General features: G+C 33.1%; 10 protein-coding genes and 1 pseudogene across 11 annotated transcripts; 7 read left to right on the top strand and 4 right to left on the bottom strand.

The window, feature by feature from the left end:
• Positions 1–14: 14 nt before the first annotated feature.
• On the top strand, positions 15–3,161 carry LOC120262964 (annotated as a pseudogene).
• A 4,126-nt stretch (positions 3,162–7,287) lies between these two features.
• On the top strand, positions 7,288–9,312 carry LOC120262813 (E3 ubiquitin-protein ligase ATL6-like). Its single transcript, XM_039270708.1, has one exon. The coding sequence runs from the start codon at positions 7,787–7,789 to the stop codon at positions 8,891–8,893; it is 1,107 nt and encodes a 368-aa protein (XP_039126642.1). The 5' UTR covers positions 7,288–7,786; the 3' UTR covers positions 8,894–9,312.
• A 2,340-nt stretch (positions 9,313–11,652) lies between these two features.
• LOC120262907 (vesicle transport v-SNARE 13-like) lies at positions 11,653–14,732 on the top strand. The gene is made up of 6 exons (XM_039270816.1): positions 11,653–11,758; positions 12,035–12,156; positions 13,838–13,896; positions 13,999–14,187; positions 14,296–14,466; positions 14,542–14,732. The coding sequence occupies exons 2-6, from the start codon at positions 12,063–12,065 to the stop codon at positions 14,692–14,694; spliced, it is 666 nt and encodes a 221-aa protein (XP_039126750.1). The 5' UTR covers positions 11,653–11,758; positions 12,035–12,062; the 3' UTR covers positions 14,695–14,732.
• Positions 14,733–15,571: 839 nt separating this feature from the next.
• LOC120263987 (pectate lyase 1-like) lies at positions 15,572–17,175 on the top strand. Its single transcript, XM_039271974.1, has 3 exons — positions 15,572–15,696; positions 16,125–16,697; positions 16,806–17,175. The coding sequence occupies exons 1-3, from the start codon at positions 15,572–15,574 to the stop codon at positions 17,173–17,175; spliced, it is 1,068 nt and encodes a 355-aa protein (XP_039127908.1).
• Positions 17,176–18,051: 876 nt separating this feature from the next.
• On the bottom strand, positions 18,052–24,238 carry LOC120263986 (phosphoribosylaminoimidazole-succinocarboxamide synthase, chloroplastic). 2 transcript variants are annotated; one of them, XM_039271972.1, is made up of 12 exons: positions 23,887–24,238; positions 23,723–23,824; positions 22,874–23,021; positions 22,177–22,269; positions 22,010–22,098; positions 21,401–21,481; positions 20,576–20,665; positions 19,713–19,802; positions 19,432–19,482; positions 19,303–19,349; positions 18,498–18,555; positions 18,052–18,408 (listed from the first exon to the last, which is right to left on the bottom strand). In XM_039271972.1, exons 1-12 carry the CDS (start codon positions 24,145–24,147, stop codon positions 18,352–18,354), a joined length of 1,167 nt encoding a protein of 388 aa, XP_039127906.1. In that variant the 5' UTR covers positions 24,148–24,238; the 3' UTR covers positions 18,052–18,351. The 2 variants fall into 2 exon arrangements, with proteins under 2 accessions (XP_039127906.1, XP_039127907.1); XM_039271973.1 differs by having other exon boundaries at positions 18,054–18,408; positions 22,874–23,003.
• Positions 24,239–33,188: 8,950 nt separating this feature from the next.
• LOC120263732 (serine/threonine-protein kinase PEPKR2) lies at positions 33,189–37,205 on the top strand. The gene is made up of 3 exons (XM_039271709.1): positions 33,189–34,168; positions 36,242–36,538; positions 36,616–37,205. The coding sequence occupies exons 1-3, from the start codon at positions 33,433–33,435 to the stop codon at positions 36,930–36,932; spliced, it is 1,350 nt and encodes a 449-aa protein (XP_039127643.1). The 5' UTR covers positions 33,189–33,432; the 3' UTR covers positions 36,933–37,205.
• Positions 37,206–38,463: 1,258 nt separating this feature from the next.
• On the bottom strand, positions 38,464–40,047 carry LOC120262815 (pectate lyase 1-like). Its single transcript, XM_039270710.1, has 3 exons — positions 39,923–40,047; positions 38,925–39,497; positions 38,464–38,833 (listed from the first exon to the last, which is right to left on the bottom strand). The coding sequence occupies exons 1-3, from the start codon at positions 40,045–40,047 to the stop codon at positions 38,464–38,466; spliced, it is 1,068 nt and encodes a 355-aa protein (XP_039126644.1).
• A 1,168-nt stretch (positions 40,048–41,215) lies between these two features.
• LOC120262794 (GEM-like protein 1) lies at positions 41,216–44,826 on the bottom strand. Its single transcript, XM_039270681.1, has 4 exons — positions 44,532–44,826; positions 44,340–44,441; positions 42,617–42,888; positions 41,216–41,688 (listed from the first exon to the last, which is right to left on the bottom strand). Exons 1-4 carry the CDS (start codon positions 44,722–44,724, stop codon positions 41,512–41,514), a joined length of 744 nt encoding a protein of 247 aa, XP_039126615.1. The 5' UTR covers positions 44,725–44,826; the 3' UTR covers positions 41,216–41,511.
• A 2,136-nt stretch (positions 44,827–46,962) lies between these two features.
• Positions 46,963–51,493, top strand: LOC120263862 (phytochrome-associated serine/threonine-protein phosphatase-like). The gene is made up of 10 exons (XM_039271836.1): positions 46,963–47,168; positions 47,806–47,952; positions 48,063–48,130; positions 48,827–48,884; positions 49,750–49,860; positions 49,991–50,041; positions 50,559–50,702; positions 50,790–50,885; positions 51,003–51,074; positions 51,231–51,493. The coding sequence occupies exons 1-10, from the start codon at positions 47,088–47,090 to the stop codon at positions 51,312–51,314; spliced, it is 912 nt and encodes a 303-aa protein (XP_039127770.1). The 5' UTR covers positions 46,963–47,087; the 3' UTR covers positions 51,315–51,493.
• Positions 51,494–52,799: 1,306 nt separating this feature from the next.
• Positions 52,800–56,098, bottom strand: LOC120263024 (dihydrofolate reductase). Its single transcript, XM_039270948.1, has 6 exons — positions 55,836–56,098; positions 55,655–55,753; positions 55,527–55,568; positions 55,294–55,423; positions 54,000–54,101; positions 52,800–53,076 (listed from the first exon to the last, which is right to left on the bottom strand). Exons 1-6 carry the CDS (start codon positions 56,079–56,081, stop codon positions 52,958–52,960), a joined length of 738 nt encoding a protein of 245 aa, XP_039126882.1. The 5' UTR covers positions 56,082–56,098; the 3' UTR covers positions 52,800–52,957.
• A 4,282-nt stretch (positions 56,099–60,380) lies between these two features.
• On the top strand, positions 60,381–61,299 carry LOC120263670 (serine/threonine-protein kinase-like protein At3g51990). The gene is made up of 2 exons (XM_039271632.1): positions 60,381–60,880; positions 60,990–61,299. The coding sequence occupies exons 1-2, from the start codon at positions 60,381–60,383 to the stop codon at positions 61,297–61,299; spliced, it is 810 nt and encodes a 269-aa protein (XP_039127566.1).
• The last annotated feature ends 5,272 nt before the right edge of the window (positions 61,300–66,571 follow it).

The raw sequence follows: 66,571 nt of genomic DNA on the forward strand, positions 1-66,571 counted from the left end.
AATAAATAAATGTAAATAAAACAAGAAAAAGAGTATTTTTCTCTGATGTGTCTCTGTTTGCAATCTTGATTTCAATGTGGAAATTTTGATGGATTAATTATGAATGCTTACTGAAGTAAACCTGGGATAAACTTGCTGGTAAGGAAGGTATAAAAGATTGATTCTCACTTGAAAATTTTTGCTTTTTAAAGCCTTTTTTTATTTCCAGTTTTGATCTCATCTGTGAATGGCTTCTTCCAGCCAAATCAAGTTGCAATTTTTGGTTCTCTTTTGGGTTCTCTTTTCACTGCCACATTCTTCAGGTAATCTCTTTTTTTCATGTTATTTGTGAAGAATTTTGAGTGGTTTGATTGTTTGATCATTGTTTTTGGTCAGTGGATGGGTTTTCCAAGGTGAAAGGTGTGAACTTGGGAGGTTGGTTGGTGGTGGAGGGATGGATTAAGCCTTCTCTGTTTGATGGGATTTCTAATGGGGATATGCTTGTGAGATTCTCAATATACCATTGTTGTTGGTTTGAGTTTTTTTTCTTTTTTTTACATGCTTTGTTTGATTGATTGAATTGACATGTTTGATTGAGTGTAGGATGGAACCAAGGTGCAGCTGAGGTCAGTGACATTGGGGAAGTATGTGAGTGCTGAGAATGGGGGAGGGATGAATGTCACTGTGGACAGAGATATTGCTTCTTTGTGGGAAACCTTCAAGGTTATGGCTTGTTTTCTATAATTCTACTTGCATCATTGGTGTTTGATGAAATGCTTCTTAGACTGCTTTGTTTTGGTTTGTTCTGCTTTTACTCTATGGCTTTTCAGACAATGTAGCCTGATCTTATATTAAGATTGTTATGCCTTTTGTTTCACTTAATTTTTTAGTTATATCATGTTGAATTTTCATTAGAGATTATTAGGTGTTTGATGAAATGCTTCTGAGGCTGCTTTGTTTTGGTTTGTTCTGCATTTACTCTATGGTTTTTCAGACAATGTAGCATGATCTTATGTTAAGATTGTCATGCTGTTTGTTTCACATAATTTTTGAGTCATATCATGCTGGATTTTCATTAGAGATTATACTGATTCTGGCTATGGTCTGGTAATAGTAGCTATGGAGAGTTTCAGATACTAAGTTTCAATTCCGAACATTTGGAGGGCAATTTTTAACGTTGAGCGGTACAGGGAATTTACTCACGGCTACTGCAGATTCAGCATCGAGCAGTGAAACATTGTATATTGAAAGGAATGATGGCATGGTTCACATTAAAACTTTGGGTGGATCTTATGTGCAGGTGATGCTAAATTACTAATGGACATTGAATTCTAGTCGAGTGGATTCATTGATAATAAACTAAGATTCCAATTGAGATTGCTATGTTGATATTCATCTAGGGCCAATGCAGAAAATCAACTCTCAGCTGATTATCTTGGTGTCCCTGGCTGGGATGCTAATGCAGCAACATTCCAAATGTCTATAGTTGAAAACAACTTGCATGGAGATTACCAGCTTGCAAGTGGATATGGCATAGTAAAGCCAAAGAGGTTCTTACAGTAAGTCCTTATCTGTAACTTCAGTAAACCCAATTATTTTTCTGTGGTTTGTTTCACTTCATGTTTCACATAACATTGTCCATTATTTTTCTTCTAATGTACAGAGACACCAGAACAGCTTTGTTACAGCTGATGATTTTACTTTCTTGTCTCGTCATGGTATAAATACGGTGAGAATTCCTGTTGGATGGTGGATTGCACAAGATCCTAATCCACCTCCGCCTTTTGTCGGGGGATCCTTGGCTGCTCTAGACAAAGCATTCACTTGGGCAAAGTAGGTCTTGTTTCTGAACTAGTCTCTGATTCGAGAATCGACAATCACCAGCAAGATTCATTGGAATTCATTAGTCAGGAATAATATTACTGCTTCTACTTTGAATTGCAGGGCAAATAACATTAAATGCATCATTGATCTCCATGCAGCTCCGGGTTCTCAGAATGGAATGGAACATAGTGCGAGCAAAGACGGATCTGTGGATTGGGCATTGTCACCGGAATACATCTCAGAGAGTTTGGATGTCATAGACTTCCTGTGTGTAAGGTATTCCGAAATTATCATATCAATATATGACCTTGAGACATTGTCTAAGATCTCACCGGCAAACATTTTATTTCCTAATTGTAGGTACGCAAAGCATCCTGCTCTCTTGGGGATTGAGCTTTTGAATGAGCCTTCTGCAGCTGGCGTTCCATTAGATGTTTTAGTTTCGTACTACAAGAGAGGTTATGATGTTGTTCGGACTTACTCTTCAACAGCATATGTTATAGTATGCCAAAGAATCGGCAATGCCGATCCAATTGAGCTATATAAAGCGGACATCGGTGACCACAATGTTGTTGTTGACTTGCACTACTATAATCTTTTCGATCCATATTTTACCAGTTTGAGGGCCATAGATAATGTTAACTTCATATACAACAGCAGACAACCGCAGTTGCAAGCACTAAACAGTGCAAATGGACCGCTTACCTTCATAGGTGAGAATTTCCGGTTCATTTGAATGCCATCGATTTCATTTCCAGAATATGAACAATTCAAGGACTGCTTAGCTGACAAGTTGCAGATCATATTCATGCAGGAGAATGGGTGAACGAGTGGAACGTGTCGAATGCTTCACAATTTGATTATCAAATATTTGGGAATGCTCAGTTAGAGGTTTACAATGGTGCATCTTTCGGTTGGTCCTATTGGACACTCAAGAATGATAGAATGCACTGGGATTTTGAATGGAACATCAAAAACAAATACCTTCTATTAGGTCTGTACATGTTCATCTTCTGGTTTCTTTTCCGAAACCATTCAGAATTTTCATGCTCCAACTTGCACATATTACACTTTTTTCTTCCTGCATTCGACATTGCAGAAATAAAATTCTTTGCATGTGAGGCTTTAATCTCTTGTTGTGTTTGATTCATGTTTGAAAATTCCATCTCAGGTAGTTCATCGACAAAAAAGCCGAGCATCCTTCTGCTGCTCGCACTGGCAATTGCAGTGCTTATCTTGCAGTATCGGTACGAAAAATCAACTCAACAAGCATCTCAAGATTCATAACTAGTCTTTTGTGTATTTTTCCTGGTGTTTCGATTACGTTCTACTAATTTGATACTTGTTTGATTAATCATTTTGACAGTTTAGATAAAGCAGAATATAGAAATTGAAGTGGGGAAACAAGAAGATGATGCTCTTTATGAACAATTGAAGTTCATTGGAAGATCATTTACATGATATACATTCAGTAAAATTTTCCTTTTTCTTTTAACCAAATATAACTGCAATCTGGATGATGTTTTTTTGAGAACATTGCACTGCAAATTACTAAACAATTACAATCAATAGAAATTTTTGCATACTGTCATTGTGTGCATGTTTGGTTGGTATGGTTGGTGAACTTTGTAGGGATGGTAAGACTTCTATATGAAATGGGCTAATTTTAATTAAATTAATATTAACCAAAGTAAATATTTTAAAATCTTATTATTATTATTTTATTATTATTATTTTGAGGAAAATAAATTCTTTATACACTTTTGAACATTTTCCACTGGTCTCATCCTTTATGCATTTCAAAGAGTTACAAAGTCCATCTTGAGTTTGGTATAAAGGATAGCAAACTTGGACTTGGTCTAATGTCAATTAAAAAAAAAAAAAAAGATTTTATGTTTTGGGGTTTGAAGTTAGAATTTGTTTGGAGTATTTGAAGTTGACTCATTTTTTTCCTAATGAATACTATAAAATCAAATACTTTAAAATTAAAATTATTTATTTATTTATTTAATGATGAACTTTTATAAATATTAATATTTTTTTATAAAAAAATTGTTTACTATAAATAGGTAATTATTCTATCAATTAAATATTATAAAAAAAAATTGTGGGATAATCTCAAAACATTTAACTGATAATTAAAAGAAAATTCTCTACTACAAGAACATACATAAGACATTTTTAATACTTAATAAATAAATAAATTCTATATGAATTGATATATTGCACAAAGATATCCTATGAACTCCCATTCAAGCTCTGATATTTTCCCATCTAAAGTCTTGGTCATGAAAGATGGTCTATGATGAAACCTAAGCCTCTAGAAACCATTGATTTTAATATTTGGAATGTTTGAACATCTAATCTAAGTTTAATGCCATTTAATAAATCTTTAATTATTATGGAGCACTTTCAATGAACAAACTTTCAACATTAAAGGATTCATCCTTTTCTAATAAATTGTTTTCTCATAAAATTGTATATATTTTTTTAAATAAAATAAAAATAAATAAAAATAATGAAAAGGATTTGATACAATGCTACAGATGGTGAAAGACAAAAACAAGTGAGAAGTATAAGGCATGCTATGCCTTGATTTAATGCTTGATATAATTGCAAGTATAGTAGAGAGTAATAAATATTTTTTTTGAGGAAACTTTCATTTCTAGTTCTTATATATATATATATATGTTCATGAAAAATTTTATTAGATATGGTATAACTTATCAAAATATAAGGGGAAGATAAATGACTCATATTAATATATTCATAAAAATAATTTAAAAAAACCAATTCATATAAAATTATTAATTTATATTTGTGGATTTAGAAAAAAAAAAAAACACTGACACCCAATAAATTTTTGATTTAGTAGCAGAGACAGGTTTAATCATACAAAGTGAAAACACAAATGTATTGAAAGATTAATTTCAGTCTATACATTTTCCTAACGTTATTTATAAAATCATTAATATATTAGACTTCATTATTTATCCACTTTATAAAAGATGAGGGATTAGCAAACATTAGCCACCCTTTTAACCAAAAAAACACATTAGTGTTGGGATTCGGCTAAGGGAATCTTTTAAGCATAGCCAACCCTTTTCAAAAAGGAATAATAATAATAAGTTAATGCTAGCTCATCTCCATTACAAGAAAGGGATTAAATCCCCCCACTAGCTTGGATTCCCATATTTCAATGCCAATGTTTGTCTGTTTTCTCTACTTAATCCCTAATTGTCTTTTTTTATTTTTTTAATACATCACTTGGCCTGTATTTTTTTATTCATATTTAAATAAAAAACAAACAAACTATCACTATTAATTAACAAAATTTCACATTGAAGAGTCTATTCATAAAAATCTAACTTACATCACATCATGCAAATAAATGGTGTAAATTGAAATGTCATACTTTCAAATGCATCAAGCTTTCTATTGCTTCTAATTAAACACCTTTATAAACTTTTTATATTGATCCAAAAACTCATGGCATAATTTATGTATTTTTTAAATTATAAAAAATTTAGAATTTGTGGTGATAGTAAAATGATTAGGTCAGGTCATACCCATGCAATTCAAGTCGGCTTGATATATAATCAAAATAGAAACTATTTAAAATGATTTAAAGTTTTATTATAATGGAAAGGTCAAATACCAAAATAATCTTTTTATTTTACGTTTTTTGTCCTTTTAGTCCTTCTAATATAAAATTCACTTTTTTGACCCTCATATTTGCACATTTTCATTATTTAGTTGACGGATCGAAAATCTGCAAATGCAAGGATAAAAATAACGGATTTTATATTAGAATGACTAAAAAGACGAAAAACACAAAATATAGAGACTATTTTGGTATTTTAACCTAATGAAAATAATTTTGATAAATCAAGTCACTACTATTGTACCTAATTTTTAACATAGTAAAATCAATTTTTTTTATTTGCTTGCAAATTGATTTCAATTTTTTTTACCTAAATAATCTGTGTATTCTTATTTGATTTTTTTTTAATGTTTTTCATTTTTTTGTGAGGATAAATGTAAAAATAAAAAGGCAAAGCACAGGGGAAGATGATTATATATAAATATGAAAGCAAGGTGGTGGGGGAATCAAATGACTTTATTCAACCATCATGCATTGTCAAGATTGATGCTTTCTTCATTCTTGACTTTGAATGACCAAACCCCTGCCCTACTCACCATGTGTCTAAACTCCAAAGAGGCAAAGACCATACATACCCATTGGCGGCCACAACTATGTTTTACCTTATTGAACTATTCGCCCTAATTTGGTTTCAAGTATTTCCACACCTTTGCATTTACGCCAATAAAATTAAAGTATACTTAATAAATACATATATCTAAAAAAACAATATATATACATCTAGAATTCTTCATCTATGGACTCTAGACGTACAAAAAAAAACAGAAAATAAGAAAAAATAAAAATAAAAAAAGAGTGGGTGGGGAGAGAAAGACCGGTTGTGTAATTTTTGAGTGAGGCGACAAGTCGCCAACCTCGCGGACGTACGTGAGGCGAGTGGGTATCGCCGCCACGTCCTCACACTCTGGAAAGCGGGGAGCGTGATTCATGAAAATCAAACTCGCATCTCCCGAACACGAGGGTACCCGGGGTACCGCTGGACTCTTCACCCATTAGTGTGAATTGAACTCAACCCTATATATATATATGGTGTGAAATGTACTAGACTGTCAATGTTTACATATTAAAAATCTATAAATTAAAAAAATACAAAGAAAGGCAAACACATAATATTCTGAAAAGAGAAAGTAATCTAAAGTGAATCACACTGTTTTTAGGGGCCGTTTGGTTCGTGATAATGTAGAAAGATTACCACGTGTTACGTGGTAATCTAAAAATATTACCACGTTTGGCATTGCACAAGTGGTAATCTGGATGGTAATATCACATTACCAACTTATAAATATTACTAAGAAAGTGACAATCCCATTACCACCAAATTTGGTGTCTATCTTGAATTACCGTGGTAATCTTATAACTTTGTATATTTTAACAAATAGATTACCATGGCAACCAAACACGGTAATGAATTATTCCCTGTAATAAGAGTTCCCAACTAAATATGGTTATATTAAATTACCACAATATTCCCAACTATATAACATTCTCACTCATATTGCCATGGTAATCTCGTTACGTGGTAATATGTCATTACCACGAACCAAACAGGCCTTGCTATTTTTTAAATATTACTGTTCACCATGAGTTGTTCATCACACTCTGCTATTTACTATAAAATTTACTATGCATTTTCATGTGATAGCCGTTCAATTTGAAATGATTTGTAAATAGCGAATGTATCAATCTTTATTACCAGTCCATATATATATATATATATATGATATAATAAAAAGATTGACTTTATTTATAATAACAACCCATACAGTACTGAACTTGCACAACAGTGTAATTTATAACGAAATTACTTTTTTTATTTTTTATTTTCATTATTCAACGGCAAACCTAAAGTCAATATTGGGAACAAATACAAAAGTTCAATTCAACTCTATTACTTATCTGTATAAGCATGTTAGGTAAAGCTACCATCAATTACAACATCAATGAAATCTCATACGTCTACGAATCTAGTATATTGATGTTATAATAATAAATTTGTTTCTATCCAATATCCATGCAAGTTGCCGGAAATTTCATTCAAATTTAATCTAATTTTATGGAAAAGTAAGCAGTCAATAGTATCAAATAATTCACTGCTTTGAGATTAGTGAGAATGGCGTACCTACGTTATCAGCCGTTGATGACACTCACGTGTCACTCACGCGCCAACAAGAAGTCAAACTACGCTACCGTTCGGTTCACCATACTCCACACTGTGCACAGCCTTCTAATCTTGACGGCCAAGCCACCACTTCGCGCTCCTTTATAATCACCTCCACCCCCTTACACTCCTCCGCCTTCATCTTCACAACTTCTGCAAAGATGCATCTCCACCGTCCGATTCCTTTCCGACCATCATCTGATTTATCTCCACCAATCTTAATGCTCCTCCTCCTGTTTCTACTCACCACCCGGTGCACCTCCCAATCTTCACCTCCCATCGATTCAACTCCCTTCAATGGCCTCTCCACGAGCTTCAACCCTTCCATGGCGATCATCATCGTCGTCCTCATCTCCGCCTTCTTTTTCCTTGGCTTCTTCTCCATTTACATTCGCCAGTGCGGCGGCGCTAACGCTGCCAACGCCGGCGGTACCTTCGGCGGCCGCTCTCGCCGTGGGATCGCGCAGCGGGGGTTGGATCCTGAGGTTCTGGAGACTTTTCCAACCCTCGCCTACTCCGAGGTGAAGAATCTCAAGATCGGGAAGGGGTCTCTCGAGTGCGCCGTTTGCTTGAGCGAATTCGAGGAGGATGAAACCCTTCGTCTTCTCCCCAAGTGCAGCCATGTCTTCCATCCCGATTGCATTGATGCTTGGCTTGTTTCTCACGTTACTTGCCCTGTTTGCCGATCTAACCTCGCCGCCGATCCAATCCCAGCTTCGGGAGCCGATGGCGAGGATTGCCAGGCGGCGGCGGCGGCGGCGGTGGTGGTTGATCCGGAGCCGTTGGATCAAGTGGCGATCGCGATGGATGAAGATGATCGGAGGGATGAGCTGGCGGAGCTAGCGAGAATCGGGAGCCAGCGGCGAGCGGCGGCGATGATGGCGAGATCGAAGTCGATGCCTCGAGTTCAGCGATTCCCGCGCTCTCACTCCACCGGGCACTCGATTCTCGCCCGGCCGGGAGAGAATCTCGATCGGTTCACGCTTCGGCTCCCGGAGTATCTCAAGCGAGAAATCGTCGACTCGGCGGTGGAAGCCGCCGGGCGACTCCAGCGCACGAAGAGCCTCGTCGTCTTCCCCGCCTCCGGCGGCGAGGCGAGCTCTCGCCGGGGGTATCGCTCCGGCGAGGGGAGTAGCCGGCTTGGCCGATCGGTCCGGCTCGGCCGCTCCGATCGATGGCCTTCGTTTCTCGCGCGCACTCTATCGACTCGTTTCACTGGTTGGGGAAACGGGAAGAAGGAAACGGAAGGGCTCTTTCAAAAAGAGTGACGGCGGTGACGGCTCCGTTAAGAGTCGGATGCCGTCCGTTCGAGCTCCGTTTGAGTGTTTGGGAAGCGGGGTTAAGGACGACGAGTCGACCGATTCACCGAGCGTGGCGCTGAATCGTGTTTGACTCGGAGCTTAATTTTTTAATATTTCTTTATATATATATTATTAAAAAAAAAGAATTTTTTTTTAAGGGTGACGTGGAGAGGAAATGTAAATATGTACGATTAAATTTGTATTTATAGTTTTGTGTAGGTAGGTCTGGTTTTTAACTATCAGCCGTTGGATTGGTTAAGGTGGCGTACAACGGATGGTGGATGATTGGGTGATAGCTTTGTTGTGTTTACGAAGTTTTATTTTTATTTATTTATTTATTTATTTAGGTTATATATACTCTTTAAAAATCTAGAATTTCATATATATATTTTTTATATATGTACTCTTAAATTTTGGACATTTATGTATGTGTAATTTTTGGTAATTAATCATGGGTGGTTATTTGATTGGAGGGATTTTGAATTATAAAATTCTGATTTAAATTCAAATATTTTCAGAGATTTTACATGCACCGTCATTGATCTATGCATGGAATGATCATTATCATGGACGTTATTATATATTTATAGTTAAATAGAGTTATTATTTAGATTTAAACAGTAAACTCTTAAATCTTGAATTATTTTTCTTTTTGCTCTTTAAAATTAAATTTAGAAATATTTATTTTAACTATTAAATTATATGAATTTACTTATTAGACCTCGTCGGCTAAATGGACAATTTTTTTTTAAAAGATGGATGAACTATTTTTATTAGAATAAAAAACAATACAGAAAACCTCCGCGAAACAATAGTGGAGAAGAAAAAGAGATAACAACAAACCATTAGATGTGGTATAACATCAAAAAAGAAAGCAAAAAAGACAAAACACAGAAATAAAGCGAGGAAGTAGGGCTTTTCTCCGAGTCTCCCAGATGGATAAATTTTTGTAGGGCAAATATCTAAATTAAATATATAAATTAATTTCAAAAGTCGCTTTAAAGAGAAACCTCACTGCATGGTATCCATGTGCTCTTAAAATGTAGCAAGCTAAAAAAAATCAAGGATAATACATTTTTTTTTATATAAAGAATGATCAATAATATCAAATACATTTGTGGATGAATTTTTTTTTATTAAATCTCAAGATATATAATTATCTAGAATTGTATATAAATCTTATGTGATGTCTAGCTGTTCTCTTTCAAATCCAATGAGCTTCCATTAGTTGAAATTTTTGAAGTAAATAAAAGGTTTTTACATTAATAAATCCAATTAAAAGCATTTTGGTCTTATATGTTTTTAATTAGCATAACGTCCAAGACTGAAAAGACATACAAATAGAGAGACAAGGACAATAATTATAAAGAAAACCAACTAATTAAAAAAGGATTCTTTAGTTGCCGTCCCACGAGGAAGCAACAATGCAATTAATGGCCATCACTTTCTTAAATTGAAAAATAAATTGATTGATAATTAATTTTAATGATAAATCATTGAGTTTTTAATTAAAAAAATACTATTAAAGTAGATGTATTATCTACTCCGAGAGCATTTCAAAAAATAATTTTAAATTTTTTTAATAATATTTAAGTTTTTATTTATATTATTTATAATATTAATAATTGAAAAACATTAATTATAAATAATTATTAATGTAATAAATGTCCATAAGATCTTTCAAATCCAAAGTATAAAATAATTTATATGATAAAAGTTATTTAATTATATTATTTTATATATGATATTATCTCAAAACTCCTCACAAAATTTTAAAATCTTCGATATGGGAAAAATACCTAATGTATTATAAAATAGATGTTTTCTTCATCTCTTCAAATTATAGTGAAAAATCTTCAATTATTAGAAGCAGTATTTTATTTTAAATATAGTCACTTAATCAACACTAACAGTTTTTGTATGTATTTAACTCTAACGCACTGAATTATATTTTTAGTATTTAAACATGCATTCCAATTCCTATGCATCTACTCATCGGATATAATATATTTATATTATTTTTTCATTTAATGCATTTTGCATAGTTGATCCTTTTTTTTCCAAAACAAAAAAAAAACAGAAATAAAAATAGATGAAAACCTAGCAATTTGTCCCTTTTCCAAAAAAAAATTAAACAAAAATAATAATAGGGTGAAAACCTAGCAATTTGTCCTCTAAAGTATATCCAAGTACTCTATCCATTCTTTTTTTATGTGGCACAAATTCATATTCATTTTTATTTGTTAATTTTTAAAATTAAAAAGTATTTATTATTTTTTTAAAATTATTTATAACATTTTATTCATCTCTTGTTGGAATTAAATATGAGAGAAAAATATGAAAATATAAATTATGGATAATTTTTAAAAAATAACTGATTTTTTATAAAATTTTGTAAAATAACTAAATTTTTTTATACGTAAAATTAGGTTAATTATGATAAATAAAAAATGAACTGAGGACCATGACGGATAAAAAAGAACCGAGAGAATATTAATTTCATCCCAAATGATTAGCATTTCAATGAAACAATTAAATATGATGTTTATTAAAAATGAACAGTAAACTCAAATTTTTTTATTTTTTAGGGATACAAATGCAAATTCCTTAGACAACAGGATGAATCGCACGTGCCGGTGACCGAGTCCGACTCGGCGTTCTCGCAGACACACATGTCGCCATCTTTTTACAAAGACCCCCCTGAAAAAAACACAAAATAAAAAAGAACCAGAGCTTTCTCAGAGAACAAAAGAGGACCATTCCCAACTCCCTGATCTTCTCCTCTGCTCCTGATCCGATCTGCATCTCTCTCCGGTTTCCCACTTCTCCATCGTAATCCCCTTTTTCCCATCTTTCATGGATTCAATTCATGTTTTGATTCTATGTTCTTAGATTCGTCTCATTCCAAGCACCAATTTTTTTTTCTTTGTTTTGAAAATTTTAGCTTAAGTTATTGGATGATTTATTGTGATTTAGTTGTTTTTTTCTTGGTTTTTGATCCCTTGTTGTTGATCTGAAACAAAGTTTTCATTTTTATTGGATTTTAGATTGATCTTTAGAATTTAATATTGCTTTGGTCAATGCGAATTGTTTGTGTATGTATACCAGAAGTAGGGTTTGGAAAGAAAAAGGAAGGATGAGTGAGGTTTTCGATGGTTATGAACGCCAGTACTGCGAGATCTCTGCATCTCTTTCTAAGAAATGCACATCAGCTGGGCTTCTGGATGGAGGTGATGTTTTGTTGCATTTTGATTTATTCTCATTATTAAATGCATATGAGGATGTGATTTTCTTGATTAATTTGCATTTTCAACTTGTTTATGCATTGCTTGCTGTGATTTCTTTGTGTTGGAGCTTCTCACTGTGCTAAGTATATCGTAAAGAGTTGTGAGGTTTGGATATGGTATGTGATTGTGCTTTGGTAGATCATAAAGCTATGTTATTTCTAAGTTGGAGTTTCTGTTCATCCAGTGGCGGTATATTTGCTTGTGATTTATGAATTTTTTAAACTAGATTGTCTGTATCAGGGTTGCAGGTGCTAAGTTTGATTAAATATAGCAAAATGTGTGCTACAAAATGGAAAATTTCTTATTTTCAATATTGATAATACTTTGGAACTTTCTTATTTTCAATGCTGGTCCTAAAAATTAGAGTTTCCTTTTGTAAAATATTTTGGGGTGTTCCGTTCATAGATGCTTGTGTATTTGGAACTTTCTTATTTTCAATATTGATAATACTTTGGAAATCATTCCCTGTGTCATACAATGATAATATTAGCAAAGTTTTTCAAATTTATCAATTCTTGTGCTTCAGTCGATTGTCTATGGCTTTCCTAAGTTGGGATTTCCTGTTTCGTCAACAACAGTTTATTTTCTTGTGATTTATAAAATACTGTATTCAACTTGATTTTCCTGTATTAGTTTTTCAGGTGCCAAGTTAGATTGACTAGAACTGAACAAAAACTTCTTTAGGACTTAGATTAGAGTTTTCCTTTAACATGAATATTTTCTTTCACACTTTGGAGGTTCCCATGTTAGATTTTGTTGTATATTTTTGGACACTTCACACATGAGCTGTGTGAACTCGCCTTCTTGTGCAATTTTGATATGCTTTACACTGGAACATTGTTCTTTATATTTGCTGTCATGTCCTTGGAGGTTACCATGTCAGATTTTTTTCTTATACGTATATTTTGGCTGCTTCACACATAGGTTGCATGAAATTTGCCTACTTGTGGAATTTTACAATGTTGTTTGCTATGAATATTTTCTGTCATATCTTTATAAGTTCCCATGACGTGGTGGACCAAATCCTCTTTTCCTGTATTGAACACTGTGTGAATGTCTAGCACATCATTAAGTAAAAAAGTAGGCAAATTCTTTATTAATTGATTATCTTAAATCCCAATTTCTATGATTAGTGTGGAAAGTATATTTTTTTTCTCTCTTAGTTTTAGTGAATTAGTTTTTTATTGTACTGAAGCAGCACAACAACAAATCCTTTTCTACTGGTAGTCTGAATTCTGGAATAATTTCTTAGCAAACCTGATCAGAACTATACAAGTGCTTTTAAGGGCTAGGCAGTGTTAGAATGTGGATGATTGATGAAATTGTTTCATGATGTTATGTCATTGTAATGTTATATTATATGCATGCAAATTTGTCTTCTGTATTTAGAGTGTAGATATGGAATGCGATGGTCATGAAAGCATAAATTCATGAAGAAATTCATGAAGTTTTAAACTTCCAGGCATTATGTTATTATGCATGTTGTGTTTGCATTGCTACTAACCTAACCTTTACTTGTTCCTCTTGTATGTCTTATAAATCACATTCTACTTGCAATAATGACTGATTCTCAACAGTGATTTCATTCTAAAATAAAATTTTTTTGTTGCTCTATGATATGCAGAACAGAAGAAACAGAAGGTTTCTGAAATAAAATCTGGACTAGATGACGCGGAGGCCTTGGTACTGAATTTACTTAAATTTCTCGCTTTTCTATTTATTTATTATTGCATTTCTATATGTAGAACTGTAAACACTGACACTACTGCTTTTTATTTCCACCAGATTCGGAAAATGGACCTCGAGGCTAGAAGTCTGCAGCCAACCGTAAAGGCGATGCTTTTAGCTAAGCTAAGAGAGTACAAATCAGATTTGAATAATCTGAAAAGTGAACTCAAAAGGATCACATCTGCAAATTCGAACAATAAAACAAGGGAAGACTTATTGGAGTTGGGGATGGCGGATACACTGGCGGTATTTTATTTTTTATGCCTTTCCTTTTTTTTTTTTGCTTGTTGATGTCTTATAAATTGTCAAGCTTGATGTTATTATGTTATTGAATGCTTTATTGAAACCATTCAGGCCTCCACTGATCAAAGAGGCAGACTGTTAATGTCGACGGAAAGGATAAACCAGTCCAGTGAAAGAATTAAAGAGAGTCGAAGAACAATGTTGGAGACCGAGGAGCTCGGTGTCTCAATTCTGCAAGACTTACATCAACAACGGCAATCGCTTCTGCATGCTCATAACACGGTATTTATTTATTTATTTGCCGATTTTGTTAACTTCATGATGGTTTTAATGATGAAATGTATTGATTTGCTGCAGTTACATGGGGTGGATGATAACATTGGAAAAAGCAGGAAAATTCTTGGAGCCATGTCAAGAAGGATGGACAGGAACAAGTGGATAATTGGCACTGTAATTGTGGTTCTAGTGTTGGCAATTCTCTTGATTCTGTATTTCAAGCTCTCACATTAACTCAAATGTAAACTTTGTGGAGATACTTTTTCTTTTTCTTTTCTTTCTTTTTTACTGGAATTGGATTTCTGGTGTTTGGCTTGAAATGATATGAAATATTTGTTTGAAATGTAAATTAGTTCAGAACTCAAATTATGAATCATGAATCAAGAATCAGAACATATATTGATCCATGTTATTGTCTTCCTTTGAATATATATATATATATAATCTTTAAACAATTAAATTTATTAGTGAGAAACATAATGATATTTTATATAGAGTTAAACAATTAAATTTATTAGTGAGAAACATAATGATATTTTACCTTTACATGGATTGCAATGAGGTACAAATGAATAAAGAAAGCATCTAGTTATCCAAATTCTAACAAATAAAATGTAAAATTTCAGAAGTCAATTAGTAAAAATTAGGAGTTAAAAATTAAAATAGAAATCAATATAATGTAGCTTAAAAAAACTTGCAAATTAATTAAATGGTGGAATTATAAACAAAAGAAGCAAAAGCCCAAAATAAACAAACCATCAAAACAATAACAACAGACCTCAATTTCTAAATTAAAACCACAAAACTAAACTATCCACAAACATTAGAACAAACAAATCTCAAAATAAACCAATCTAGTTAATCCCAAAAATAAGCACTCTGTAAATAAACAACAACAACACTAGTAACAAGTCTAGCTATAAATATCTCCATAAACCATCAACTCATCTCTCATCACTTATCATTCTCACCATCAAACAAACAAACAATGGCTTCTCCACTCCATATCCATCTCCTTCTTCTTCTCCTTCTCCTCACCTTCCTCACCATCACCACCACCACAACAGCATCACCCAACCACCCAAGATCATCAAGAAGTACAAGAAGAACAATGAACGTGATAGACCGTTGCTGGCGCCGGACCACCAACTGGTCTAGTAACCGCCAACGCCTCGCCATGTGTTCCATTGGCTTCGCCGGAAAAATGAGCAACAACATCGGACGTGGCCTCACACGGTCTGTGCTTCCTCATCAAATAAACTCCATGTGAGAGACGGCCTCCTCAGAGCGAGAGATCAGACAGATGGGTCTACGGGCCCTCTCAACACAATCCAAGTATGGTACAATAGCCGTGAAATTTATCCTCTTTGAGAATCGAATCCGCAACCTACTCTTTATCTCGCTCTTAAAGACAAGGTGAGAGGCGCTTGCCTTAAGAGCGAGATAAAAAGTCGGTATCCAGTTCAATTCTCAGATCAGAGTGGATGAATTTTATGGTTATTGTACAATGTTTAAATTGTGTGAAGGGGCATGAAACCCATTTATTTGTCTGATCTGATCTATCGCTGTGAGGAGGACGGTCTCTCACACGTACTCCATGCATGAATGAATATTAAACACTGAATTACTATAAAATATTAAAATGATATCTGATAAACAAACAGGTATGTGGTCACTGACCCAACAGACGACCCATTGAGACCTCGCTACGGCACACTCCGGCACGGCGCCACCCTTACAAAAGGCAAAGTCTGGATAACATTCCAGAGAGACATGGTCATCACTCTGAAGAAGCCATTGTTAGTGAAGAGCATGACCACCATTGATGGCCGTGGAGCCAACGTCCACATCGCCAATGGAGCCAGTTTAGTGCTCTACCAAGTCTCCAATGTCATCATCCATGGCCTTCACTTCCATGACTGCAAGTCTCAGAGCCCTGGTGCTGTTGTGATTCCTGGTGGGCATGTCATGCAGCTCAGTGAGAATGATGGTGATGCTATACGTCTTGTTCAAGCTTCCAAGGTTTGGATTGATCATAATACTTTCAGTAACAGTGAGGATGGTTTGCTTGATGTCACTAGAGGTTCCACTGGAATCACTGTTTCTAATAACTGGTTTAAAGATCATGACAAGGTCATGCTTCTTGGCCATGATGATGCCTTTCTTCTTGATAAGAAAATGAAGGTCTCTCTTCTCTTCAATCGTTTTGGTCCTAATTGCAACCAGCGCATGCCAAGGTACATATATATTTGAATTAATTAATATTTGAATTAATTAGATAACATAACATTAATGCTAGCTTTTATATTAATATATGATTATTATTATTAATTACATGCATGCAGAGCTAGGCATGGATATGTGCATGTTGTGAATAATTTGTATGATGGTTGGGGATTATATGCAATTGGTGGGAGCATGAGTCCAAGCATAAGAAGTGAAGGGAATTTGTACATAGCAAGAGTGGGAGATGGGAAGGAGAAGAAGAAGGTGACAGCAAGGATTGGAGGGAGATCAAGCAAGTTATGGAACTGGGTTTCACTTAAAGATAGGTTTGAAAACAAGGCTTATTTCAAGCAGTCTGGAAGAAGAACAAGGACAAACCCTGGTTACAATCGCATGCAAAGGTTTCGTGTGGCTAATGCTAACCAAGTCAGAGCTCTCACTAGGAATGCTGGTGCACTGCGTTGCTCTGCTAAACGAGTTAGGTGTTGAGACTTTTAATTTGGGTTTGTTTGATGACTACGTCTACGTGCAATGCATGCATGCATGCATGCTTTGTTAATTGGTTTTAAGTTAAGGGTTTGTTAATTTAGAATTAGTATTTGTTTTTAGTGATGATATTAAGAGGTTGCTTGAAGCCTTTGGAGATTGAAAGGAAGGCTCAGCAGCTTCTTTGTATTTATTATATGTTTTTAATTAATTCTCATGGACTAAAAAAAGTGTTGTCATTTATAGTTAATTTGTAGAGCAAGATGGGATGGCCTTTCTTTGTTTGACAAGTGTTTTTTATTTTTTTTTACAAATTAGTCATAAGTATTTAATTTTCATTGTGTTTTGAGGGGACAAATAAAATGAAAAATCATTAGATTGTCTTAATTCCGGTTGCCAAGTGTTTTTCCAAAAAAATCAAATTATTGGTTTATATATAAAAAAAAAAGTAAAAACACTGTTTGTTTTGTAGAATAAATATTTCTCAATAAAAGACCCAAAATAACAGGAAAGGACACCTAGAAAAACTTATTCACAAAATAAATATTTTTTGCACAGTTATTTTTTTATTAAAAAAGTGCCACGTGGAAATTTAGCCCACTACGAGAATTAATGAGCAAATATCATGAAACATAACTTGGTGCAAAATTGCCTTGGGTGATGTGTTTTCTCTTTTTTGAGAAAAAAAAACACTAATACAGACCAACAATTATTGGATAGCCCAATAAACACAAAAGTATAAAAAGGGTAAAAATTCGAATCCTTCCCTTCCCTCAATAATATTGTTCATACAATGTATATTTAGGTCTTTTTAACATTTCCTTAAATGAAGGTGCTAGCCATCTATTAGTAAAAACCTTTCCATAATACAAAATCTTTATTTTCTTTGCTCAATCAAACACAATTTGGAAATAAATTGCTCTGATCAGCTATTGCAGCTTACAGTTCTTATGATACATCATATATAAATATATATATATATATATATATAGTAAAAGATTATTGAACAAGTTGACAACCATTATCTCTTGGCCAACCTGAACAAGTAAATAAGTTAGTCAACATTATTATGGGCTATCAGCCAGAATTGTACATACTCTGAAGTCTGAAAGAAAAATCACTTCTCAAAGCATCTTTCATTATGGAAACTGGAACTCTTCATCAAACCAAGCTCTGCAATCACAAGCATGATAAAGCATGCGAAACATTTTTCGATATCCTGTCATGTATTTGTTCCTGCACAAAAGCATAAAAAATTAAGTTGATTTGTGTTGTTCAATGCACAGAGAGTTAGAAAGAAACAAGGGGTTTCCAGCGGTCTTAACCTCTGTCTCTGGAAGCTTAAATTTCTTTCTTGTGATCTTCTCAAATAAGAAAATATACCTGGCATGAATGAATTGCAAAGAATCAATTTTTGCAGATTTAATTGGTTCTTGATACACATCAACAAATGCATTATGATATACAGATGACATGAAAGACAACTAAAGAGTTGAGGATGCTAACAAAGTCCTGTTTTGGAGATGGTTCAAGTAACAGCGTAATGAAACTTGGTAAGAGCTTCATATCTACATAGAATAACCAATTCCTTTGAAAATCCAATAGATGATGCAATGCAATCCCAGAATGTCATAAGCTTTCATTAATTGGCTTGACAACAAGAACAATGTGTAATTTATCTGCAATGATGTACATGTTTTCCTTCTAAAATGGTCTTATCTATGGGGATGTTCTTCAACTAAAACAGTTTAGACAAAGTTTATCTCAAATTCTTTCATAACTTGAGTGGGTAAAGTGAGCTTGTAAATATAATTGTCCTGGAAAGTGGACTGTGGAGTAGCATACTCCTAAAGAATCAGGAAAACTAGTCGTATGAATAAGAAGACAAGAGCTTTTACTGTTTGAGTGATATAGTTTTCGTAAAAATTGTTACCTAGGAAGGAAATATCCATCATGATAGCAAGAGTTTTTCAGCATTGCTTTACCAAAGTAAAAAAAAACTGGGGAATGATGCAACCATCCAGATTGAAGTTGTACAAGAACTAAAGAACTAGGTACTGCAAAATTTCATTATCTTTCTATCACTTGAATTTCTGAAGGTGGGCCGTCTGGTTAAGGTAGAAAACTTACCTCCATGCCAATTCGCAAACAAGTTCTTCCGGAGCATCTGGAAGGACCTGAAATTACGAAGTCATTGTCTGAGTCTAATATAGTCACAACCAAATAAACAAAGAGAAAATTAAAAGTTCAAACGCAAACCTTATCTTCGTAGGGATTACAATGGTTCTTGAACCACAACCTCAAGAACTCCTAAAAAAATTCAAGCATCCAGATGCGTCCAAAAAAGAAAAAAATTGTAAATATGCACATCAGATAAGATGAGAACATAAGAATCCACAAGAGAAGAGATAACAGTCCACTAAGAGTATGTTACTAATAAAGACATATCATTCTCATGCATTAGATAACCATAAAGCTAGCAATGTGTCACATGAAAACAGCAGGAACCTTTGGCATAATCAATGTGATGTATGACAGACCTTATCCACATTTTCTGGTTCAAGACCAGCAGCAAACCTCTCCTCATACGAATCAGCAATCCAGTATCTGCTGGAATCAGGGGTGTGCACCTAAAAAGTAGAAATAAACAAGTGAAGTTGGCAAAGTAATTTCCTATCCGTGGTCCTTTACTAAATACAAAGAGAAAAATATAATTGTCGCCCTGATCTACACTAAAATCAAGCAGCATGATGTATTTCTAGGGGATGAATGTTACAGCAATTTTTCAAGTACAAAAGTTGGCTGTTCTACAATAAAAAAGAGACGGCCAGATCAAAAATTTTCTGAATATGGAAAGCATCCCCTAAGCATACTTAATAAGAAAAATGCCTGAAACTGAATGTAAATGATGTTCTCAAGAATAGGATAATAGCGCCTCAAATTGACCAATCCATTTAAACTAATGGGAACATATAATGGTTCAGGAAATATGGACCATGTACAGTGCGACTTCTGATTGTTTTTATTATTTTTAGACTCTAGTAGTTCTTAAGGTTAAATGCAGTTTCCAGTAGATAGAATCTTCTATCCTTAGACCCGGTAATTGGGTGATTATCAAGGACAACAGCAATGTGATAGATAGGGCTCCATCTAAAATAAGCAGGGCTTGAAAATAAATCCATTTGCCATGAGGGGCTCTGAATGTGATGATAGGTAAAAGAGTCAGTATGTTTGTGTGATAGTTAGTTACATGATCACTTGAAAACAGAGTCTATTTTCAGTTATCATGCTATTGAGAAGAAAGAAGATAGCATACTGGCACAGATAGGCAAAAGAACAGAAATAATATTATGATTGATATATCTAATATGGCTAATAGTAACAAAGTAGAAAAGAAAATAACCTCATCAACCAAAAGAATTTTCCCATCCGGTCCTTTTCCAAATTCATACTTTGTGTCAACCAATAGCAGACCATTCTCCAGAGCAACTTGCTGTAGGTAAAAAAGAAACAAAATAAATAGGAAGGAAAATTGAAGATGCATGTATGGATATACTGTTGATATCGTTCATGAGGATTTAAAAGGTGTAAACAAAGTGACATGTTATATAATTCGGCAATCACTGGAGCTAGATCCCAAAATGATAATGAATATATCATCATAAGATGATGATGCAAGGCCTAAGCTTGCCTAAGTCATGCGTAAGCTTCATGTTACATATAGATAGTCCTACAATCATATGCAAACAATATAAAAGAAAGGAATGAGGAGTAGAATTGAAAGACACTAGTGACCCTAAAGTAATTAAATTACAATGGTCACTTTCTCATTGTCTTTAATCAAACTGGTGTTCTGCTATCTTAGAACAAAGCAACTGTGTGCTTTCCTCTGTTATTATGAGCATCAAAATGATGCTTCCTTGCAAATTCTGCTTCAAGGTACAGGAGAGACTAAAAAACAATTTTGAGTGGCAAAGGGCATAATTCATGTCTCAGCCATAAGAAATTGCTAACAAAATCCCAACGCAAAGACTAATCTCCACTAAAGCAAGTGTTTATAAGCCTTCACTTAGTATGGCCAAGCCTATTAATAGAGAATACTGGCTTCTGGGACTAACAATCTCAAACCCTAATGCAACAGGTGACAAAAAAGGCTAATTGTCAAGGAAAATATGAAGAAATGATGAAACCAAGTAAATTAAGAGCATACCAATTGGAAAAGGCCTACCTGTCCATATGCAAATAGCTTCAAGGCTTTGCTACTTACTTCATCAAATTCATCTTGTGTCATCAAACCAAGTTTGATTATCTGATCAAGCCAACATATTGAAGAAGTATAAAGCACAGTATGTAGAAAGAGTAGGTAAGGTTCAAAAATAAATACTATAAAGTGGTTTTCTTATGCATCTCAATAAATCAAAACCATTACATAACAAAAAAAAATATGGGTAGATTTATTAGGATCCAAACATTTATCTGAGAGTTATTAATGCTAAACACAGTGGCATTGTATTTCTATACTTTTGTACATGGAAGTTAACTCCAGCTTTATGTTCATTTTGACCAAACACTGAACAAAGTGGTTGTTCTAGCATCAAACAGGCAAAGGTAGATTTAAATACTTATTGATTCTTGAGGATTGAGATTGGTCTACAAGGATTTTCGGCGAGTAATGATTTAGTCAATAAATAAATCCTACAATCATGACCAAGTAACATAGATTCTTTGACATATCTCTTGTAACATAATGATGAATTCACATTACAAAAAAATAATCATGGATGATATATCTCAATTGATGTAATAACTCAAATGATAGACATGGAAGAAACTAGACCTCTTCAGGAGAAACAGGAACATCATGATCCACACCTTTAGTTGTAGGTGTAATTATGTTTCCCGGCAGCTTTTGGTTTTTAACCATACCTATGACACAAGGAAAGAGAATTGCATTAGCTGAAAGCCAGAAAAACAGGGGCAGATGTTGCAAATTGCTGAACATACCATCAGGAAGATCATTGCCACAATAGTTCCTCATACCCTTGTTATAAACCGTCCATAATGACGTATCAGTGCTACCGGTCACAAAACCTCTAACTAAAAAATAGGCAAAAGAATGTTAGCAAATTTGAGCAGCAGAAAAACAAGAAAGAACAACAAAACAGATATTACCAATCCGGATAGACAAGCTAGTTTGAAAAAAAAAACCTAATACAGAAATAATGTCGAGCTTCCACATGTTAAATCTGCATGAATGACTTGGTAATCACAAAAAATTCTAACTTTACCCTGCTAAAAAAAGTCAAATATTTTACCAAAGAAAATCACCCTTGATAGATTATGTGGCCATGAGATCATATTTCTTGGCTTCAAATGCAAATTGCCAGGTCAAATGTATCATCTTGGAGAATCATTTTTACAATTATGAAGATTACAGTTGCAACTCAATATCCATCTTAATATAGCCTCATGCAACAGTCAATCATCCTATTACAAGTGCTTTTGAGCAATAAAATCTCCATGAGAACTTCAAGTTCAATGAACTTTTGGAAGATTGCACTACCACAATCAAATGATTACTCTTCCTTACTAAAATTCCAACTAAATTTTCACCAAGAAATAAGCTTTCAATTTGAAAATCAAGCCTATGTATATTAGGAAATCTTGGTGACATGATAAATGAAAAAAAATAATGGCTTACCAACAAATTCAACAGGAAAAACAGAGCACTTCTTTGCAATTGTAACGTTTTTATCAGGAGTAGAAACAACAGCATTTGGAGTTATATGTTGAGTCATATTGAACCACCACAAACTCGTCTCATTTAGAACCTGAGGGTAAATTCCACACTAGTTACATTCAAAAATAAAATACGTCAATACAAGAGATAAAACATACCAAACTTCAATGAAGAAAAAAAACAACAGTGGGGGTTAAAGATTGGTCAACAGTAATAGAGAATTACAATGTATGTTTAGGCCTGCTTCAAAATTTCTGGGGAATTCTCATATTATAAAGTATAAAATCAATGTCAGAGTAAGTTACAGCTAGTGGTAGATTGTCACAGATCTTGAACTCTGCAACCACAGAAAAATCTAGTATAAGATTGCATTGAGATTTTTTTCATGTATTAACTCACAGTATAGTCGGTCAAATTGAGATCTTGAGTACAGATGATAAGGATAGAAATACAATCAAATTGTACTTATATAAATTGAACAATCCATATAATTGTGATGGAGTGCAACATTTTCTTTACCTACACTTTATGACAATCATCCTTGTTTGAATTGGACTATCCAACGTGCTACTATTTATATTGAAAAGAGCATTTGTTCTTAATATACATATATATAAGGTTCAAAGCATGCAGCAGAGTTCAAAGCAAACTTCAGCAGTAATGCAGAAAAGAGAAAAGACCTCACAGAGAGCAAAGCCCACAAAACTATCGTTCAATCTGTAGCCTTATTAACTTGGATAATTTGTTTCTGAGCACTGAAATTCAAGGTTTTCAAATACAAGGAAAAAGAACAGAGCTTGCAGGAAAAACCTGGCCTTTGAAGGGAATGGAGGCAAGGACACGATCAAAGGCGCTCTGCCTGTCAGTGGTGACGAGAACAAGATAATCCCCACCATCATAAACATCCCTAACCTGCAAGAACCTCCAAATTCACCAACGGCATGGATTACAAAGCATCGAAGAGAAGAGCAGACCTTGCCCCTGGCCTTGGACGTGAGTCCAGGGACGGTGATCTCGAGGTGAGTCTCTGACAGGCAGTGTCCGAGCGAACCACGGGCCGCACGGAGAACCTCATCGCGGTGCGCAGCGTCGTGGTGGAGAGAAGCTGCTATGCTAGGCAGCCATCGGGTTTGGCGCGCCATGGGGATGAGGGAACGAGAGCGAAAGGAGGACACTAAGGGGTGTTTGGGACGGAGGGGTTTGCTAGGGTTTTGCAGCGGCGCTCGCAAAGCCATTGATGATGCTCTCCGAGCTCTTGCTCGCAATGTGTTTGTCGAAATGCTTCAATGAGAAGATGACGATGCAGACAAAGCGTTTGGAGTGCGCTTCTTTGTGTTTTGCACTTTTAAATTGTGAGTCAATTAAATTTTATTATTATTATTATTATTATTATTATTATTATTAGTGGTAATTGCCAAAAACCCCTTGACAATTTTCTTTATGGACAATTACCCCTCCTAACTTTTAGTATCCTTAAAAAACCCCTTTTTTTTCCTCAACTGACTTTTCAAATCTAACGATAGAAACAAAATCTATTAAAATTTTCATGGACAATATTACCCTTGCATGGGAAGTTGTGGACAACCACTATATAGTGCGAAATGACCATCATGCCCATCATGTAACCACTTTGGCACTTGAGAAGATAAAATCAGAAAATAAACCGGTTTTTTTTAGTATTCATCTTTATTGGCGAAACTTTTTTTCTCTCTTCGGCCTTTCATCTACTTGCAAGAGAGGACCCGCACTTCTTTCCCTTGTTCTCCAAGCATTTGATCCCCAAAGATACTGTGTTATGGAGAAAATAGTTACTAGAAGCAAGCTTCCTTAGTACCTATGTTGTCATTCCTCGAACGCAATGAGGTGAACTTTGCTCTCCGCTCATTTCTTTTCTCCTTCTTACCGAGTCTTGGATGCATTCTTTGGCTTTCAATACTGACCTTGGACCTCCACTGTCAACTTAACTTCCTTCTCGGTAAGCTTCTTTCTTTTTCTAGTTTCTGATCTTCCTTCTTGCTTTAGAAACTATGGATTCCCATTCAAGTCCATGCTCCAACAATGGGAATGGAAGAAGGACCACCTTCGATGGATTCTGATTTCAAGTCCTTGTTCAATGTTGATGGGTCACTGGGCTTACAATAAGTCATTAAGAATTTGTGTTATAGTTATACCTTATATGTTAATGCGTATCTGATTAAATTTAGTAGTTTCTGTTTAATAGTTTTGGGTTGTTGTTTACGAATACGCTTTTTACGTTTAACTATCTTGTTTCCTTTTATCAATCCTGGTTTATGTTTAAGTTAACACGTTTCCGTTTAATAGTCTTGGTTTCTGTTTAACAACAGTTGTTTTTTTTTTGTTTAAATTACTTGTTTCCATTTATCAATCCATGTTTGTGTTTAAGCTAACGCGCTCATCCATTGCAACATAGATCACATAAAAACGATCACATGGGAAGCAACAATAACCATTCAAATCGATTCTAGCCAAAATCAAACAACCAAAATTACTAACAAATCAATAAAATGATCCAATAAAGATTCGATCTTCAAAGTCAAATACCAAAGCCATCACCAAATCAATTAAACAAAATAGAAAAAAAAAAGAACAAGAACTATAGGGAATCGGAACGTAAAAGAGTTACCTTTTTCATAGATATATGAATCAATCTCTCCGGCTCCGAGTTGAATGAGGCGGCTTAGAGAAATGATGCAGCTTTTCGCCTCCCAGCTTTGCAAAGCGAAGGATTAAATGCTCATTTGCATATTACCCCCTCAAATCCTCTCTAATTCTCAATTAATTCTTGTTCACAACCTCTCTCTCTCTCTCTCTTTTTTCGTTTCTTTAGTATTAACTGATCATCTAATTTATTGGATTATTTGCATATTACCCCTCAAATCCTCTCTAATTCTCAATTAATTTTTGTTCTATAAACTTTAGACTATTTTACCGTAATCCTTTAAATCATACAAATTTCTATCAATATTTCCCTTTGAATTTAAAAATTATTATCCCCTCAAATCCTCTCTAATTCATAATTAATCCTTGTTCGGGTTTCAAAATTATCTTTATTTAAAATATGATTTAATGAAATGTGAATTTGAATATGAGTTGTTAGAAGTTGAAGAAGTAAATTAAATATAAAGATAAATTTTAACGTTTTACGTTTAACAATAGTTGTTTTTGTTTAAGTTATCTTGTTTCCGTCTATCAATCACGGTTTCCGTTTAATTTAACACGTTTCCGTGTAACAATCTCGGTCACTATTTAAGTTTACTTGTTTATATTTATCTAATTACGTTAAAGCACATTGTTAAATGTTTTACTTTTAATTTGTTGGGTTTCAATAGTTTTACAATATATGTTAATGTGTATCTGATTAAGTTTACTAGTTTGTGTTTAATATTTTTAGTTTCTATTTATGAATACATTTTTTACATTTAACAATAGTTTTTTGGTTTAAGTTATCTTGTTTCTGTTTAAGTTAACACATTTCCGTTTAATAATCTTGGTTTCTGTTTAATAGTAATTATTTTTGTTTAAATTACCTTGTTTCCGTTTAATTATCTGGATTTGTGTTTAAGCTAACATGTTCCCAACAATCAGCCCCATGGTAAACATTCCAACAATTTTAAATTTATCTATACAAAAAAATGGACATAAATCGGATGAATAGGAATTAAAAAAAGACACACACATGTACCAATTCAAAATCTCCAAGGGGATCGACATAAGCCCTAAATCGGTCCTCTATCTCAAGCCTCTTCCTTCCTCTCTTACAAAACACCTCATACCTCTCACCCTCCTCATCCTCTTTCCGCCCCTCCTTCCGCCCCATCAGATCTCTTCGGTTCTCCAAAGCACAGCACATCCCCCATCGGTATATCGATCATCGCCGGTCTCTTCCTCTTCAAGGCCGAGCCGAGGCCAAGCGAGCCTTTCCCACTCGACTCCGCCGCCAAACTAGAAAGCAAATCCAAAGAATCCATAGCAACAGGAGGCGGCGACGAAAACGATCGAAGCCCACTAGAGATGCACGGTAAGGCTCAAGGTCTTCCAAAAAAAAAATGTTTAAAAAGAAGGAAAAAAACTGGGTGATTTGATGGTGAAAAATACAATTTTCAAAAGGATGATGTGTTTTTTTCCACTATTGCCAAGGGTAAAGATGGAATTTAATTAAATGAGCTCAACATAATGAGCTACAGGGAAAATTGAAGTGAAACAAAAAGGAAGGGTTGTATGGCAAATTCAGAAGTCAGAGGGGCTGTCTGGGAAGTTTTGAAACTGTTAGGGGGTAAAAAATAATTTTCTCTATCCATATATTTTAAATTGTGAGAGCATTTCAAGGAATAATTATGGTTTTTTTAAATATTATTGCACTTAACTTGAATATTTGTTTGAATTAATTATGAAATTAGTAATATAAAAGTTTAATTGCTTTCATTAATTTTGCATTTAATACTCCATAAGACCTTTCAAAACCAATTATAGTGATTGAAAAATATTTGTTTTGTGATATAAGGAGTTATCGATTTATAATTTTTGTTAGTCATTTGCAAGTCAAAATTGAAACCCGCCATTTATCTTGGATTATATCTAAGTAAATTAGAAAAAAATTAAATATATCAAAATATAGAATATAATTAAATGATGAAAGATATTGAAACTTTAGAAACTAGATGTATTTCTAAAATATGATCATTGATTTAATTTTTTTAATGAGCTATAGAAGAGGTTGTGATATCTATTATTGAGTAATTAAATTTTCTTCACCTTTTCATTTCTATTCTATTTTTTATTTTTATTTTTTGAATAGTTCTTCTGCTGAGTATTATTTCATTTGCATTTGTTTTATTTATTCTCTTATAAAAACTCTATGCATGATTTTATAATTTCATTAATTAAACTATTTTATTTTAAATTATGTCTATATGTAATATTATCTTACAACTATCAAAATTGTAAAGAAAAAAAAAAAAAAATACTCCGAAGCGAAGCAAGGGAATTTGCCTAGTACTATAAGTAAAGTAGATGTATAATCTACTCCCAGAGCGTTTCAAATAACAATTTTAATTTTTTTATAACATTTAAGTTTTTATTTATATTACTTATAATATTAATAATTGAAAAACATTAATTACACATAATTATTTATATAATAAATGTTCCTAAGGCCTTTAAAATCTAAAATATAAAATATAGTTTCTATAGCATGAGTTGTTTAATTATATTATTTTATATATGATATTGCCTCAAAATCTCTCACAAAATTTTAAAAACTCCGATGCGAAGGCGAGGAAAATGCCTAGTCTATACATACTATTAAAGTAGATGTATAATTTACACCGAGAGCATTTCAAGAAACAATTTTAATTTTTTAATAATATTTAAGTTTTTATTTATATTACTTATAATATTAGTAATTGAAAAACAATAATTACATCTAATTATTTATGTAATAAATGTCCATAAGACCTTTGAAATCCAAGATATAAAATAGTTTCTATAGTAAGAGTTGTTTAATAATATTATTTTATATATGATATTGTCTCAAAACTTCTCATAAAATTTTAAAAACTCCGATGCGAAACCGAAAAAATGCTTAGTTATTATTAAAGCAATTGTATAATATGATTCAATAGAATTTGTGGAAGATTTTTTTTAGAATTTTTTCTGTTATCTTTAAGTCTTTATTTGTTTGTTAGTAATGAAAAATACTTAATTTTATTTATTTATTTATTTACATTAGATATTCTATTAGATTTTCAAATTAATTACAATTATTAAAAAAAATTTATTTGGTGGAAAAAAAGTAAAATAATGGTTTGTATATTATTTGGAGTATGATAATACTGTTTGTCTAAATGCAGTTCCATGAGAAGGGGATGCGCACATATCACTTCCAGCGTGCTTTTTATGTTTTGCTCCTTGGATTGTGAGTCAATTAAATTTTATTATTATTATTATTATTATTATTATTATGGTAAATACAATGACCGTGACAATTGTCACAATATACACATAGGGCCGAAAATTCTCTCATTCAATAATAAAAGGTTCGGATTGCAAGCCCAACAATCAAGACCCATTATTATTTATATTTCTCATTATTGTGTCTAGTAGGATTTAAACTCAGGATTTACAATCCCAGTCCCACAATCAAAACCTATTATTATTTATTATCATCATTGTTTTCAGTAAGAGACTTTTTAATATCCCATATCAATATCTTTTATAGTATAGGCAATGTCGTAGGGCTATAAAATTTTTTATTAGTTTTTTTACTTAATTTTTTAATATATATAAATAAATATAATGAAATTGGGCATTTGAATGGTATTAACCTATATTTTTTTAATGAGTGTATTTTTGTGACAAATATTTAAACAAAATAAAATTTTAAGACATTTATTTAAACATTTAAACATTCAGTATTTTGTTATGTATGTGTGGCGTGGAATCATTGTTAAATATGAATAAACTATTTTAAAAATAAAATAAATAAAATACCCACTCTCCTATTAAAATAAAAAATGATATGAACTTTTAACCAATGATATTATGACAAATTTAATATTAATTTAATTAAATTATAATGTTTAATTATCGGTTTTTATTGGCTCTCATGGTATGAATGTCTGCTTAATAAAAACTAGTTAGCAATTTTTTTTTTCTCATAGATTTTGTTGCAAATACTTGCAATTGATTTTTTTTTATTGGAAAGGAAGTCATCCGAACATAAAAAAATTATAAATAGACTGAAAGTATAATTGTTGGAAAATAATTTTAAAAATCAGTAATGAGTGAGAATTTAAAAAGACCTTTGTGAATGATATTATCAAGCAATATTTCTGTTATATGAATAATGAAAATGGCCTTGGGATACAACAAGACAAGATGGATTTATGAGAAACATAGAAGATATTTTTATAAAGGAAAGAATTTCAAAGAAACATCTATTTAGTCAATCGTTATATCTCTGTCTCCCTTTAGTTAATTGTTGCATCTTTGACTCCCTTGAAGTTGAAATAACTACGTTTCTTGGGCTCGGACTGGACAACGACCTGGAAAAAGTTAAGAGTTTAGGGAGGGATCAAAGGATTTAATCAGGTTGAATCGTGGTTGAACTAGGGCCAACAATTTTTATTAAAAATAATCTAAATTTTTGTTTTATATAATTTAAAAATCAAATATTAAAGAATAAAAAATAAAAAAAATGATTTTTAAAATTTTAAACAAATATTTACATAAATAAATATTGAAGTACACCACATTAAAAATGTGAAATATACCCCATAACATTAAAATAAACTAGTACAAAATTAATTGAAAAATATAAAAATATTCAACGAGGAAATAAACAACTAAGAAATCCATAAAAAAGAAACATAAAAATATTCCATTAGTCTCTTCCTTTTTTAGTTTTAGAATTTTATATTATAACCCCAAACATTAGTATATTATAAAATAAAATAAGAATTAAAAAAAAAACTCTGTGATGGAGCTAATGACCCGGCTGAGTCACCGAGTCACTGATCCGATCGGCCGGGTTGCCGGTTCAATCCTGGTTTTATTAAAATCTGATTTTATATATTAGACCAAACCGATTTTAAAGTCGGGTCTGGGTCAACCCAATCCGACCTGCCGGTCCAGTCCTGGTCTGAAAACATTGGAAATAACTAATTAAAAAATAAGAATTTTATTTTTAAATCAGAATTCAAAATAAATGACAAGATAAACAATTTAATATTTCAACTACTTACGTAAATATCTAAATTTCTAATCATGTTTTATCTTTATTTATTTTTATCTACAACTAACATATATCCAACAATAACATGGATTATTGGTGTCAATTTGAATCTTGTCTAGATTAATTTCATGATGTATTAATTTCTGATGGTTCCGGTGGGGGTGTGATGTGCTAATGTCACTCAAAAACTCACTCAAGGTTTGAACACACACAGTCAAGCATCAAGAGAAAGGAGACAAGCAAATTTGTATAAAAACCCAGTTCGGCACAACCTTGTCTACATCTGGGGGGCCAGGCCCGGAAAAACAATCCACTAAAAGATCCACTAAAAGAGGTATAAGAACAAGGAGTACAACACTCTCACTCTCTCAATACAAAGAATATCTTCTCAAGATTATCCAACGACCACACATTCAACTCTCAGAGTCTCTCACTTATTGGCTCATATCTCTTATATAGACGCACCATCGACGTCTAATAAAGTTACCTATTTTAGAATTCCCCGCGGCTTCCTAAACCTTATGCAATCTTCATGATCTTGAATTTTTGCCAATGATAGAATATTCCTCTCTCTCCAAATATATCTTTCTTAAAAGCAAATGTTAAAAGCAAATGTATGAATTATCTGGATCTTACTAAAATAGATAATCATTCTAAAATAAAATTTACCTTTTTTTGAAGAAATCCTATAGACTTGATGCACTTTCCAAAAATAGTTTATTATGACTTTAATGAGAGGAAAATCTTCTAAATAAAATCTCTACCTTGACCTTCATATCCCTTGGAGTTTCATTAATATTTCGCCACATCATCATCCTTGTCATCTCTTCCTTTGATGAGTCACCACATGCCACATCACCTTTCCATGCCATAATTTGGCTTGTCAAATAGTGCCAACCCACGCCATTAGACTTAACAATTTCAATTTAGATTCAAATTGAATATTATGATCCATAACTTTTATTACAATCCTAGTTTGATTCTAATTCATACTTTAAATAATTATCTGCTTTCCAAACTATATAAAATTAACTTTATAATAGAAGAAGTCTTCGGTTTTTGTGAATAGTTGAAGATTAAAATGCTTATACAAATTTTATCTCTGACATGGCTAAAGGTATGTTTGCTTGTTTTTCACTTGTTAATTATGCAATTAACATAATATTTGTTTTTCATAGTAAGGGAGGTAAAAAGAAGGAAAAATAAAGAAAAAGAAAAAAAAAGGTTAAATTTTTGTTTAGATAATCAAATTTTAGTAAGAGAAAAAGAAAAAAAAGAATTATTTGATGAACTTTATTATGCAATGATGTGATTTATCAGTTATATTCTTATTATAAATTAATGTCTTATAATTAATTGAAAGATTAAAGATATTATAGGTTTTTTAAAAACTATAATTTTTTTTAGGCTCTTTCCTCCCGGCACTTGAAATTGGGGGAAAAATGAGGTTTCAGGGTTTCAAAGTATTAGAGTTAATCTTTCTTTTATTTTCATTAAATTAAAAATTATCTAGGAAAAGATTTACCTTAACCCTCCTTTTATTTCACTTTCCTTCTTAGAACCTTCATCCAAACTTCCTACATAGTTTTCTTGAGAGAGCTTGATTTTTAGGGGTATATAGGAAAAAAACTTTAAAAAATTCCAATAATATCTTTATAGACTGGTTTTTATTTTTTATAGTATATTATTTGGGTCGAGATGCTATACATTTTTTTTAAAAGATTTTATTTTGATTTAGTTGTTTATTGATCCTAGGGATAATAAGTATATATATATATATATATTTAAAAGGGAAAACATCATCTAGGGACGCCCCTAGATTTCAAATCTAGGGATGTTTTTAAATCTAAGCCGTTGGATCATCATCCGATGGTTGATTGATTATATAAACACTGTACACTTTTTCACTCGTTCACGATCATCAGACAACACCGTAGACGCTGGGTTTCTACTGTTCATAATGATCAAGATCCAGTCGATTTTTCATCCGACGTAGCATTATGGACATCCCTAGATTTGAAATCTAGGGACGTCCTTAGATGATGGGTTCTCTATTTAAAAATATATTTTGTACATTGATCTCAAAAGCACCATAAAAAACGAGTGAGACAAATTAAAAAAAACAATATATAATAAATTCTATGAAATAAATAAAAAAAACACTCAATCTTAAATCTTAAAAAATTTGAATACGACAAATTCATTAAAAAAAATTATAAAATAAACAGCAACAAAAAAAAAAGACAAAATACAAGATTTTCCAATGAATGTTTCCTGTAAATAATAATCTATTGAGTATTGATGACAAGTGAATTATCCTTTAAAATAATTCTTCATTTTCCTTATTTATTTTGAATTAATCATGAATTGAAATAACCACTAGAAAAGCAGAGGGAGGACTTAAGTGCAAAAAAGGGAAAAGTCCAACTGGCACACGTTTACTTAAACAAGTCATCAAAGACATCACACGCACTCCACTGCGCGGGTCCCACATCGCTCCCTTAAAACGCTGCGCGGTTTCCCGGCGAACTCTCGTGTGTTCCGGGACTTCATCGCTCTCTCTCTCTCTCTCTCTCTCTCAGCCCAAATCTCATCGTCTCCGGCGAGATTCTAGGGTTTTTGGTTTAGGGTTCTCGTTGTCCTCTTCGATCTCTGCTCTGTTGATCTCTCAAACCTTGATCTTGATCTCGATCTCCTTCATCAATGACCAGGAAGAAGCGAAACAAGTCTCAGATCTTTGAGAAAGCGTAATCGAGATACATCGGAGATGGAATCTCTGCCAAGGAAGCGGAAAGGAGGCAAATCGACTTCGCCTTTCGAATCACATGTCTCCGATGGGTTCGATCAACCACGGCGGATCAAGAAGAAGTGCCGCGGCGCTAATCCGCGGTCGGATCTCGAGAAGCTTGGATCTGGTGGTGGTGATTCGACTGCCGCTGTTGTGATGACGGCGCCTCCGGCGGGCCGGGGTTCTGCCGACACTCCTGGACGTGGACTCAAGCGTAAACTCGGCTGCATCGAGCCCGCCGCGAGGATCGGGAGGAAAAAGAAGTTGGAGCTTGAGTATGTCCTCGGGCTCGAGATCGGGCAGGGGAGGTTTGGGTCTGTGCGATTGTGCCGCAGCCGTGCTGGTGGCGAGGAGTTTGCGTGCAAATCGCTGCCCAAGAACGGAGAGGAGACAGTTCATCGTGAAGTGGAGATAATGCAGCATCTATCGGGGCACCCTGGGATTGTGACATTGAAAGGGGTTTATGAGGACAAGGAAAGCTTTCATCTTGTGATGGAGTTGTGTAGTGGGGGAAGGTTGCTGGATCAGATGGTGAAGGAAGGGAGGTATTCGGAGCAGCGGGCAGCGAACCTGATAAAGGAGCTGGTTTTGGTCATAAGGTATTGCCATGAGATGGGGGTTGTTCATCGGGATATCAAGCCGGAAAATGTGCTAATGACTTCTTCTGGGAAGATGAAGCTCGCCGACTTTGGATTGTCAGTCCGGGTTTCAAGTGGTAAGAATTCCTTATACTTAATTGGCATGAGATCTTATAGTATGGTAATTACTTTTGCTAATATATTTGAATTCAAGTTTTATGCCTTGTTTTTGCAGTTTGATTTTCGTGATAGTATTAGTTTCCATTGGTTTAACAGCACTTTGAAAGTGTGAAGTTAAGTGGTTGATTTATTTTTCCTTTGGTCGTTTGTCAGTTGGTGAAGCAAGCTATCTCTGTCTTGCTTCTGAGCTTGTGTGTATTTTGATCACAAGGAATGAGTGAGTTAGTATGTCAAAGCAATTATATTGTCTGCCTTTGTCATTATTCATTTTTATTTTTTTTGGACAGGGCTTGTGTGTAGAGAAGGCAATCTTGATAGGGAATACTCATGCTTGTTGATCATATATATTGGGAATGTTGACGGCAACATAATTCCATCTCTTTAATATTGACAAATGTCTATCTAGAAGTCTTGGAATGTCTATGTCCTAACACAGAATTATTGATTATTATATATATATATATGGAGAAAATTGTCTTTTAGATGCTCTAGATACCATGAGTTATCAACTTTTCAACTATACTAACTTGAATGGACAATATAGGAATAATTCTAGCATATTTATGCATTGATTTGTTTGTATTGGGATAATTATTAGTTACACATCAAATGATTTCTTCCATATCAGCCTATTAGCATCTGCCAAAAGTTCCCCATTGCATACTAGACAATGCTACTAGCTGCTACGGTTACAGATTGTTGTGCTGCTGGTTTTCTTAGCTTTAGACATATCCCTGATTTTCAAAAACTGATCATTGGCACTTTTAGTAATTTTGGTAGCAATAAATACAAAGATGACGTTAGGGATAATTCCACCAACCTTTTTTTTAATAAAATTTAATTAATTTTAATTAATATTGTAAATCATTAATATTAAACATTCATCATTAATTAGATAGTGTAATTTCAACTTGGAAAATTTATTTTAATTAGTATTAATTAAGTCAAAGTTTTGACCAATTTCAGATAGAAATTTTCCTCCAAAATACATTTGAACACCCAAATGACAAAATTCACTCAACCTAGTTTTTCTTAACTGTTACCTAAAACCTCTTCGAAGATTTGTTTCCTCTAATTTTCTGTTGCAGAAAAGTGATAAGGTAAGGACGTTTCCAATTGACATCAATGAGTGAAGTGGTTTGCCTATAAGTTTGTTTAGCTCAAGATTAAAGTAGAATAAAATATATGTTGATTAGCATTACAAGGCCAGGTATACAGATTCATATTATCAAAAAATGAAAATAGAAAAGAAAATTGTATGCTGAGATTAGATTCTACAGGGCAATTTTCCTATAGCCTAGTGCTTCTGAATATGATTCAACTTCTTCGTTTATTAACCCCTAGGTAGCATGACCTTGTTGCTCTTTGCATGTTGTCCCCAAAGTGTTGCATCATGTGGCAGCATCTAACTTTTTCCTTGAATAAATTAGTGAGCTTTGTTTGTTAAGGAGGAGTGAGATTCTTATAATGATGTTTCACTACTTGAATATGTTTTAATACATGTTGTAGAGGTAGCACAATGCAGGACTTCACTCACAACTGTACAAAGTTGGTCTTGTCTTGTCTGTTAATTTTCCATTGAGAAGGTTTAAAACTATCTGATTGTTGTCTTTGTCTGGGAAATCGTGTGAATAGATATAAGGCTGAATTACTGACTGCTTGGATCTTAATTACTTATTTCTCTCAGTTGTTTTGAAATTCATAGTTATGCTTGGCTTGGATGTTGAAGATGTTTTTGTTATTTTCTGTTGGTGTGAGACCAAAGCTTGGTTGACTCCACTCGATGCATTTTGTTTGTCTGTAGATGTTTAGATGTCAGTAAGTTTTTTCCCTACAAACAGTAATTCATTCGACTATGTTTTATTAATGGTTCATGATATGTCATCCACAAGCAAAGCTCATATTTATAGTTAATTAAAATCTATACGCTTTTGTATGGAAATTCTTTTTCTTAATGTTTGCTTTAATTATTGACCTCTTAGCATATTTGTCCATGTTTGATTAGCTACTAAACTATTACTTTGGTACAGGTCAGAAACTGTCTGGTATTGCTGGGAGCCCGGCCTATGTGGCCCCTGAAGTTCTATCTGGGAATTACTCAGAGAAAGTTGACATCTGGGGTGCCGGTGTTCTCCTTCATGCACTCTTGGTTGGCATCCTTCCATTTCAAGGAGATTCATTGGAAGCTGTTTTTGATGCAATTAAGAATGTGAACCTTAACTTTCATGGCGGTGTGTGGGAGCAAATTTCAGAACTTGCTCGTGATCTGGTTAGCAAGATGCTGACGCGGGATGTTTCCCTAAGACTGACTGCTGATGAAATTCTAGGTATTCTTTATGTTCACTGCTTATTTTCTTTCTTGCTTAAGTGTTGTTTTCTGATTCTGAATTTTGTCAAATTACAGTACATCCGTGGATTTTGTTCTACACGGAGTGTCCATCCAAGGCATTAGCATCTAATCGGTCGAGAGTCCAGAGCAGCGTTGTAGAAAAAAGAATTAACTTTGGGTTTAACATGTCAAGCAATCTCTCTGCATCTTCAGCAAGTTCGAGTCAGAAGTCAGAGGAGCAGGAAGACTGTGGTTTCGTGGATGCTCTTGCAGCAGCAATATCACGAGTTAGGATTTCGGAGCCAAAGAGAAGCCGGCTCTGTGGTCCTGCCAGTCCTATTCAACAGCAGTGTTCTTCTAATGTGAAGGCTAACCTCTGTACAGCCTTTTGAACTCCGTGTATAGCATCTGACTGCACTGCCAATAACATTTCAACTGAGAAATTGACCCTGGAAGAATTGACATGAAGGATAACTCATTTACCGTCGACAAAGGGTCTGCGTTTTCTTTTCTTTATCCTGAACCAGGTTTTGCTCCCCTTTGATTTTTCGTATGCTTATGGCATTGGTTTAACTTAGTAACCAACCTATCTTTGTAGAATGCATGTAAATATGACTTGACAGTTATTTTTAGCGATTAATGTGTGAGTATCCTTCATTACTATCGTTCCCCTGTGTTTGAGCCTTTTAAGGTGTATCTTACCGGTCTTTCGACCTATGTTTAAAAGTTTGATGTCTTGCTATGTTGATGATTTTTTTTTTCGTCTTTGAGAACTACTGCAGATTATGTAGTCACGTGATGATCAATGTATCAGAATGAAATACATTGAAACATCAGGTCTTTTGCACAATTGACTTGATCATTTATAATTGTCAGAATGTCTTGCTGACCACATCTGCAGGCATCCTTTTCTTGGTTGCTGCTTTTGGGTTTCAAACTGGACTTTTACTCCACCTCATTAAGCACCACCGTGGCAGTCCGACCAATCAGTGAAGAACACGGCCACATGTCGAATCTGTCGATCCTCATAGAAGGTGAAGTACTGATCCTTACTATGCATGGCTTGCTATCGGGATCTCCTCGGTACTTGACTGATCAGTGATTCAATGGTACACGTACTGACCCGGTCCGGTCTAGTCCTGCCAACCACAAGAACTTCATGACATTGCTGTTTTTGTTCATGAGTATCATGTTTGTCAGCTGAGCTCCTTGGGGTGACACCAGTACATAAGTTTTACCTGCAGAATTTAACTGAATTCTTTTAACAGCTTCAGTTAAGATCAATTTGAAAATGCGAAATTATAAGAGCTCTGTCAGTTTCAGTAAATTAATTAATTGTTTACTTTGAATTCGCTGATATATCTATGTATTAGTAGTAAGTGTTCCAGCCAGTTAACTCATATAGAATTAGATTTCCAGTTTTGACCCTGCAACCTGACAAGTGAGAACTTCCCAACATGGCAACATAACGTATAATATAAAGGAGCACTGTCATTTATAATAATGTATAATGTATAAACATTTTTAAAAAATATATTTATTTTATGAATAAGTTTTTCTGGGTGTCTTTTTTTTTCTTTTCTTTTTTTAAATAAACCAATAATTTGATGTTTTTTAAAAACACTTGTCAACCAAGAAAGGCATCCCATCCTGCCCTACAAATTAACTATAAACGACATCACTTAATTTAGTAGGTGTGTGTAGTCCACGAGAATTAATTAAAAACATATAATAAATACAAAGAAGCTGCTGAGCCTTCCTTTCAATCTCCAAAGGCTTCAAGCAACCTCTTAATATCATCACTAAAAACAAATACTAATTCTAAATTAACAAACCCCTTAACTTAAAACCAATTAACAAATCATGCATGCATGCATGCATTGCACGTAGACGTAGTCATCAAACAAACCCAAATTAAAAGTCTCAACACCTAACTCGTTTAGCAGAGCAACGCAGTGCACCAGCATTCCTAGTGAGAGCTCTAACTTGGTTAGCATTAGCCACACGAAACCTTTGCATACGATTGTAACCAGGGTTTGTCCTTGTTCTTCTTCCAGACTGCTTGAAATAAGCCTTGTTTTCAAACTTATCTTTAAGTGAAACCCAGTTCCATAACTTGCTTGATCTCCCTCCAATCCTTGCTGTCACCTTCTTCTTCTCCTTCCCATCTCCCACTCTTGCTATGTACAAATTCCCTTCACTTCTTATGCTTGGACTCATGCTCCCACCAATTGCATATAATCCCCAACCATCATACAAATTATTCACAACATGCACATATCCATGCCTAGCTCTGCATGCATGTAATTAATAATAATAATCATATATTAATATAAAGCTAGCATTAATGTTATGTTATCTAATTAATTCAAATATATATGTACCTTGGCATGCGCTGGTTGCAATTAGGACCAAAACGATTGAAGAGAAGAGAGACCTTCATTTTCTTATCAAGAAGAAAGGCATCATCATGGCCAAGAAGCATGACCTTGTCATGATCTTTAAACCAGTTATTAGAAACAGTGATTCCAGTGGAACCTCTAGTGACATCAAGCAAACCATCCTCACTGTTACTGAAAGTATTATGATCAATCCAAACCTTGGAAGCTTGAACAAGACGTATAGCATCACCATCATTCTCACTGAGCTGCATGACATGCCCACCAGGAATCACAACAGCACCAGGGCTCTGAGACTTGCAGTCATGGAAGTGAAGGCCATGGATGATGACATTGGAGACTTGGTAGAGCACTAAACTGGCTCCATTGGCGATGTGGACGTTGGCTCCACGGCCATCAATGGTGGTCATGCTCTTCACTAACAATGGCTTCTTCAGAGTGATGACCATGTCTCTCTGGAATGTTATCCAGACTTTGCCTTTTGTAAGGGTGGCTCCATGTCGGAGTGTGCCGTAGCGAGGTCTCAACGGGTCGTCTGTTGGGTCAGTGACCACATACCTGTTTGTTTATCAGATATCATTTTAATATTTTATAGTAATTCAGTGTTTAATATTCATTCATGCATGGAGTACGTGTGAGAGACCGTCCTCCTCACAGCGATAGATCAGATCAGACAAATGAATGGGTTTCATGCCCCTTAACACAATTTAAACATTGTACAATAACCATGAAATTCATCCACTCTGAGAATTGAACTCGATATCTACTTTTTATATCCGCTCTCAAGGCAAGCGCCTCTCACCTTGTCTTCAAGAGCGAGATAAAGAGTAGGTTGCGGATTCGATCCTCAGAGAGGATAAATTTTCACGGCTATTGTACAATATTTGGATTGTGTTGAGAGGGCCCGTAGACCCATATGTCTGATCTCTCGCTCTGAGGAGGCCGTCTCTCACATGTAATTTATTTGATGAGGAAGCACAGACCGTGTGAGGCCACGTCCGATGTTGCTGCTCATTTTTCCGGCGAAGCCGACGGAGCACATGGCGAGGCGTTGGCGGTTACTAGACCAGTTGGTGGTCCGGCGCCAGCAACGGTCTATCACGTTCATTGTTCTTCTTGTACTTCTTGATGATCTTGGGTGGTTGGGTGATGCTGTTGTGGTGGTGGTGGTGATGGTGAGGAAGGTGAAGAGCAGGAGGAGAAGAAGAAGATGGATATGGAGAGGAGAAGCCATTGTTAGTTAGTTTGTTTGATGATGAGAATGGTAAGTGATGAGAGATGAGTTGATGGTTTATGGAGATATTTATAGCTAGACTTGTTACTAGTGTTGTTGTTGTTTATTTATAGAGAGCTTATTTTTGGGATTAACTAGATTGGTTTATTTTGAGATTTGTTTGTTCTAATGTTTGTGGATAGTTTAGTTTGGTTGGTTTTAATTTAGAAATTGAGGCTGTTGTTATTGTTTTGATGGTTTGTTGCTCAATTTGGGTTGTTGTGCTTTTGGCTTTTTTTTTTATGTCGTGCATTTTTTGAATTTAATTCCACCGTTCGTTTATGTGAAGGTGAGATTCCACTGATGCCCATATTATTACACGCTTCTTATGATGGTTTGATAATAAATTGTAAGAAAAAGGTTAAATGAGTAAAACATATGCCTTGAATTTTATTTTTATTTTTTATTTTTTTTTTTATTTTTTTTTACAAACTACCGTCCCCGAGTTTTATTTTTCACTGGTGTTTTTAACATGCATGAAGTTCCATTCTTGACTTGCATGTAACATACATAAAACCTTTATTTTTAACATCCACATATGAATATATAGACTTTTGGTAACTCAATTTAAATGTAAATACATCATTCTAAAACTTCACCAAGAGAGCTTTTGGATGAACTTCTTCTCATGTAATTTTTTATCATTCTTTTATTTCCCACACTCTATTTAATTTTTTGTTTTGTAAGTGTTTAAATTTAGAAAGAAAAAAAAAATATCTTGTATAATATTTTTATCTGCATTTTCTTTTCTTTTTTTAAAAAAAACTACTTTTCTTTCAACTTTGTGCTTGCTACTTCTGAATATTTATCTTTTTTTATTTGCCTAAGTGGCAAAATACACAAATGAATTAATTACCAAATAATTCAATAAGGTTTAAAAATTGTCCATAAACTAAACCAAACAAACTGATGATGAAACCTTCAGGAACTAAGTAACATGACAAAAAAGAGACCAAGATAATGAAAGCTTTCCAACATTACACATTACTAAAGATGAGCAAAATTCTGCAACTAGCCAAGAATGGATTCTTACACAATGAAGCAGTAAATCTTAAAAATCCAACACCCACATTTAGCTAATACAAAAGGAAAATTGGATGCTTACAAGACTGTAACCAGACAGAAAAAAACATAACCCAAGCAAAACAATTGTTTCTGATTGTATTTTGCTCAAGGAAATGATACAAATTGTTGTTTCATTCAGTTTCTGCTGCACATAGCTCTCATGTTGATATGCCAGTCTCTCAAAAAATTGCACAAATTTTAAAAACCGCCCGAAGCGTCACCGAAAGTCTGAGATCATGTGCAATGGGGTACTGTTTCCTGCAGATGTTTTATGGCATTGTCGTAGTTTACAAAGCCCATAAACCAAAATTCATGGTTGTCAACCGAGACGATCTGGATATACTTTTCTGAAAGGTTTGCTTGGTTCAGCGAAGGTTTGATTGCACGGAGCTGATGCAAGGGAATCACAACCTGTTTTGATTACAAGAGAAATTTATCAGAAAAAGAAAAAGTGATAATTATGTCCACACAAAGAAGTACAGTGAGTAAAACAATTGTTAAAGACTCGGAAACCTTTCCAGGTAGTAAAGAAAAAGTATAGCAGTTATCAATTATAAGGGAAATACAATTAAAACAATGCATAAATAAAAGTATCAAGGCTGGAAAAAAGCTTCTATGAGGAAAAGTAGTTCACTCTAAATCTGTAATTATAATTCATACTGACCAATCAATGCTTATAACAATTAACCCCAAAAAAATCAGTCTTGGGTACTTGATTTACATAAAATCATGCCTGCATGCAAGAAATCATTGCAAGAAGACTAATAAAGTGGAAATAAATCAAAGAGAAAAAAGCATCTGTGATTGATAAGCAGAAAATCGAAGGCACTAAGAGTCTAAATTGTTCGGTCAGGCAGACAAAGAAAGAGGCATTAGGATGAAGAATATTTTGCAAGAAGAAAGCCAGAACTTTATGTAAAGTTTTAAAATAGAGGGTCAGCTACAAAATTTCTATGTTGCTAATGTGCTGAAGCTCCATGACTTGATGAAATTATAGATCATGCTTATTGAATTCCCGTAATACTTATACTGTTAAATATTCCAAGAAGCCAGCCTTGTCAGCACTCAGATCCAAGCAACAATCCAGACGACATATCAGAAAAGTAAGTATTAAGGCTATAATATGGAAAATAACAGATAACTACCTAGGTGAAAAACAAAACAAATTTTGCCTAATAAAGTATAAAAATAATGATACTGCTTGTTCACAACAATCAAATTTCAAGACTAGCTCCATGTATGATCTGTTGGCTAGGAAATCAATCCTTAATGAAAACTGAAAACAGAAAGGATCATATTGCAGAAAAAGGAAACAATGAAGAAAGTAGGATGAAGACACCTTATAATAGCTCCATTCAGTCTTCTCTCCAACATTGTATGACAAAGGATTATCACTACAAAATGCAAGTTTAGAGGTAGAGACATATAAAATTCCCATGACAGGGCCAGCAGATGTAGATAGATAGCACACATATGACTTCTTAAGTTTCTCTTCTGGTAGTGTGTCAAAAGTCTGCTGGAATATCTTTTCATAACCACCTTCTGCTAAAACTTTGGTTCCCTGAGCAATTCTTCCCATCGCAGCATCAGCAATACTTGGTCCTGTTTTCACTGCATCATAAAAGATTCTGAATACTATCAAGAGAATGATGAACACAGGCAAACAAACCAGCGGAATATATAACTTCAACAAATTGCAAACACATAGCACTCAAACTTATGAAAGAAAATGTGAAATGATTAATAAATAGATAGACATGTTAAGTATTATCCAATGCTAAAGAAAACAAAGTACCCAAGGATGTGGTCAAAAATAAAGTCTCAAAGGTAGTGAAAAGAAAAATGCAACAAGGATAGAGAAAGTGCTCAATGCTTTGGAAGGCCATATGTGCCTCTCATCACAAGATCTGATCATCTCCAAGTCGTAGACCTTTATAATATCGAAGGGCATAAAAAAGAAGCAAAGCACAGCGAACTGCATAATAACTTTTTCAGAAAACATCTTGCAGATATTCCATATTTATAAATCAAAATTTAGTCTCACTAGCATTACCTTGGATTGATTTCTTACTAGAAGATATTCATGATGCACGCTAATGGAAAGAATGAAATACAAAAAACATAAAACCTTGATCCACAATTAACAGCTCAAGGAGAATGAAGATCTCCTCAATCATAAGAAAAATAAATTAAACACTTATAATTGCTTCCAAAAAATGATAATTTTAAGTCTTGATGCTTAAGTCTACAGTTATCATCATCATGTTTCCCTACATTCAGAAGATGCAATCACCACAACTGCCTTGGACACAAGCAAATCACTATACCTGGATAACAATCTCATTCGACATGATAGATGTTTGGCATGGACATCCAAAAAATTTTCTACTTATAAGTATACCATATTACACTAATCTTGACCACTACCAATAATACTATTCATCAATTTTTATAAACAATAATAACCACATTCTATTAAAAATGAAAACAAAAATTTAATAAAAGATAAGAAAAGCTCGTTCAAAAGCGCAATTCCTTCAACACAATTATAATTCTTTGCGTGCATCTCACATTCAGCAGCTCAATATATTCAAATCCACAACACACATATTGCACAACAGCCTGATTCTAATACATCCACATTCTCTCAATCTCATACGAAATGTGTCATTTGCCATATACATTGTTGAATGAAAGAACAATGAATACATATATGAACTATGAATGCATGTATATACGCATTTAATTACCATTGCATCAAATTTTCTAGTAAAGAAGTTGCAAGAAATTTTTTTCATAAAAAAAGAAGTTACAAGAAAGAAATCTGAACATATGCATTGGCATATAACGCTGAGAAAAACCGATCGAAACCCCATAAGAACAATCTCCAGCAATCTAAACAATGTCAATTGAATGGAAATAATCAGAAACCTGGGATCATTCTGAACATCCCATTTCAATGAGAAGCCATCCAAAACACACCATAAAACCATGAAACTGATCAAGAATTCATGAGAAACAAAAACATCACAAAGAGATTAAACAAAGGCCATGAAACTCACAATGCTGCCACATATTCCCAGCAAGATCCTGCCCTTTCTTGGACGCCTCTCCAACCTTCTTCCCCCACCTCCCCAAGACGTTCTTCACCGACTCCATCGTACCTACACATCAATGATCAATCAAATCCAAACCCTATCCAAGAATCAATAACCAAACTCAAATCTCACATCAAATCCCAAACAAAAACGTACTCTTTGAAGATCCAGCGCCAGCGGGGGAGGTCGAGACGTAGGGATTGGATCCTGCCGGCATCGCAGGCGGCGGCGCCGGTGCCGACGGCGGTGGAGCGAGGTCTTCAGGCTGGAGCTTAGGGTATGGGGCGTAGTCGGAGGGATGATCATCGTTGGATTTCATATGAACGGTCGATGCGGGTTGCGGATCCATTCGTCGGCGGGCGGAGGATCCGGATCCGATAACGTCTCCGATTGCCCGGGAGTTTCTTCAAGACAAGAACGCTTTGGATTCTTCGTGGCTGCGTGTGATACCCCGCGGAACACGTTAAGTAAACACGAGATTCTTTCTGAATGTTTTTACATATATAACCCGCAAAACCTATGAAATTACACATGCGTCCTCTTGGGGATATAACTTTGTTTAACTACACAAATGTAACCTGTGATAGTTTATACTTTATATAAAATATTAGATGTTTAAATTTTTTTGAAAAAAAAAAAGTATAATACCCGAATTGGTCCCTCTACTTTTGTCTCTTTTCTTTTTTGGTCCTTCTACTCAAAAATGCTCCCAAGTAGTCCTTCTACTTTTGAAAATAGTTCTGCTTAGTCCCTTCTACTTTAAAATACGCTGTATTTTCAAGAATAGAGAGACTATATGGGAAGAGATTAAGAGTAGAGAGACTAAATTGGGTCATTTTCAAAAGAAGAGATTAGTGGGGCACATTTCTGAATAGAGGGGCCAAAAGAGAAGAGAGAGAAAAGTAAAGGGACCAATTTAGGTATTATATTAAAAAAATATGTATATAAAAGACTGCAAGTATGTATTTCACAGTTTTCACTTGTTACGGAATAGATTATAGATATTTAATAGAGACAAAAATATATACAAAAGATGTTTATCGATATATATATATATATATGCTCATAAGTCATAACAAAAAATTTATACATGTATATACATATTGGCATGTAAGCAACTTCACTACCACTTAGTTACAGTAAGGAATATATGCAAGACACTGAGGTTTATAAATATATAAATATATATATGGAAAATAAATCAACTGTCAACATTCGTAGAACATTCATAGTTGGGCACAGTAAGCACAATGATATTTATTTATTGCACAGTGCACAACCGTTGGATTGAAATTCAACAACCTGCATCAGTGTTCATAGACTAATATGATGATTGATGCTCATACATAAATATATATATATATATATATATAATTATATAGATATATATATATATTCTACATATATATAGATATTTCAGAAGATATGACTAAGATCCATGTCAACATGCACATCATTTTTTCTTTCTTCTTCTTTTTTTTTTAAAAAAAAAAATTTCTCTTTATCATTTAAAATTTTAAATTTAAACCCTTAATGGTAAAAGATAAACCAAAAACTCTCTCCCTAACCCTAAATTATAAATTGGGGGTTTGCAATTTATTGTTTAGGGTTTAGAATATAAAATTTAGGGTTTAGATGATATCCCACGGATGGACAAAACAAATTTAGCTAAATTCGATCATTTGCATACATGACTTAGAGGAGACTTTGGTAAACAAAAAGACCGACAAGCAATTAATTCGAGAATAGCAAATACGTCATAAGTTATTAAAATTTTAGATATAATATTCTATATAGGTTAAAGATTTTAAAATTTTAAATATTGTTTTATAACTTTTTTATAATTTTAAAAATTTAGAGATTTTTAAAGTTTGAATTTAAAGTTTATATAAAAAAGAAGACGCTGAGGGCGAGCCACCTCATTTTGAAAATCTATTCAATAAATCTATTATGTAAATATAGCATTGCTCATATATATATATATATATATATATACACACACGCACTATATGATTTTTTACATTTTGATTTATGATTATTATGAAAACCTTTGCAATTGACCTAGACCAGGGCACTTTTCTGATTCTGTATGAGATTGATGTTTTTATTCTATCTCATTTTGTGTCATTTTAAAGTTTTTTTTGGTGATGTATTTTGTTGTGCTCATTCATTTTTTATGTATGTTTTGTTCGTGTTTTGTCGTTATTTTGTTCTCTTTCAGATGTTTTTATTCTCTACTCAGCTTTGTGGTATTGTTTTTTTTTACCTTTTTATTTTTAATAAATTATAATTTATGTATTTTTTTAAAAAAAATTATAATGATTAATAATAATGCGGGCAAACTGCCTTGAATTTGAAGGGGAAAAAATTAAGTATTATGAGGGTTTATGTGTAAGTTCGGAAAATTTTTCAGGAAATAGGGTATATATGTTAAAATACTTAACTTCAGTGGTTTTGTTCAAACAATAATATAAAAATTTCAGGGTGTTTTCTAGAAATCCAAGAAAAGCTAATTTTAAATATAGGTAACTTCGAGGGTGTAAATGCAAACAAAGAAAAAGACCATTTTTTTCAAAGGCCTGAAACTTTCATTTTCGTTTTGATTATGAGTTGTTTTCCTCGTTTTCGTTCTCAAATCCCTCGCCATCTCAGCATCGTTCTCTTCAGAGCTCCCTTCGAGGGATTCGAGGGCGGCCGGCCGGCGGCGAAGCCATGGATTTGGATCTATGGATATCAAAGGTCAAGGATGGGCAGCATCTCATGGAGGACGAGCTTCAGCTCCTCTGCGAATACGTACCTTTGTCTCCCTCTTTTCCCTTTCGTTTGTTTGGTTTTTGCTGGATTTTATAGCTTGTGATCCAACTAGGGTTTGCTGTTTTGCTTTTCTTGGTGTTTTTTGTTGTTTGTGAATCTGGGTGGGTATTAGGTTAAAAAAAACAAAATAAAAACTTTGATCGAACTCGAATTCGTAGATTTTGTTCTTGCGAATTAGCGCATGTTATGTAGAATTTTTGGGGTATAAGAATGCCTGATTAGCAGCTAAATGTGTTGATTTTTATGCTTTAAAGCATAGTTGCAAGTATATGTGAAGAGAAATGCTTGCACAAATGGATGCATAGCTCTACTCAAGTAGTCTATGTGGCTCTTGTGAATTATTGCATTATATGTAGCAGTTTTTTTGGGTATAATCATGCCTGCTTTGCTGTGCAATATGTTGGATCTCTATTGCTTGAAGCATAATTGGTCATAGATGTGGAGGAAAATGCTTGCACAAATGATTGCATAACTCTTGTCATGTTTCAAGAGCAGATGTTTGTTATCAATCAGTGTTGTGTGTTTATTGTATTTTTAAGAGATTTAACATGCATGAAGAGATAGAAAATATAAGCATTGTTTTTAATCAGCTGTGTTTAAATCTTAAATCTCACAGGTCAAGGAGATTCTTATTGAAGAATCAAATGTCCAACCGGTTAATAGCCCTGTCACTGTATGTGGTGACATCCATGGGCAGTTCCATGATCTAATGAAACTATTCCAAACTGGAGGTCACGTTCCTGAGACAAACTACATTTTTATGGTGAGTTTCTTGTGATGCATAGACCAACTATGTTATGCATTGCAAATTATACTATTTATTATGCTGCCAAATCAAATATTAATTGTATGTCAAATCGAAATTAATACCAGGGTGATTTTGTGGATCGTGGATATAACAGTCTGGAAGTTTTTACAATTCTCTTGCTTCTGAAAGCCAGGTATGCTACAAATAACAATGATACATGCATACTCTGTTGTGTGTTTAATTAATGGTGGCACAAAACTCATTGCTTCAATTGTTATGTTGGTTAGGTGATCTTGGAGTGTAGTTTTCGTCATGTTAATTAGGTACTAATGAATACTGGATAAAGTGTCATGTCAAATATTGCACTAAAATTATCTCATGTTTCCTATTAGTGTAAATACTGAAAGAAAAGACCATGTGATTTCAAAGCAACCGCAATCTCTCATATAGGGACAATCCTTTTCAGTAAGATGCAAATGCCCTCTGCAAAATGGGGTCATACATCCATTTATATATATATATATATATATATGTATGTATATGTATTGAGTTATGGAAAATATATTGTCAATTCTTAAATTTTTTTTCAAAAAAGAATTTAGTATGAAAAAATTGCAAGTGAAATAGTCAATGAAACAATGAAATTATCAAATTGCCAAATTGGTTTGCCTTGAAGTGAAACTAAAATTTATAATTCAATTTCAGAAGATATCTAATGGTATACATTTTCCTGGGAAGCTTATCCAATGGAATACATTTTCCTTGGAAGCTTCTTATTTCTAAAGTCTTGTACCTTTTGTGGTTATTTAATTACTCATTTTAATTAAACACATGGGTGCCATTTTTGAGGGGTTTGAAATCTCTTTCTTTTGTTTATTCATTTTTTTAGATACCCGTCAAATATAACTCTTTTGCGGGGGAATCATGAAAGTAGGCAATTAACACAGGTATGTTGTCATCCTAGAGTACAATTTTGTGAAACATTTATTCTCCATGTTGCATTTGTAATGCTTGTCAGGATACCATATTTATCATACCATTGACATCATGTTTAGGAACCAAAAGATTTAACATTATTCCTTTATTGCACTTCTTACTCGGTGTTTAAGTGCAGCTCATGATCACAGTTAAAAATATTTAATCTTGTTCTAGAGCTTATAAAATAACTGATTGACCCCTTTTCAGCCTTCTTAGCTAACCATCTTGTTATTGCTCTGTGCTTTGAAAATTGTTAATTGCCTTTCCCAATCATGTAGTGAGTATTTATTTGGTTCATCTGCCATCCATCTTACCCTTTGTAATTTGTGCGAGAGCTTGTTAATTCATGAAGTTTTGTTGCTGATATCACACATAAGAAATAAATTCCTTTCGCATTATTTTTTTTGTCTTGCATTGTTTACATAGAAAAGAAAGCTTCTGTGTGTTGCCCTGAATAAAATGTTTTGCACTTTGAAGTTTTGATGAGCAATAGGGATGAGGGGAAGGCCTGGAGAAATTAGATATTTGTTTCCAGTATGATTTCAGAGTTCCTGAATTGCTTTATTTATATTGAGTTCTGAATTCAAATCAATTATAGTATTTACAGTGCCCTTGCTTTGAGTTCTAAACCCCTTTACACCAGTCTAGAAAAAGAATAGGCCTCTTGTGCTTATTTTGCCATTCCTGCAAAAATTTACCTTTCTATAGTTTGCAGCAGTGATTATGCACCTCAAAGTTCTCATACCTTTTTTGCCTGCATATTTAGTTAACTGTTGTAAGCTGCAGAAGTTTCTCTATGATATGTATGCATTAAGTGTTTGTCATCTTTTGTAGGTTTATGGTTTTTATGATGAGTGCCAGAGGAAATACGGCAATGCTAACGCATGGCGATACTGTACAGATGTTTTTGACTACCTTACATTGTCAGCAATCATAGATGGAACTGTAAGACAACATTTTTTTAAACATTCTGATGACCTATGTTTTCTGCTGCAGTTTCCTTTCCCTCTTGGTTGCTGTTTTATTTGCTCTTATTCTTATTCTCAGTATTGATTTTTTTGCTTTGGATTTGCAGGTTCTCTGTGTCCATGGTGGTCTTTCTCCTGATATACGATCAATTGATCAGGTTCATTGCTTCTTATGATTTATTCTCTGTAATCAACATTAAAACCTTTTAATCTCTACATGCAAACTGGAAGAATATATTACAATTCATTGATTTCACATGTTGATGGTAGTGCTTCTCTGTAAAATGATTATCAGTTGTTGGACTCCATCAGTGGTATAAGCATGCCATAACATAAGAATGACGTTGTGCTACATCTCCTCCTACTTTTTCTTAAGATTTATGGCAATGTATTGGAAATGGTGGTTATGTGACAGGGAGAACCAAAGTCTGCAAGACTGCAACTCTATGTTGGAAAACCTCCTTTCTGTTTTTCTGCAATCCAGTATTATTTCTCTTAGCCATATAGAAATCCTGCTGATTTTCCACAAACACTACTTTCTTTGAGTTTAACATTGACCTGGCAGAAGTAGCTTCCTCCTGGTATATAGATGTGTAACCATTTCTACAAGTGTTTGCCATTTGATGTCCATCGCTTTTATTTGAAATTAATTTCCTTTTCTTTCCTTCTTCATAGATGAGAGTTATCGACCGGAACTGTGAAATTCCTCACGAGGGCCCCTTCTGTGATCTAATGTGGAGCGACCCTGAAGAGATTGAAACTTGGGCTGTTAGCCCTCGTGGTGCAGGATGGCTTTTCGGGTCAAGGGTGACCTCAGAGGTTTGTGGGCATGTTCTTTGCTGTCTCCTGCTTTCTCTATGATCCGCTGCTCCTAATACAAAAGTTTACTGTATTCTTATTCTGCAGTTCAACCATATAAACAAGCTCGATCTCGTCTGCCGAGCACACCAGCTCGTCCAGGAGGGTCTAAAGTACATGTTTCAAGACAAAGGCCTCGTCACTGTGAGTTATTATAAATTACCCTGCCAACTTTATGCTCAAGAATCCCAGCCAACTAATCTTGTGATTGCTTTAATATAATTTCAAGTCTTAAAATTACTATATTTCTTGGCATTCCAGGTGTGGTCTGCGCCCAATTATTGTTACAGATGTGGAAACGTTGCTTCTATTCTAAGCTTTAACGAGAATATGGTATGCTACTACGCTACTACGATTCCCGCTATTTCAGTCATTGCATGCACTTCAACATTTAAAATGAACTTGTAAATCTTACAATGCGCATGATTGAAATGGACTAATTAAAATATGATCATAAACTTATCAAGTTTACCCTCTTAATAATGACAGGAAAGAGAGGTCAAGTTCTTCACCGAAACAGAGGAAAACAACCAAATGAGAGGACCAAGAACAGGAGTACCATATTTTTTATGAAGTCAAGGAAGCTTCATCTTCCACTTTTGGTAACTGCATGCAAGGATCCAATCTTTACATCATGCAGTAAACTTGTAGATTCCTCTGTATTGTTGTTAGACCAACAAAACTATCAGCCTATCTGATGATTTATGAATGGGAATTGGAATTCTGTTTTTTTCCCCTCCCCTTTTCTTTTATTTGTTCTTCATTAATCTTGATGTCTTGTTGATTTTAATATTAGAAAGTATATTGTTGGGCATTCCCATCTCTGATAAGTATAACTGTTAATCGACTAGATTTTTAATATAGCTTTTATTTTTTAAATTCTCTGATTTATGTTGGATTTTGCTAGCAAATCTTCTGGAGCAGGAGAGAAACTGGCCATAATTTATGAGTTCTAAATTTATTTATGCTTCCATAACAAAGAATGAAGAAAGTGGTCATAGTTTATGTTCTAGTTTTATAAATGACTATTCTTTAGAAGAACAAAAAATCAAAGCAAGAGATCCTCGAAAGTTTTTAAATTTATCAGAAAAATCTTCTGATATTTGAATTTTTCAAATAGTCTATCTTTTTATAGTTTATTCCGTCAGCCTATTTTATCTTATAACATATATTTTCCGTTTAATAATTATATTTTTTTATTTAAAATTATATACTTACGTGTAACCATATAAATTTTCACTTAATATATAGTAATGTTTTTGTTTAATATTTGTTTTTGATGTTATGACTTTTTCATTTAATATTATGTGTTTTCGCTTAAAAAACTAAGAGTTATTTTGATCAAAATTAGTTGTCAGAAAAAAAAAAAAACTTTTTTAGAATATCCAAATTTGACAAGTGAAACTTAAAAAGATTTTTAGGACATTTCAAGTAATTTATATATTTAAATTTTAAAACAAAACACTAATTCACTAATTAAATAAAAAATTGACCAACCTACATCTAAACGTCATATTTCATTTCTGTATTTTTGGGAAAGAAGAGCGGGATGAACCCACTAAAGACCCAGGGACGTGCACAAACCTCAGTGAAATAAATGGGGATGGGGCTGCGCTCACGTGGGTGCTGGAACCACCCATATATAATTACTATTCACAACTCTCAGAAATGTGCCCTCAGCCGAGAATCGAACTCTCACCACTCCGTGAGAGCTCTGTGGTGAGAGCTCTATCAGCGACCTGTGTACCAATAGATCCAAAGGTCGTTGGCTATTTCATTTCTGTATTGATTGCATTGAAATGGTTTTTATTCCACAATGAAGGCTGCCCTGCTCCGCTTCTTCACTCATTAATAAATTATTCAATGAATACACAGCACCAGCAAAATCTTTTCACATCAACAACCAAACCAAGTACTATCATTAAATCCAGCAACATCCAATTATCAATAAATCCTGCCAGAAACTCTAACCATACCTACAAATGAATGACAACAGCAAGGTTGCATGAATTGAACAACATGATTGGCAGAATTTAACATACAAGAGGTAATGCACAATTTAAGAATACCGTTGTACCATCTTTGAACTTTGCAGAGAATTTAATGACGTTCAATGTGGATCTAATCCAGATACAACAATTGATAGATTTTGCAGCAAGTACAAACAATGTTGTAAAACAATGGTGTACTTAAACTCATTATAACTGCAACAAAAATCATACAAGTATTGTGTGCTCTTCTTGCTCTTCTTGCTCATCCTTTGGTGCATCTAAAGATGTGAGTGTCTTCTCTATCTTGTCTATAAAACCCATGGTCATCTCCTCATTTTTAGGATCTACAGACCAAACAAGACATGCTTTATTATGACAATATTTTACCACTGATAAAGATGCTTCAAATAATAGATATTCACAAATTAGGGATCGTTATTATATTAAAAGACAAATAATTTATTTGTTTGAATTATTTAAATAAACATGATTTTACAAATAAGAGTCTGAAATCTCCAGATATGTATGTTTAAGTAAAAAAAAAAAAGTAAAGTTATTTGACATTATTTCTGTAATTACAAGAAACCATATACATATGAAAGAGATTTAATAAAATATATAATATTTTTTTAAAAAAAATGACTTTTTCTTTATTTGCATAACTCGGTGAAAATAAGTAGTTTATAAAATTATATAAAAATTATTTTTGTTTATATAACTCTCTCTCTCTCTATATATATATATATATATATAGGCTAGAAATCAATAAAATAAAATTTTGATTCATTTAGAAAGAAGAAAAGATAATATAAAAACTAGGAATACTTTTTTTATAATAAAAATTTTAACTAGACTATTGACAAAATAGGTTTTTCCATAGAGTTATACCTCCCATTTTACAGGGATATACAAGATATTTCCAAGTGAAAAATTTAAAATGAACTCTTTTGCTATCACTGGAAACACTAGAAAAGATATGATGAGATATGTCTGCGTGCTTCCCTGACAATTTCCAGATCTCATTATCTCAGTTGCCATCTGCCAGTTGGTTTACTAATAATTACTCTTTTGTTTTAATGTCAACAACTTCATGATTATAACATCTACTGTTATATAAATAGTAATTGTTGCATCATCTAATGGCATAATTATGTCATGCAAATCTTGTCTTAAAACTCTCAAGATATAAGTCAAACAATTCAGGGCCCAAAAATAAATTGTAATTAATATGTAAACTTTGAAGTCAAGTGGATAAGGAAAAGCTTACCGAGCCTTGGAACGGTGTGGCCCTTGGGATGGTGGATCACTAGTGGATCCACAAAGGATTCAAGCAGTATTTTCCCATGAGAATTCAAGAAATCCTCTGCACCTGTAGAGTCAAATTCATCACAAATAGATTCTTAGTTCTGTTGTTGGATTTAGAACAGAAGTAGGCAACATTTGAAGCAGCCTTGAGATTTAAAAGTGAAGTTTCCATTTAAGTGCGGCTTATTAGACCAATGTTTGTGGCTAGTATTATCAGTTGAAGTATCCAAGTCAAATTTCTCCAAGTCACATACATCCGGAGGTGTATTAATGTTAACGACACATAAAATCAGTAATATATTGACTTAAAACAAACAAAAGTTAAGTTTGATTATCACTTCCATAAAAGAAAAGTAATGGTATTTTATTTTACCCCATGTAAGATATTAAGGGTTCAACTCCCTTGAAGACTGTCATTTTGTCCACATTTATTGAAAAAATTAATTAACCTTGTTTTTTTTTTAAAATGTTGGATGATCATATTATGCACGTTATAATTTTTTAAAAAAAGTTTTTTTCAGCCAAATAAAAGTGGATTCTTTTATAAAATTAAAAAAAGAAAAGTTTTTTTCAGAGAAACTAAATTAAGAAAAGTTAAAATTATAATACAAGTAGTGTGCCAAAGTTCTTGTTTTAAAAGAAAAAAATTGCCAAACAAAAACTCCAGGCATACTTATTCATAAAAAAACAAATTTGTGTGTTTCACAAATGATACTATTTAATAGTGGTTAGGTAAAAAATTAGTATTTATTGCAGTACCAGGCATACATACAAATGGTTTGTCTAATAATTTATGATAAAAATTAATGCTAATACTCACTGTTTTTGCTTTACCCTCATCCATTAAAAGAAAAAAAAAAACGAAAACAACAAAAAGTAGGCTTAAATATAGCCGAAATGGTTTACATTGATTCCAATCACCCTTATGCCATGCCAAACTTCAGTACATGTGATATTTTATTTTTTTATTATCATTATTTCTCTATTCACTATTCTCTTCATGCATGCAACAAGCAAACAATTTTCCCAAAGCAAGAGAAAGGGTGTCTTCCTTCGCTTTCCCTTATTATTATTTGCATGTCAGGTTTTTTCTTTTCAATTTCAAAATCCTTTCTAGTTTTAATTTTATTTTATTTTTTTTTAATAAAAGTTTTAAATTTTACCAATAATATTTTTATTGCTAACAAACCTCAATAATAATTCGATGCTAAATTACTTCAAAATGAAAATTAGATCAGGAAGGAAGGTTGGCATACCAATGAAATGAAGAGAGGGGCACGAAATCTTAGTTGAATATGCCTTCTCGGCCACCGTTGGTGATGGGAACTTAGCGCCTCCGATGATGACCACGAACTTCAACTTTGGTACTCTCGTCAACGCTAAACCCTAAAAAAATAATTTTTTTAAATATATATATATATATATACAAATTACAATGAGAAAACGACAAATATTACACCAATTTCAAAAATCAAGAGTGAAAACCGACCTTTTCTTGCATCCCCGCCAACGCGGCAGACAAAATCGCGCCCTAATTTCACACCCAAATTGAAAAACGAATCAAAATTTCACCAAATTTTAAACCCTAATTTCTCCAAAACAAAGATCAAACACTACCTGAGAGAATCCCATCAACCCATCGATCGGGCCGTGCTTGATCATCAGATCTTCAATAAACTCAAAACACTCATCCAAATTCACATAATGCATGTAATCCTAACAAAAAATCATTCAAATCAAAACGAAGAACTCAAACTTCTCAAAGATTCACACATTCAAATCCAGATCGGAGTCTCACCTCATCAGATTGAAACCACTCATAATAAGGCGGATCAAAGAAGCCCTCGACGTCTGATTTTCCGGCGGCCGGACAGGGCGCGTCGGGGAAGATGAGGTCCAGCCGTGACGTCACCGTCGCCGGCCACTTTCCGATCACCTGGCGCCTCATGATCTCGCCGCTGGTCCGGAATCCATGGAGGCAAAGGATCCTTGGCTTCCTGCCGTCCTTAACGTGGTCCTTAATCTCCTCCGCGAGGCTCCCCATCGTCACGAGATCCCGACGAATTCGGGAATGGAGGGTTCCATTGAGGCGGGTTTTTATAGGCGGGAATCTGTTCTAGTGCCCGCCGGATCAGTTTAAGATGGGTTGACGAACAAGACAAAGATGATGTCGGCGGACGCGTGGCGTGTAGGTGTTGGGTGATAAAAGTTCGTTGGGTGGTCTGGAGGGACATTTGATGTGGTCTTGTGCAGCACGTGAGAATTGAGTCCACACGAGTTTCATCTGGTGTGGGCAATGAATTAAAAGTCATGGATTTTTTTGACCAACCAATGCATTATTCAAATGACGCACGTGAGAATCATTTCATTTTTCCATTGAAAAATATTTTGAAAATAATAATTGGTCAGGTAATTAAGTCAGTTCAAATAGAAATAAAAATGATAAAAAAACTATTTTTTAAATAAAATTTTAAAATTGGTATACAATGTCTCTCAGAGGTTGTTTGGTTTGCTGTAATTAAAATTCCAGTATAAATTAAAATACTGCATTTCAAATTATATTATTGTTGTTTAGTTTGTTGTAATTAGAAATATTGTATTTACTTTTGCATTGTTTGGTTTGATATAACTCGAGCGGTATAATCACCATATAAATTGAATAGTAAAATTACCCTTATTATCAATCATTAAGTAATTTAATATTATTCATAAAATCATTTAATGTTTAAAATTAATTAATTAATTTAACTTTCACTAATGATCATCAGTGTCAAATTAATTAAATTAACTGTAATTTATTACATTTAAAAATATATCATGCCTTTTAATTTTATGTTTAAAAAAACAATTAATTGATTTAATTCTCACTATCTACTATTAACACTAATGTTAAAAATTAATTACTTAATTTAATGATGATTTATTAATTTAAAAATATGTAATATTCTTTAATTTTATACTTAACAATTATTTTTCATAGTTAAAATTAAATAACAATTGATATTTTTAAATAAATTATTAAATTAAATAAAACATAAAATAACTATAAATTTAATTATGTTAGCAATTGATTATTATGCAAGCTTTTTTTTGCTTTTGATGCATAATTTGGAGAGTGAATAATGGTGATTTTAATCTAAATGTCATGCAGTATTTTAACTTACAACAAAATTATAAAACTTTTTATATGTAAAACTCATTTCACAGCAAACCAAACAACATTTTACATATAAAATCAGTTACATTACAGCTACTTATAACTAAACAAATAATCCCTTAATCTATTGGTATTTGGTCCGCTACGTAAAGTACTTATGTCTAGCCCAAAAGATATGTTTAAATCTCAGCTCACGCAAAGTGAGGGCGCAAGTATGATAAGTGATTAATTCCATGTCTTTGCACATCTTTGGCGTGGTTTGTCTGCACTTTGTTACAAAAAAAAATAAAAAAATAAAACAATTAATTTTACGATGTACATGCGCAACCAAAAAAAAAAAAGTTTTTTTTTTTACTAACATAGCAATTGAATTGACTTATTTTCATGCGTGTAGGAATGTGGTTGTAGATTATAGCATGCAATTAATTTAATAAAATAGTAAATATAATTCAAAATAGTAAATATACAAACAAGTATAGCTTTAGAAGATGTCTAAAAAGATCAATAACCTTATATTCTGCATGAATTAGAGAAATATTTTTATATGTAAATACCATACTATATTGTATGAAGACCAATAGACCATTAGTGCCATTATGATATGTTAAATGATCTAAGTACATCTATAGAGTGATTTTTGCCTATATCGGAGAAATGTATCAAACTAATTGATATGTTTTATGTGATAATATAACTCTTTATACATCATTGACATATTATCTCAATGTCATGTTGTCACACATATAACTCTCCTATGAATATTTAAAAATCAACCTAGCCGGTTTACATTGGACTTCATAAATAAAGCAGTAGCCGGCCAGTAGACATGCAAGCATAAAAATTATAAAAACACTCAGTGACATACGGGAAAATGAAATCAGATTGAAATTAGTCTCAGAGAAAAGTTAATTAGAATGTCAACTCTAATACAGAACCAATTTGAGAACATAATTCATTGAGAAGACTAAAGATCCTCCATTTTTTTATTATATAATTAATCATTTAATGAAAGTAGGTTCTTTTATCTTTTCAGCACATGTTTCTTGTGCACATGTTTATGTTTAGCCTCAGTGCGAAAGTAGAGCACCCAACAACATATCTTCAAGCCTCTCCCAAAAAAAACAACATATCTTCAAAAATCAAGAATAATTAACTTGCACATGTTTTTGTTTAGCCTCAATGTGAAAGTGGAACACCCAATAACATATTTTCAAAAACCAAGAATAATTAACTTGCAAACTAAATTTTTATCATAAAGATATTTCACTGTTGTTGACCTTTCTTCACTTTTCAACAAATTTATCAACAACATATCTTTGTGGTTTTATTTGAATAAGAACATGTCAGAATAAATTTATGGTAAAAGTTATGATTTGATCCGAGGGGATATCGCTTTTTATTTTGAATTATTTGTTGGTATAAACAAAAAAGAGAAAATTTTAAAAAAAATAATATTTTTTTTATAATGTGACAAATTACCTCATATATTCCACACAATTTGAATTCTTAACTATATTTTAGAAGAGAGTTAAACTTTTGACTTTTCTTATAAATGTTAATTGTACTACCATTCACTTATTATAGCGCTTGTAACAAAATTTTTAGATATATAAATAGTATAATATTGTGTATATACATATATTAGAAAAATTATTAAATTAAGCACACTTAATTCAAAAAATGAAGTAAATTTACAATACTATATTTTTATGAGAAATATATGAAACATTATATAAATATTAATAGTAGAAACAAATTTTAGAACTTATGGGCCCGTTTGATTTTGTTTTTATTTTTATGTTTTTAAAATAGTTTTATAAAATTAATTTTTAAAACAAGTTTGTTCAGAATAGCTTTCTAAAATTAACTTGAAAAAAACAAATTTTTTTGAATTTAAAAAAACTTGTTTGAGGGAAGATATTTTAAAAACAGAGTAAAAACCAAAACCACTTTTTGTCATCTTCACTTTTGATATTTTTTAATTTTTTTCTCATATAAACAAATTGTTGCTGATCAAACAAAAAAACCCACAATGTCATCTCACTATTTTTCTTTTTTATTTAAAAATTAAAATCCTACAAAGATAAAAAAAAATTTTAAGTTAACTTTTAAGTTGTATCATAGAATTTAATTAAGCTATAAAATTAATTTTAACTTTCAATCGTTTAACATAATTTTTTAAGTATAAATTTTTTAATGAGATTTTTCATATTTTTAAACAATAATTGTTGTATGTGTATATATGATTTCTTTTTCATTATAGATGATAATAATATACTCATATCTTGACTCATTTAATAGATTTTCTGGCTCACCGCTGCTCATGTGGTACTTCATCAAACAATGTAATTAAGATCAAATTTGTTTAGATATTGTAGAAAATACTTTGTCTGAAGATGGTAAATAATTAGAGAAGCTAGAGGTAAAGAAGACAAAGAGCTCTTGAAGTAAATTAAGAGAAAAACACGGCATGATAAAAAAGTACAATTTCCTAGCTCCACTTCCTCTAATAAATATGATGATTATGGATAAACTATAAACCCTCAATTATTGAGTTGGAAGGATAGCTTTTTGACATTCAACTTTGAAAGAAAATAAATCACAACTCTCTTACCATTGAGGCCATAATTCATTTTATATTAAAGTACATAGTACATATACTCATGTACCAAAACCCCAAACACCCTTTTCAAATAGTAAAGAAGTAAATACTGGGCTACACAACACATCACGGTATTATAATCATTTTATACGGTATTATAGTCTTTTTTTTTTTTTAATTTTTCACCCACACAAACAAATAAACATGTGCCTCCTAACGATATAAACAAACCCAATTACTAATATGAAGATAAAAAATAATAATTACTAACGTCACACTTTATATATATATATATATACATATAAAAAGACTTTTCGCTTAATTACTATTTACTCTATTGACAATGGATCTCTATATTTATTCTACTAGAAGAAAAAAATTTAAAATTTATAAATATTGTAAAGCTCACTTCTAGCATAATTCCTAACACGTAGTTTGTTTATATTTAAAAAATAATAATAATAATAATAATAAATTCCCCTTCACAAGATTAATTTCACTTGCTAAAGACCAAAATTCAACTGCAAACTTATTACTCCTTATAACCCACACCATAACTTAATCAACCAAAACAAAAAAAAAACATGCACTTCTTCTCCTGCACCACAAACAACCACCGCCGCCGTCACCGCCACCGCATCTTCACCCACTCCGAGCTCGCCACCGCCACATCCAACTTCTCCTCCTCCTCTCTCCTCGGCCGAGGCAGCCAATCCTCCGTCTTCCTCGCCATCTTCCCTTCATCTCCTCCTCTCATCGCCGCCGCCAAACTCTCCTCCTCCTTCTCCGAGCTCTCCATCCTCTTCTCCCTCCCCTACTCCCCCTTCATCGTCAACCTTCTCGGCTTCACTCATCCCTCTCCTTCCATTCCTCTTCTCGAGCTCATGCCTTCCGGTTCTCTCGACCACCTTCTCCACAACTCTTCTCCTCCTCCTCCATGGCGCCGCCGTCTCCACCTCGCCTTCTTCTCCTCCCTCTCCCTCTCCTTCCTCCACTCCCTCTCCCCTCCGATCATCCACCGTGACGTCAAACCCTCCAACATCCTTCTTGACTCCTCCCTTCAACCCTCGTCTCTCCGACTTCGGTCTCGCCGTCGCCTTCCCTTCTCTCTCCCCTCCCGCCGGCACTCTCGGCTACCTTGACCCTTCCTACACTTCCCCTCACCTTCTCACCACCAAGACCGACGTCTTCAGCTTCGGCGTTGTCCTTCTCGAGCTCATCACCGGCCGCCGTGCCATCGACGTCGACCACAGCCCTCCGGCCTTGTCCGACTGGGCTCTTTCCATGGTCACTCAACGCCGGTTTGACGAGATGTGTGATGCTAGAATGGGACCGGTGGTGATCGAGGAGTTCGCTGCTGTTGCTTGTCTTGCCTCTCGCTGTGTCAGCTCCTCACCGGAGGACAGGCCGGAGATGGCTGAGGTGGCGGCGTGCTTGCGACGTGTCCGGTCATCGCCGGTTAAGAGGTGGCGTAAATGGATGACTTGGTGGGGCCCGGTTTGAGAGTGATTGCATGGCGACAAGAGTGAGATTTTAATAGTGACGTTGCTTTCGCGTGGAATTTGGAGTTCGTCTTATCACCGTCCGTGATGCCTCGGGATGCGCATCTCGAGGTGGAGACTTTTAGTAATGTGGATATTGAGGTTGAATTGTTTGTTGTATATTTATTTATTTATTATTGATATATATATATATTTGTTGGAATGAATGAGTCAATGAGGTTGATAAAGGAAAAGAAAGGATATGAATGAGGTACTAATTACGTATGTTTTTATTTAATAAATTGATATTCGCCCATCAATCTGTTGAGCTAGTTCATCATTCTAACTTTCCAAGGGTATTTAATTAATTGTGTTATTTAATTCCCTTATTTCAAAGCAATATATATATATATAATACAATACTTAAGTTTGCCATAGATTTAAAAAAATATGAGAAAACTTAATGGGTGCAAATTGAGTTTAGTAAACATAGGGTGCGATCATACAAAAGAGGGCCAATCAAGGGATGGAAATAGTTACATGTTGATATATCCTAAGGACGCTTTAAATATGATGAGAGTATTTAATAGAATGGTTTCTTAATCACATGCACATTTATATATGTATATATATGTTTATAAAATTTAAAATTATACATATTATTATGGCCACAAAAATGAGTGGTTTGACTCATGTCCACAACATTACTTAGGATTTAGGGTATATATAGTGGTTTGTTAACATTGTATAAAAAAACATATTTTATTTAAATTAACTAAAATTTAACTTTGTTAATACTAATGAACAACATTAAATAAGAAGTTTATGATGAAAATTTTAAGTTTTAAAAATAATAAGTTTTATCAGTGTTACTAATTTTTTAAAAATTAAATTTAACATATATTTACTTAAATAATTAGAACTTATAAAACTGGTTTATAAACAGGCATCACCCTCATCATTTTGCTCAAGCCCCACAGATCAGCATAAGCCTGATCCAAATCGATTCAAAGTCAATGTTTGACGGACCAGTTCAAATCCAATCCAAATAAACCATGGATTGGATATGGATATCATTTTTAAGTGATGATGGCTCTTTTCTAATTTTCTTCCGTGATTTAACCCATTGAATTTATTATTAAATATCAATAATAAAATAAAAAAATTTTAAAAAATATTATAAATGAATGGTTGATTGTGAGAAGTCGATCAAACAAGTGAGTTAACTAGCTAAGTAGCTAACTGTCATTGGCTAACCTCATAAGTCATGTCATGTTTACCAATGGCTCCCTTTATGATTCATCTACAAGTGGGTTATATTTTCATTGATCAATTAAATACATAGAGGTCCTATTTTAAGTAAAATGGAAAAAATTACATATGATTGACAAATGAATACGTGGAAAGTTACTTGGGATGTACTCATATTGTACTGATACAATATTTTTATTCATATTGTAGGTGCCAATATTAATCAATTAATAAAATTATTCATTTTTATTTTTATTTTACTTTTTTTAAATTTTTAAATCATAACATTATTTAATTAAGTAAAGTTAGAAGAAAATAACAACGGACTGATATGAGCTGTATCCAATGGGCCCATCATAACCCGATCCAACAATTGATCCAAAAGCTAATTTCATGCATTGGGCCATGGACTTAATACTTTAAAAGTTTGGGCCTGCGGGCCTGCCTAAACTATTCATGAGGCCCGTCAATTCTAAGCTTAGACTGGGCCAAAGCCTCAATTTTCTAGGCCAGGTTGGCCCAATGATGAGAGTGAAACAGGCCATCCTTTTATCATCACTTCTTATTTTTATACATATAAAAAAATTTGTTTTTATGATGATTGAGGAAATATATAACAGTAGGAGAATTTTATGGCCTGCTTTTACTAACTATTTTTATTGAACTATTTAATTAAATAATACTAATGCTATGTTTGGATTAAGGGCTCAAGAGTGAGAATAAATAAGAGGGAGGGTTATGGAGTGTCAAAGTGAACTCTCCTCTTGTTTGAAGTTTTTTTTTTAATTTTATAAACGGAAAAAAAAAGTTAATTCTAACACTTTGAAACCCTAAACAACTTTATTTTTTTGGCCATTCTATTTGGGGTGCGGGGTAGGAAGAATTTTCTAAAAATTTTATAATTTTTTTAAAAAAATCTTAATACCCTCTAGTTTTAATTATCAATCTTTTTATCTAATCATCTTGTCTAAAAAGTAGGATTCTCACTCTTTTATTTTCAACTCTTTGTATGATGTTGTATTTATTATCTCTCTCCTCTTATCGATATAGATTACACATCAATATTGAATTGAGTGTTATTATATCACTAGATTTTCCCTTTTTTAAGCTTTTATTGTTATATTATTTTTTTATTAAGTGTTTTTTAATTGGTTATGGTCAGCATCCAGTACTTCTCAAATGTTAAGGTTTTGTTTTGTTTATCAATGAACAGAATTTGTCGTAGAAATATACAAAATTATAAATCTAAAGAGTTTATGCCACATCCATCACATTTCCTTTTTTTACTGTGTTTATGTTTGTTTATTTATTTATTTATTTTTTATTTTTTTATGTTTTTTTCCAAAAAAATTTATCTTGTGTTTTTTGTTTGTGAATTCATCTATTGAAGAATTTATAATAGTAATAAAGTATAAAAATGGAAAGGAAAAATAATAATAATAATAATAATAATAATAATAATAATAGTAATAATTTTAATATTTATAACAAAGTAACTAAATTGTGAATTTGTTTGAGAATTTCGTCATACATGTGTTTAAATATAAATAAGAAAATTTTCAAATAACAATACGTGTATAATTAATAAATTATATTATAATTATAGATATATATATATATATATATATATTGCCAAACAAGATTTATCAAATAACCTCTTTTCCTTTTATTTTCATAAAATTTGACTATGCAAACAATAGTTTAACTGGAGCTATTAAAACGGCCTAGCCCGTCGGGCCGGCCCGGCCCGCTAACAAAAATTGATGGGTTGGGTTGGCCTTTTGTAGGCCTGTTTAGAAGCGGGCCAAAATGGGTCAACTCGTTTGGGTTAGGGTTATGGGCGGGGCGGGCTAGCCCGTCCCTTTAATTTACTAAAAAAAAAATTAAAAAAAAAAAGATTAAATGAGGATAAATGTTTTAGGTGCTTTATGTAATATCATGGTATTAATTTTTCTTTTATCTATAGTTGTTCAATTAATGTGGGAACTTTTGAATGTTGGGTTAATTGATTAACTTGGTTAGATATGCTGTTATATACTTGTTTTATTATTTTAGTTGTGTGATTTATTATGACCTTATATGTAAAATATTTTTTAAAATATGTTTTTTTATTATATTTTGTGCTTTAATAAATATCTTCTTGTTTGGTTTGGTTTGTTAAAAAAATAATCAATATATAAAATATATAATTTTTAAATATTTTATATTTTTAGTGGGCTGCCCCGCTCAACCCACCAACCCAAGGTGGGTTGGGTCGGGTTAACATTTTGCCAACCCGCCAAATGGCAGGCCGCCCATTTTAACAGGTCAAAGCTCAACTTTATTTGTTTATTTTTTTATTTACTTTCCATTTTCTTCTTTTTCATTTACTTTCACTCATTTACTCTTCGTTTTTCCTTTTGCATCCAAACACTATATCTAAATTGAAACTATTTTTTTTCCAAAATAATTTATAAAATAAGTGATTATACAAAAACTACTTGACAATATTATATTTAAATGCCCAAATATTCTTTTGCCTTGAAAACCTTTTAAAAAGAGGGGTTAACAAGGATAGATTTATTTCGATTTTTATGTCGATTTAATAAATCATTTAAAAATTTTAACATGTTATTTTTTTGTTATACAGTAAAAAAAATAATTGATGAAAACAATATATTTTTTTAAAAGATTAAAAAATTAACAAAAATATGAGGATGGTGACTATTTGCAATCTAAACTCATATTAAGAACATTATTCCAAAGTTACTTGAACCTAATTTGAACTAAAGTTATAAACAATTGTAACAAGATTAGAGTCCGCTTTGACTCAAAGTTGGTCCATAACAATAAAAATAGGCAAGCCCAAGCCTTCAATAAATGGTCCGAGGCCTAGTAATTTATCCCTAACTATGTTTGGAATTCTTGATCACATAAAGTTATGTTATTTTTAATCATTCTCTTATCATGAAGAATAAATCATAATATATATTTATAATAAAATTATAATATATTAAAAAATATATACCAACAATACTAGTCAAGCTAGTTCAGATGGTAAAAATTTTAGTCAATTGAAAAAATTCACTGGGAGAGATCTATCTTTTTATAGAGCTCTCAATATCTTATCCTAAATTGATTTAGAATTTAAAGCTTCTAAGAAACCGGTGGATCAAAAAATCATGTGTATAAATAAGAATTATTTTTTATTTTTTTTTTAAGTTTTTGAATATATATTATTCGATGTCTTTAGAAATCTTTTGTATTATTGGAACCCAAATTCATATTATTAAATCCAATTCATGTAAAGCTAAATAAAATCTAAATTTGCTATTTTTTTTATTTAACATTCCTCCTGGAATTATCAAAATAATTCATTAAATTATACTCTGCTTGGGTTGAGTAGTACTTAATTAATATTTTGCTTGTTAAAAATTGGATTAAATTTCAAAGCATAATTAAACAGTAAGCAACAAAAGGTTAAAAAATGGAATGTTTGGGGAATTGGAAGGCATTTATAATAAAGAATTAGTTAGGGTTGTGTGCATAAAATGGCCTTAATCTTCTTTATCTTTGGAGTTTGCCACCCTAACAAACAACTTGGAATTTATTAAATTTGTGGCAATATTAGGAGCAACGTGGCTTCATCAGTACCTCTATTCTTCTTTATTCATTACTAGCTTGCTTAAATGATTCAACATCTTTGGATATAAAATAATATTAATCATAATATAAAATAATCAACTATAAACAAGGAAACCATTATACAGATTTAAAATAATATATTAAAAAAATAACATATCTTTGAGTAACACATGCTTGGAATATAACTAATATATATATAATTATATACAAATATGATTTTATTTTTATTAAAAAAATCATGTTCAATAGAAGACAGGAAATTATTGATTTACAGGAAAACAAAGGCAATATAGTTACAAATACAAATCTTATTTGGCAAACTTAGGTATAACAAAAATTTTAAGGTGAATTTAATTTACGGAATCTACATAACAGTCCAGAATATTATTACTGGAAATAAGATTTCGAAGTTATATTAA

This window comes from Dioscorea cayenensis, chromosome 6 (assembly GCF_009730915.1).
Source record: "Dioscorea cayenensis subsp. rotundata cultivar TDr96_F1 chromosome 6, TDr96_F1_v2_PseudoChromosome.rev07_lg8_w22 25.fasta, whole genome shotgun sequence".
Taxonomy (NCBI): Eukaryota; Viridiplantae; Streptophyta; class Magnoliopsida; order Dioscoreales; family Dioscoreaceae; genus Dioscorea; species Dioscorea cayenensis.

Excerpts from the sequence above, each read along its gene's own strand:
- LOC120262813 (XM_039270708.1), top strand. The coding sequence starts at position 7,787 with ATGCATCTCCACCGTCCGATTCCTTTCCGACCATCATCTGATTTATCT.
- LOC120262907 (XM_039270816.1), top strand. The coding sequence starts at position 12,063 with ATGAGTGAGGTTTTCGATGGTTATGAACGCCAGTACTGCGAGATCTCT. Across the intron at positions 12,157-13,837 it reads AGCTGGGCTTCTGGATGGAG|AACAGAAGAAACAGAAGGTT; the intron begins GTGATGTTTTGT and ends TATGATATGCAG. Across the intron at positions 14,188-14,295 it reads GGATGGCGGATACACTGGCG|GCCTCCACTGATCAAAGAGG; the intron begins GTATTTTATTTT and ends GAAACCATTCAG.
- LOC120263987 (XM_039271974.1), top strand. The coding sequence starts at position 15,572 with ATGAACGTGATAGACCGTTGCTGGCGCCGGACCACCAACTGGTCTAGT. Across the intron at positions 15,697-16,124 it reads ATCGGACGTGGCCTCACACG|GTATGTGGTCACTGACCCAA; the intron begins GTCTGTGCTTCC and ends ATAAACAAACAG. Across the intron at positions 16,698-16,805 it reads TGCAACCAGCGCATGCCAAG|AGCTAGGCATGGATATGTGC; the intron begins GTACATATATAT and ends ACATGCATGCAG.
- LOC120263986 (XM_039271972.1), bottom strand. The coding sequence starts at position 24,147 with ATGGCTTTGCGAGCGCCGCTGCAAAACCCTAGCAAACCCCTCCGTCCC. Across the intron at positions 22,099-22,176 it reads TGGCAATGATCTTCCTGATG|GTATGGTTAAAAACCAAAAG; the intron begins GTATGTTCAGCA and ends CTTGTGTCATAG. Across the intron at positions 19,350-19,431 it reads GTAATCCCTACGAAGATAAG|GTCCTTCCAGATGCTCCGGA; the intron begins GTTTGCGTTTGA and ends TCGTAATTTCAG.
- LOC120263732 (XM_039271709.1), top strand. The coding sequence starts at position 33,433 with ATGGAATCTCTGCCAAGGAAGCGGAAAGGAGGCAAATCGACTTCGCCT. Across the intron at positions 34,169-36,241 it reads GTCAGTCCGGGTTTCAAGTG|GTCAGAAACTGTCTGGTATT; the intron begins GTAAGAATTCCT and ends ACTTTGGTACAG. Across the intron at positions 36,539-36,615 it reads GACTGCTGATGAAATTCTAG|TACATCCGTGGATTTTGTTC; the intron begins GTATTCTTTATG and ends GTCAAATTACAG.
- LOC120262815 (XM_039270710.1), bottom strand. The coding sequence starts at position 40,047 with ATGAACGTGATAGACCGTTGCTGGCGCCGGACCACCAACTGGTCTAGT. Across the intron at positions 39,498-39,922 it reads ATCGGACGTGGCCTCACACG|GTATGTGGTCACTGACCCAA; the intron begins GTCTGTGCTTCC and ends ATAAACAAACAG. Across the intron at positions 38,834-38,924 it reads TGCAACCAGCGCATGCCAAG|AGCTAGGCATGGATATGTGC; the intron begins GTACATATATAT and ends ACATGCATGCAG.
- LOC120262794 (XM_039270681.1), bottom strand. The coding sequence starts at position 44,724 with ATGGATCCGCAACCCGCATCGACCGTTCATATGAAATCCAACGATGAT. Across the intron at positions 42,889-44,339 it reads TGGGAATATGTGGCAGCATT|TGAAAACAGGACCAAGTATT; the intron begins GTGAGTTTCATG and ends TTTATGATGCAG. Across the intron at positions 41,689-42,616 it reads CTGAATGGAGCTATTATAAG|GTTGTGATTCCCTTGCATCA; the intron begins GTGTCTTCATCC and ends TAATCAAAACAG.
- LOC120263862 (XM_039271836.1), top strand. The coding sequence starts at position 47,088 with ATGGATTTGGATCTATGGATATCAAAGGTCAAGGATGGGCAGCATCTC. Across the intron at positions 47,169-47,805 it reads TTCAGCTCCTCTGCGAATAC|GTCAAGGAGATTCTTATTGA; the intron begins GTACCTTTGTCT and ends TAAATCTCACAG. Across the intron at positions 50,703-50,789 it reads GGTCAAGGGTGACCTCAGAG|TTCAACCATATAAACAAGCT; the intron begins GTTTGTGGGCAT and ends CTTATTCTGCAG.
- LOC120263024 (XM_039270948.1), bottom strand. The coding sequence starts at position 56,081 with ATGGGGAGCCTCGCGGAGGAGATTAAGGACCACGTTAAGGACGGCAGG. Across the intron at positions 55,754-55,835 it reads AGTGGTTTCAATCTGATGAG|GATTACATGCATTATGTGAA; the intron begins GTGAGACTCCGA and ends ATTTTTTGTTAG. Across the intron at positions 55,569-55,654 it reads GGTTGATGGGATTCTCTCAG|GGCGCGATTTTGTCTGCCGC; the intron begins GTAGTGTTTGAT and ends GTGTGAAATTAG.
- LOC120263670 (XM_039271632.1), top strand. The coding sequence starts at position 60,381 with ATGCACTTCTTCTCCTGCACCACAAACAACCACCGCCGCCGTCACCGC. Across the intron at positions 60,881-60,989 it reads CCCTCGTCTCTCCGACTTCG|CTTCGGCGTTGTCCTTCTCG; the intron begins GTCTCGCCGTCG and ends CGACGTCTTCAG.